Source organism: Moschus berezovskii, chromosome 20 (assembly GCF_049115385.1).
Source record: "Moschus berezovskii isolate FMDL1 chromosome 20, NW_MosBer_1.0, whole genome shotgun sequence".
Classification (NCBI taxonomy): domain Eukaryota; kingdom Metazoa; phylum Chordata; class Mammalia; order Artiodactyla; family Moschidae; genus Moschus; species Moschus berezovskii.
Window position 1 is genome coordinate 71580986 of NC_142479.1, and position 71511 is coordinate 71652496.

At 44.7% G+C, this 71511-nt stretch overlaps 2 protein-coding genes and 3 long non-coding RNA genes across 9 annotated transcripts in view; 2 read left to right on the top strand and 3 right to left on the bottom strand.

The window, feature by feature from the left end:
• LOC129538141 (uncharacterized) overlaps positions 1-3129 on the bottom strand; it is a 6220-nt gene extending 3091 nt beyond the window's left edge. Inside the window, exons 1-2 of the long non-coding RNA XR_008682167.2 lie at positions 3001-3129; positions 955-1054 (exon numbers count right to left, since the gene is read on the bottom strand). This is a non-coding gene — a long non-coding RNA (uncharacterized LOC129538141). The remainder of the gene's footprint in view (positions 1-954; positions 1055-3000) is intronic.
• Positions 3130-24856: 21727 nt separating this feature from the next.
• On the bottom strand, positions 24857-37819 carry KCNJ2 (potassium inwardly rectifying channel subfamily J member 2). 5 transcript variants are annotated; one of them, XM_055408703.2, is made up of 2 exons: positions 37564-37819; positions 24857-31074 (listed from the first exon to the last, which is right to left on the bottom strand). In XM_055408703.2, the coding sequence occupies exon 2, from the start codon at positions 30852-30854 to the stop codon at positions 29571-29573; it is 1284 nt and encodes a 427-aa protein (XP_055264678.1). In that variant the 5' UTR covers positions 30855-31074; positions 37564-37819; the 3' UTR covers positions 24857-29570. The 5 variants fall into 5 exon arrangements, with proteins under 5 accessions (XP_055264678.1, XP_055264679.1, XP_055264677.1 ...); XM_055408704.2 differs by lacking the exon at positions 37564-37819 and adding an exon at positions 37176-37452; XM_055408702.2 differs by lacking the exon at positions 37564-37819 and adding an exon at positions 36342-36512.
• A 6838-nt stretch (positions 37820-44657) lies between these two features.
• Positions 44658-47333, top strand: LOC129538149 (uncharacterized). The gene is made up of 3 exons (XR_016035421.1): positions 44658-46212; positions 46400-46747; positions 47163-47333. It is a non-coding gene; the product is annotated as an uncharacterized LOC129538149 (long non-coding RNA).
• Positions 47334-47627: 294 nt separating this feature from the next.
• LOC129538150 (uncharacterized) lies at positions 47628-50246 on the top strand. The gene is made up of 3 exons (XR_008682170.2): positions 47628-48039; positions 49089-49206; positions 50000-50246. It is a non-coding gene; the product is annotated as an uncharacterized LOC129538150 (long non-coding RNA).
• Positions 50247-67118: 16872 nt separating this feature from the next.
• Positions 67119-68615, bottom strand: KCNJ16 (potassium inwardly rectifying channel subfamily J member 16). The gene has a single exon (XM_055398177.2). The coding sequence runs from the start codon at positions 68558-68560 to the stop codon at positions 67298-67300; it is 1263 nt and encodes a 420-aa protein (XP_055254152.2). The 5' UTR covers positions 68561-68615; the 3' UTR covers positions 67119-67297.
• Positions 68616-71511: the final 2896 nt, after the last annotated feature.

Below are 71511 nucleotides of genomic sequence, written 5' to 3' on the forward strand. Positions count from 1 at the left end.
AACACAAAGAAAATACAGAGTATTCCAATGTGTGTTTTTGAAGAGAAGTATATTATACACACTAAGAAGTCACTCCATGCTTGGAAAACCTGCCACTGTGTAACATATTCATTATTTCAGTGATGAAACGCTGCCCCTTAATCACTCATGTTGCTCACACGCTCTTCTGAGAACCCCACACATGGGGTCCTGAGGATGTTTAAAGCAGAGGCTCGGTCCCCACAGTGGCTGCCCGGCTCTGATCCTCGGAAGTCCTTCTTTTAAGTGAACGAATGGAGGAGCATCAAAGAGGCACAGCTGCTCTTTGTCATCACTGTGATGAGAAAGACTTTTTAAAAGGCAGCTCTGAAGACAAGCAGAGGTTTCCTGTGTCAGGTCTGCCTTGAGGAGGGCATCTTCCAAAGTCTGCTGATTATCGCGACCTCCCTGATGGTCCGGTGGCTAAAACTTCGAGCTCCCAGTTTGGGGTGGGGTGGGGTGGGGGCACTGGTTCAGTCCCTGGTCAGGGAACTAAGATTCCTACATCCCTCACGGTGTGACCAAAATAAATAAATTAATCAACAAAACAGATGTTATAGTTCTAAAGCAGACAGAAAGAGTCTATTGATTATTAAGCTGTGCTCCATGTACCAGGACTGGGAAGCAGGTCTGAAATGATGTGTGTATGTGTGTGTAGGGAGGAGCCATCCTAATTACAAAAATGTTTGAAGAAGGTTTCTAAAGTTGCCAACTCAGAAACTGTGACTTTTGTGTCTGATTGGTCGTAAAATATGAAACCGATGAGATCTAATCCAAAGAGTCATCAGCTGTTTGAATCCCACTGCGTTCTTATTATCACAATGGCTTTGAGTATTTGCTGGAGAGATTACTAAATATTTATACGGATGATTCAATGGCCAATTAAGTAACAGATGAACAGATGATTCACTACCGCTCACAAAGCAACGTGCTTACGAGTTAGTCTCTGAGGTGTGCCTCTGTGGTGTAGTTCAGCTCTGCACCCAGGCTGATCTCAAGACACATGCAAGAAGCTTTAACGCTGTGATTTTCCAATCTGTAAAGTGGGGATAACAGAAATAGTTCATGAGGCTCTTGCCAAGATTCACTGTGATAATGCAGGAAATGCACTTAACGATGATCAGTACAGCTTAATTATTATTTTTCGTATTGTTCATAACACCAGCATCATCATCCTTACCACCATCCAGTGAAAACGACCGATTTTATTCATGTATGACCACAAGTAAGTCTCCTTACATTGCGATCTGGTTCCTTGAGTTGTCTTCTCTTTAGTTCTAATGTAGCCCTCATGACAGAAAGAGGAGAAAAGAAAGGAAGGAGGAAAGAGAGTGAAAGCTCTTTTCTAACCACGCTGCAGATATTCGTGCAGAGGGAGGGAGAGAGCAGGAGGAGGAGAGGGACCAGAGACCTGGTCTATTTTCTGTTGCCCTGGCTATAAGCCATATTCTTCAAATACTTGTTCACTGGGGTGATCTCTGCCCCGTGCTGATCCCTGTCTCCTGACGGTGCTACATTTTTTCGACATCTCCTTACAGGAAAGTTACCCTGTATGGAAATTTCCGGACGTTCTAAAGTGTTTAAAAAATAATTAGGGAAGATGGCAAAGATCTAATAAAAGAGGAATTCACTGTAAACCCTGGCCATTGTTATCTTATTCTTAGAAGAGTTTTTTTCCATCTATTTGTGTGTGTGTGTTTAAATTATTAAACTTATTTGCCTTGAAAGTTTAATAGGAACTTCTGCGAAGGTTTTGTTTTCTGTTTTTTGATTTGAAGGGAGGTCATGTGTCTATGGAGAAGGCAATGGCAACCCACTCCAGTATTCTTGCCTGGAAAATCCCATGGATGGAGGATTCTGGTAGGCCACAGTCCATGGGGTCGCAAAGAGTGGGACTTGACTGAGCAATTTCACTTTCACTTTTAAATTAAAGGTGAATAGAAAAGTTCTTGTGTAATTTGTTGGTTCAATTCAGTGGTCAATAACATTGCAAAATTAAGGTGGATGAAATTTAGAGAAACCTTATCCTGTTTTCCTTGAAGTGACAGTTTTTTTCCATGTCAAATGTTGTTTTATTTATTATAATACAGAACATTTTGGAGGTATAAAATTGGCAATATTTAACTACCGGATTCCCTTATGCAAGAGAGATTATGTAATGGAGTACTTCCTGAATGATTTGGCACTCAATAATTATTGCTTAGTTAAAAAGCAATGGAGAAGGAAATGGCAACCCACTCCACTGTTCTTGCCTGGAGAATCCCAGGGACAGGGGAGCCTGGTGGGCTTTCGTCTGTGGGGTCGCACAGAGTCGGACACGACTGAAGCGACTTAGCAGTAGCAGCAGCAGTTAAAAAGCACAGTTTAAAGCAGTATATAGAATATAATCTCATTTAAAATTATCATCAATAATAATATGATAAATATGTGCAGGCTCCGTCTCCCAGGCTTGTTTGACTCTTTGCAACCCTACGGACTGTAGCCCATTAGGCTCCTCTGTCCATGGGATTCTCTAGGCAAAAATACTGGAGTGGGTTGCCATTTCCTTCCCCAGGGGATCTTCCTGACCCAGGGATCCAATTGGCTTCTCCTGCATTGGCAGGAGGATTCTTTACTGCCCAGGAAGCAATATGCTAAACATATGTGTATAAATTTATTGCATGCATTAAAATGAGAGGAGTATATCAAACTGATGTTCCACTTGTCTTTGAGAAGCTATTTTTAGAGGCCTTTATAATCTGCCCTGTTTTCTGTAATGTTTGAATAGTAAGTACATAGTGAATGTGTACCACTTTTGAAATAATTGTTTCTAATCAGAAGGAAAACACAGAACTAAAACATGAAGTGCAGGATTAGTCTATATTTGTAATGATTCCTCATCTCATTTAGCAAAGCATTCATCAAAGGAATAGTAGCCTAAAGACTCAAACGTATTATTAGCCATAGTCCAAACTTATTAATCTTTAGTCGGTATATATTCACCAAAGGTAACTGACCATGAAGAAGTGCATACCCCAAAAGATGGAGGTTTATATACAGCCTACACTTTCTGGATCATGTTGAACCATCTCAAAGCCCACTTTTCCAGGAAGCAAGAGTCATGCCCCAGCCGTGGACTTTCAACTACCGAGCTCCACCCCTAGGAAATGCCCTGGGCAACCGTAGGGTATAGAAACACCTAGTCTCCGGGCAACTGGGGTTCCATTTAGCATGTGGCTTCATAAATCATATGAGACCCGGCCAACTCCTCCACTCAGGGAAACACCAGGTTCCCTTGAGAACACACTGTTCTGGCCATTGCTTTACCTGAGTAAAGAGATCCTGTGCTACTCTGAGCCAACACCGCAGGTCAAAGGAAACCTAGTGGCTACATTCTATGGCTGCATGGGCTCATGAACAACAGGGAGACTGATCCCCTACTGATGGCTTTGAAACAATTCCATGCGCCTGAAATTCTGCTGTCATACATGCCCTGAAGACTGGCCTTCATCAGAAGGACACGATGTAGTGCTGGAGTTGACAGGGTCATCGACTGGGGGATTGGACCACCGAGGTTCAAATCCTGGTCCGTGTGTGACCCTGAGCATCTATGTGTTCTCATCGGGTGAGTGGGAGGAGTAACAGTACCTATCTCATCAGTTGCTAGGTGGAGTCAGTGAGTTAATATTTGCAAACACAATAAGCCTGGACCATAATAAGAATGATAAAGTGCTTGTTAAATTGAAAATTACCCGTCACGACTGTTTCAGTGATTTCTCTGGACCCTTAGAATTGGGTTCATTCCTCTGTTTTGAAAGAATGCTAGGTCCAAAATTCAGATACTTTTCTGTAGGGGCACAAATTAGGGAACAATTGGTTCTGCTGGGGGAAACAAAGAAAATCGTGTCAGCGGAGATAGCACTGGGGTCCCAGCTTGAGTGAGAGACTGTTTGGTCCAGAAAAGAGGAGGTGAGGTATTCTAGTGAAAACAGCGAACCTATAGTAACACAGGTTGTTGCTGCTCAGTGGCTCAGTGAGTCCGACTCTTTGCGACCCCGTGGCCTGCAGCACGCCAGGCCTCCCTGTCCTTTGTTATCTCCGGAGCTTGCTCAGACTCCCGTCCATTGAGTCAGCGATGCCGTCCAGTCATCTCAGCCTCTGTCTCTTCTGTCCCTGCTGCCCTCGATTTGTCCCAGCACCAGGGTCTCTCCCACTGAGTCGGCTCTTTGCACCAGGTGGCCAAAGGATTATTTCCTGGGTTGTGTGTACTATGTAGGGGTCTCACGACAATAGAGCTGAAGCTAAGAAATGGAAAATCCCGGCTCAGGTGGGTCATGATGAGGGATGGCGCCTGGGTCATGTGCAGGTGACCCCACCCCTCCCAGAGTCAATTCTGAGTGAAAACCCATGAAATTCCTGTTCTTCATTACATAGCCCCGCACTAGAATCCCGGGTCTCTGCTCACTAACAGCCAAAGGGGAGCAGCCTTGCTTGGAGCTACAGGGAAACCTACACGCAGAGAGGACCTCAGCGTTCTGATGCTTGCCCAGGATGGAGGCAGTGCCGCTGCCTCTGCCTGATGGCTTTGTCACACAGGCCTTCAGGAAGAGACCGCCATCATTGTTGCAAGCTGGAAACACTTTACGCTCAGATGACGGTCAAGAGAGGCTTTCCAACAGATATGCCCTTACGCACCCCTCAAATCAGGGTTCTTTTTCCATCTCACAAAGATGCTTTGTAAGCAAGAGAAAGGAATAAGCAACCTGCTTTTTCAAGCTGAATAAGCAAAAGTCTGAATTACAGAACTGGTAAAACAAAATTACAGATGATGCGGGACACACGTTATGACAAAATTCCCACTCACAAACCCTGGCATGTCAATCATTGCAAACCCTCTACAGATTATAGGCTACTCTTGTCAATGCCAGCATTTGGAAAAAGTCTAAGAAGACTTATTTTGAAGAAGAATTCAAAGATGACAAAAGAACAAACATTAAAGATCAGAGATAAAACAGAAGAACACTGTCTCCACAAATGAAACTGGGTATGTAATTAACACTGGCAGAGGCTGGCTAAATTCATCTCAACAAACCATCTCAATACTATTCTACAGACTGCCAGATTTTCTATTAAAATAGCAATGTGCCTTCAATATCATATTCATACTTTCAGGTGCCCCTATTAAAAAAAAAAACAAACTGTTACTGAACAGTCGTTCCAGATGAATGGAAACTGAAATTTTTGTGGTGAGCACACTGCGTTTAGAAGTAGAAATACCAGTGTTGTACACAGGAAGCTGGGATAATATTAGAAGCCAATGTTATCTTGATCAAAAAATAAATTAAAAATAAAAATGGATTGTAGATTAACTAACACCACTTTCACCAGACAAAAACACATTTTGCTCAGTGGCTGCAGCTCTTATCAAGATCTGTTCCATGTTTATATTAATAACTTTCCCTGGCTTTGCCCTGCCACCCTCTGCTTTGTCTGCCTTCCTTGTGACAAATCCTATGTTACTATACGCTTCTGTTGGTTGCATAGCAGTCCTGACAAATAATCTGGCATTGTGATTAAGGCAGGAAGCAGATGCCCCCAGCATCCCCACCCCGCCCTCCCACCCCAGAGTAAAGCAATTGGAGATTCATTCCCTATTGCCTGAAACTCCAAGACAAGAATAGCAGGACAATTAAGGGAGGAGGCTGAACCCGACTCAGACCACATATCTATCTTTCCCAAAGTCAGGAGCCTTCCCAACCACACATGCACAGAAAACGCTCCTAGCAGGCCAAAGGGGAGCAATGTCAAGGGATGCTCTACCCAGACGCCTTTGCGGTAGGATCCATCTTGGCCAACAGATGCGTGTGCACACATGGGAGGATCCTGATATGCACCAAATATGGATTGGGAACCAGTCAAATCAGAATGATTAGCCAAAGGAAACCCAGAATAAATGCCCCATAAAAATAATTCAAACTACCATGAGGACGCAACTCAGCGGCTCTCTCTCCCTGAGCCCACCTGTGTGTCTAGTCACCTGTGCTATACTCTTTTTTCCTCTTAATAAATACTTTACCTGTTTCACCCTTTTTGTCTTTGTGGGAATTCTGTCCTGCAAAGCCAAAGGGCCAAGGCCCTTGTCACTAGCCACTGGTTTAGTGGCTAGGATCTGGTCCCCTGATGTGAAATGCTGACTCACTGGAAAAGGCACTGATGCTGGAAAGATTGAAGGCCTGAGGAGAAGGGGCGACAGAGGATGAGAGGGTTGGATGGCATCGCCGACTCAATGGATGTGAGTTTAAGCAAGCTCCGGGAGACGGTGAAGGACAGGGAGGCCTGCGTGCTGCAGTCCGTGGGGTCGCAAAGAGTCAGACACCACTTTGTGACTGAACAGCAACAGAAACAGACTATAAGAGGCCTGGATTAGATTCTGACTTGTAGCTCTGCCCTGTAACTCTTCTCGGAAGCCAGGCCTTATGGCTTCCAACGGTCAAAGAGGTCAAAGGACTAGATAGACTGCTGATACTGCTGCTGTCTAACCAAGAACAGTGACCTGAAAGATGAAGTAGTAGATGGAAGTGCTGTACCTACAACCATGATGTACAACGTGGCAGATGCCTTGTTTATTGTCTTGGCTGCTCAAGACACAGCCTTTCTTCTGTATGGGATCCACTGTGGTTGTTGTTTAGTCACTAAGTCCTGTACGGCTGTTTTGCAATCCCATGGATTGCAGCCCACCAGGCTCCTCTGTCCATGGATTTTCCCAGGCAACAATACTGGAGTGGCTTGCCATTTCCTTCTCCAGGGGATCTTCCTGACCCAAGGATCAAACCTGCATCTCCCGCATTGGCAGGCAGGTTCTTTTACCGTTGAGCCACTTTTTAAATCAGTCAAACCAGTTTTGAATGTGTAGATGCACTGTCTTATTTTATTAATAATAGAAGAACTTAAAACACATTCAGGATTTTAGTCCTTAGAATCTGAGATGTCCAGAGGATACAAAACATAAAAGTCAAGCCACAAACGCGACAGTAATTAGAAGGCAAATATCACCTGCCTGAGTAGGACAACATCTTTTGGAAGTCAAAAAGAAAGTAACATATTTCTAGAATGAAGAATACTGATATACAGATCACATCAGTTCTTAGTATCTGTCTCTGGAGTGGGCTGAATAAGAAGTTTCAATGTGATGATTCTGTTTTAGATTGAAAATCTTCAACTCCTGGAAAATATCACTTTCTCTTTATGTAGCATCTTTACAGGCAAAATAAGATGTTAAGAGGTTAAATTTTTATTTCCGTCAATAGACTCAGAGTTCAGGGAGTGTGTGTTTGCTACTAAATTCGATAGCATAATCATCACGATGACTTCTGCAGGTTATCAGACTATTTATAACAGAGTACGTGCAGCTCAGGAAATTAGTTACTACTTTCAAGCCTGTTTGTTTAAATGAACAGACAGCATCCTTCGTGGCCTTCCCTGGTGGCTCAGACAGTAAAGAATCTGCCTGCAATGCTGGAGACCTGGATTTGATCCCTGGGTCAGGAAGATCCCCTGGAGAAGGAAACGGCAACCCACTCCAGTATTCTTGCCTGAAGAATCCCATGGACAGAGAAGCCTGGTGGGCTACAGTCCATGGGTTTGCAAGGAGCCAGATACAAATGAGCGACTAACACTTTCACTTTCATCCTTACGTAACTTCTCAGAAGTCATGGGAGTCACGTTGGGATGCCCAGAACACCACCAGCATCCTAGGAGGTGTACCTCGCATGAAGGATAACCCGGCAAGACAGAGGGATCCTCTGTTTAACCTTCGGTGAATATTCCAAGCTATTCTGCCCCTTCTTAGCATCTCTTTATAAAGGTAAACAGAAGCATGCATAGGGTTTTCCCCTATAGGAGAGCACTCTTTGGAAAAGTCTGAGTTAGAAACTGATACTTTTGTGCAACTGGATTAGAATTTTCATGAGTTTTATGTTTTCATAGACCTTTTTGTTTCTAGGAAGGGGGAGCTGGATTTCCGTGCTACATTTCCAATCTGAGAGAGAATCTGAGAGACTCTGATGATGAAATGCTCACCCTAGATAGAAAGAAAGAAAATTCTTAAGAAATAAAGTACTTAATACTGTAGTGCGTGCTCAGATGCTTCAGTCATGTCTGACTCTTTGCGACCCCATGGACCATAGCCTGCCAGGCTCCTCTGTCCATAGAGTTTTCCAGGCAAGGATACTGGAGTGGGTTGTCATTTCCTTCTCCTACAGCTAGAAAAACATACATCATCTTTCACAAATAAAATAATGCGAGGAAGATGTGTATTAGGTGAAGTATACACACTCTAAGGACAGATTTTTGACTTTTGGAGCTTGCCCTCAAATTGGGCAACACAGAAGCTCTTCAGTTGCTACAACGGCTATTCTGACAGCAAGCAAGAGTTTGCATCACAGTAAAATTTCTGTCTTCCACCTCCCAGTATATAACTTAAGCTCCCAGGAAAAATATTTCTCATAAAACTCTGCTTTCTTCTTTGATTGTAACTTTTGGCTGGGAAGAATCAGGAAATGTTCCTAACCCTGCTGGGGAGAATACACCCATAATAGCCAAAGCTTCCTTGCTCAGAGACCCAGATAAGCCATTGAAAAAGAAGCCTGAAAGTGCTCCACCTGAAGAGGACAACTCTCAAGAAATATATTCTTCAAATGGAGTTTTCACCAGTCTATTGCATCTTCCATTTCCTAGGATATAATTTCCTCCAGGTCTGCATGAAGTTAGGAAGGACAAGTTGCCACCCAAAAAAAAAGAGCGTGTGTTTCTATAGCATCTGTTTTTGACGGTGTATATAAATAAGCAGTGTCTCCACCCCAGTATAGGGCAAAGAAAGATACACATCTTTTTATGAGTTGGCTTTCTGAAAATGCAACTGCAAGAAAGAATGTGGGGGTGGAGCCCAATATAAGCACAACGTCAGCGCGAAAAAGAACCACCTACAAAAGTCTTCCTTGAAAAAGCATCCGTTCCTGAAGAAGACGCCTCTTGTGCGGGTTCGCACACACAGATTTACTCGCTACCCAGACTGACTTTTTCTCCCAAGGGCTTCTTTAAGAGAGAAACTTTAAACCTGGAGGTTAAAAAAAAAGGCAAATTATGATTCTTAGAGATCTGTTGCCATTCTAAATATTTCATAGAAGCTGAGTGTGGCGGAGACACGCAGTTCCATCCCCGAAAGCTGCTTCTTGGATCCAGTGGTTTGGAGAGGGGTTTGAGACCAACATTCAGAGGCAGAGGAAACAGATCTCTAAGCAGCTCGGCTGTTAAGAAATGCATCAGTCATTCTATGCCTTAACTTAGGTCAGCGCTGAGACAGGCTGAGACCCAGCACACTTCGCTGAAGCACTTCCAGCTGGACACACATCTTGAGCAGCAAAATATGAAGAAACTGTAAGGAACTAAAGACAACCGTGCACACACAGTTGGGACAGATGCTGAATGTGCTCAGCCGCTTGGTCGTGTCTGACGCTGCGACCCCGTGGACTGGAGCCCGCCAGGCTCCTCTGTCCGTGGAGATCTCCAGGCAGGAAACTGGAGTGGGTTGCCATTTCCTACTCCCAAATTCTGAATAATGAGAAACCAAAAGGTGCAAAAGACCAACTGCCACTTCTCTAGAGCTGGGAACAAAAGCAGGATACTGTACATGACCCCTGCACGAAATACCACCAATGGGGTGGGCAAACCACCTAAGCTGTCCATCTAGCCAGACTCCTGGACACTCACTTACCCTCACCCTATATAAGGAACAAGCTCGCCTCCATCCCTTCTCAGAGAACAAGCAGGGAAACCCGCCACTCATCCTCAATCCCTCCTGCTGCAGCAGGGGCCCCAATAAAGCTTTCCCTGGATTTCTCGTCCAGCCTCTGATCAATTGCTATTGATTGGCATAGGCCAAGAACCCTCAGTATCACCATCTTGAGATGGAATCCATGTTTTTCTCCATACACATGTATAGTTTATTTATTATATAGATGTGGAGAAGGCAATGGCAAGCCACTCCAGTACTCCTGCCTAGAAAATCCCATGGATGGAGGAGTCTGGTAGGCTGCAGCCCGTGGGGTCGCTAAGGGTTGGACAGGACTGAGTGACTTTACTTTCACTTTCACACATTGGAGAAGGAAATGGCAGCCCACTCCAATGTTCTTGCCTGGAGAATCCCAGGGACGGGGGAGCCTGGTGGGCTGCCGTCTACGGGGTCACAGAGTCGGACACGACTGAAGTGACTCAGCAGCAGCAGCATATATGTGCCCATGATTATGCATGAATGGCACTATTTCTAAGGCACGAGACTGCAAACCGGATGGGGTACATTTTCATCTGCAGACTCCCTGGCACACTGCAGGACTGCAGAATCCCTGGGTCCCTGGCATTAAATATTAGAATTATCCTCCAGCCACAGTGGTTGGATGGCATCACCAACTCAATGGACATGAGTTTGAGCAAGTTCTAGGAGATGGTGAAGGACAGGGAGGCCTGGCGTGCTGCAGTCCGCAGAGTCGCAAAGAGTCGGACACGACTGAGCGACTGAGAACAACCAGCTGCAGTGAAATCCACAAGCAGCCCCATACATTCCCACAAACACCCTAGAGAGAGCTGCTGCCCTGGCTGGGGATTAACCCCACGAGCAGGCTGATGGCAACACAAGAATTCTTTCCCCTCTTGAGGTCTGGGTAACTCGAGACCGGTGTCCTGGGATTCAGCTGGCTCCTCTGCCAAGGGCTGTTTGCAGGGAGCTCCTCCCACCATCCGAGCTGAGCTTGGCAAGGAGACTTCTCCCAACTTCCCCACTTGCAATGTTTGCTTTCAGCAGTACCACCCTCTCTGATGTGCTGACATTGGTAAGTGAATGGAAGTAAATGCAGGAAGTCAGAGGGGGGAAAAACCAACTTAGGATTTTGTTCAAACTGTAAAGAACAAGCACACATTATACCTTTGATCTACATAGACGACCCTCCATGTTCAGGTCCTTTTAAGTTTAGTGCATTATTTTGAACATTTTAGAAATATTTGATTTTACTTTCTATGCTTGATAGTAATCGAATACCTAATGGGTTTTTTTTTAAGTGGTTCCAAAGTACTTTGGGAAAGATAGACACAGAAAATACTATTACACTAGAGTCTCGTCTAAAAAGGGAGAAATCAGACCCTTACGATGGACCAGACACCGCGGTAGGTGCTTTGTAAATTGTTTTCATTTATATCCTCACACCAAGCATGACAGATACTGTTACTACCACTTTATACATGAGAAAGGGCTTCCCTGGTGGCTCACTAGTAGAGAATCTGCCTATGAGGCAGAATACTTGGGTTTGGTCCCACGTTCTGGAAGATCCCCTGGAGAAGGAAATGGCTACCCACTCCGGTATTCTTGTCTGGCAATTCCCAAGGACCTGGCGGGCTCAGTCCATGGAGTCACAGAAGACTCAGACATGACTTCGTGACTACCCCAAAACAATAAATACAAGAGACAATGGAGCGAAGAAAATTTAAGAAACTCTCATAAGTACTGACAAGACATATGTCACCTTTAAAATGCACGGGCTTAAAATTAACATGTTTCTAACTTTGACACCAATACAAATATTACTTTGACACCAAAGAAAGTGTGAATACACATTCTTCAACCTCATCTTCATGGAATCCAAAGATAGCCCCTTGGTTGAAATTACATGTATTTCTGTTATTTTAAATGATTGGCTCAAAGAAGTGTGAAAGAGAATTTACATCTGCTCATTATCCAAGGACTTCTCAGGAGACCTAAACTATTCCTGCATGTCCCGAGAGTTTCAGATCAAACACATTTTACCCTTCTGGCCCAGATGTAGATACACCCAGAACATCACATGGGCTCTAGACATCTGGTAGAAAACCAGAAAAGAAATAAAGGCTTCACTTGTATGTGGCAAGGGTGGAACCCTGGAGACAGGACGGCTAAGCACCTGCCACTCACCCGCTGTCTCCTGCCCTCCCGCCTTCACTTTATCCTTTCCTTCTTTCCATCTGCCCAGTCGTGTCTGCCTCTTCATGACCCCAGGGCTGTAGCCCACCAGGTTCCTCTGTCCGTGGGATTTCCCAGGCAAGAACACTGGAACAGGATGCCATTTCCTTCTCCAGGGCATCTTCCTGACCCAGGGATCTCTTCCATCTCCTGTACTGGCAGGCAGATTCTTTACCACTGCACCACCTGGGAAGCCCTTCTTTCCATCAACCAAGGAATATTTGCTAAATGCCTAATAAATGCCAGGTTTTCTGCTAGTGTAAGCTTGCCCCATCTCTCAGAGGCTTCCTCCTTAGAACATTTTGTCACCTAGTTTGTCCGCCCTCTGCTTTGGGAATATGTCCTTAGTTTTTCTGTTCGTCTTGTTCTGATCTGACTATCACAGATACTTGCCTCTCCCTAGACATTTCTCTCGTGGGGGGATTCAATCTCGGGAAATGGGGGTGACTTCTTCATCTTCCCTCTGTCTCCCCACTGCTCCGTGGCAGGAACTAGGACTCTATTGAACTGGATGTTGGTGTGTTTTTTTTTTTCCCCAGGTCAGTTCTCTATGCCTACATTTTGGTTTTCCAAGAGAAAATGGTCTTTGGTTGGATCTTTGTTTTGTCACTTTAAGAAAAAAAAAATACTAGCCATGTGGCTTATAACCTGAAGATACAGTTTCTGGCCTGCTTCAGAAGATCCGGGTCTCACTGTGCTTTTCAGACTGTCATCAGCGTCTGAGCTGTGAGCCTCATTACACTGGAGAAGAGATTTCTTTTCTCTCTTTTCCTCTTTTTAATTTTGATGTTTTGGGTGGCTTTTGTGGAGGACTGCCAAATGAAAGTGCTTTTACTCAGTCATCTAGTCTGGAAGTTCTGACTTAGGCAGATTAAATAGAGTTTGTCAAGGTGCTTAAATGTCACGTGAGGTAACCATTGCTCAGCCTTCCTTACACCCAGGGAAATAAATTCCAATTTTTCCCAGTCATTTCTAGATTAATATAGGTAGCTTATGAATTATTTTAAAGATGAGGGTAAATTGATAGCCAATTGCTCAGTTGCTCAGTGGCATCTGACTCTTTGCGACCCCATGGACTGCAGCCCATGGGGCTCCTCTGTCCATGGAATTTTCCCAGTGAGAATACTTGAGCAGGTTGCCATTTCCTATTCCAGGGTATTTTCCCAACCCAGGGATAGAACCGATGTCTCCTGCATCTCCTGCATTGGCAGGAGGATTCTGTACCAGTAGCATCACCTGGGAAGCCCTGGTAACTAATTATGGATCCTTAATAATACTAAACGAAGGTTTAGCAGAAACCTAAGGTCACTTCATTTAATCTGTAGACTTGAATGTTCCCAACCCAGGGATTGAACCCACATCTCCTGTTTCTCCTGCTTTTCAGGCAGATCCTTTACCGCCAAGGCACCAGGGAAGGGCCGGGAGGAGTTTACCTGCCTCCTTCCCTGGTGGCTCAGAAGGAAAAGAATCCACCTGCCATGCAGGGGACTCAGGACAGGAGGGTTTGATCCCTGGGTCGGGAAGATCCCCGGAGAAGGAAATGGCAACCTGCTCCAGTATTCTTGCCTGGAAAATCCCATGGACAGAGGAGCCTGGTGGGCCACAGTCCATCGGGTAACAGAGTTGTACACAACTAAGCAACTAACACTTTTACTTTGACTGTGAACCTCCGGGAATGTGAATGATGCAGTTTGCAGCTAGGCAAAAATATCCAGGCAATAGGTTCTGCATCGATGAGGAAGCATTGTAGCCTCCTAAAATGTAAAGTTTCTCAGGGTCCTGAGTCAGTGAAGGATTGAGGTGTCCCCTGGAAAATCATCCATACCAAGCACAGCAGATCAACGGCACTGACTGGCCTGTCTGTCTGGAAATTGTTTCTTTGGTGGCACATGGAAGCTGGTAGGCACGAAAGAGGCACCATCCCCCATCCTTTCCCTTCCTAAGACGGACTTGTCCCCATGTTAATCTTTCAGCAGCTCTCGCAATAGATCACCCTGGTGTATCTTCATCTTCTTGGGTGAGTCTGACTTTTGCACATGGAGACCAACCTTGGAGACCCTACGGTACCCAATCCAGCCCAGTCAACAACATTCATGGAACATGTGTGCTTCCACGACTAGGCGAGCACTTTGACCAATCAGCTAGATGAAAGCTGATGAGATACAGGTAGACGTTCCACAACTAACCAGAGTTCAGTTTCCTTAGCAGATTGCACTTCCTCTTTGCAGCACAAACTCAAATTACGTGGCCAATATATGGCTGGAATAGACAACGTATGTGGATTCCAGACTCGCCTGTTGCTGTGGAACTGGTGGCAGGGGGATCCTGAGATGGAAGAAAATGTGCGGAAGTCAGAGGAATGAAGCTATCCGCGCTGAGTCTGTGAATGAATCTATCAGGATGCCTGTCTCTGGCTGCGGTGCACCGTGGAAAGTGATTAATTCCTGGCCTGCTCTGACTCCACTCTGCCATCAGGGGTGGAGAGACAGCAGCATTGCCCACTGTAAAGTAGGACTGCATATAACAACGCGAGCAGAGCACCCTGGGTCAAGTTGCAGCAGGAACCATGGCAATACACGGGAATGAGTCAACGCAGGATTAGAACAAAGAATGTAATTCATGGAGCCCTCTCAGATGTACATGTTGGGATGTGCTGAACCGTCAGCTTGAGTGGGTATGTAGCAGCATGCGAAGGTGATTTACATAAATGTGAACTCATGCCCAGAGAGCCAACGTGCCTTGCAAACTTACCACCCCAGAATCATGGGAGATGCACACAGAGGCAGACACAACCTGTAGTAGCCAAAACCCATGAGTGCCCTTGACAACTGTTGAACGTTTAGTGAAGTAAGGCAGAGTTAGGATGACACTGGCTCCTTGAACTGCTCAAGGATCAAGACTGAGTCCCCGTCCCATGAGGATGAAAAGATTGCATTGTTGCAGACGAGGGTGGTAACTTGGACTCCACTCAACTGGAAGAGTTCAGGAATGTGGACAGAAGTGTTACTTTGAATCTATCTGCCTTCCAGGAGCCTACTTCACTGGGCGCCCCCTGTGAACATCCTGCCAACTCCTCAGAATCCCCTGTGTCTTCTTCCCCTTCCTTCCAGCCCTCCCTTATGTCTCCTCTGTTTCTTCTTCTTTGACATTTTTTTAAAATTTAAACTTTAATTTTTATTAGGATATAGCTGATTAACAATATCATGATCGTTTCAGGTGAACACTGGATGGACCAGCTGTGTCCATATACATGTATCCTTTCTCCCCTAAACTCCCCTCCCATCCAGGCTGCCACATAACATTGAGCAGAGTTCCCTGTGCTGTGCAGTAGGCCTCTGTTGGTTATCCACTTAAAATATTGCAGTGTGTACATGTCCATTCCAAATTTTCGCATCCTTTCATGACTACTGGGAAAACCATTGATTTGACTAGACGGACCTTTGTCAGCAAAGCGACGTCTCTGCTTTTGAATACGCTGCTTGTCAAGGAACAAATGGTCTGGGGGGCTGGCATGCTGCAGCCCATGGGGTCGCAAAGAGTCAGACACAACTGAGCAATTGAACTGAACTGAAGGTTTGTCATGCCTTTTCTTCCAAGGAGCAAGCACCTTTTAATTTCATGGCTGCAGTCACCGTCCACAGTGATCTCTAGAAGTTGTCAAACATTCCAGCATAGCAAAATTCCTGGTGTAGGCAAGATGGGTGCCTTGCTGTTATCTAGCTACACCTTAGGTCTCCAGTATCTAGACATTTGCTTGCAGTGGGTGCTCTGTGTGCAAAGTCCTGTCTACCACCTCTATCCATTCAAATCTTACTCATCATTTCAGCTTCGTCTTCAAAGCTCCCTGTGACACCCAAATCCTCTCTGTTCTAACCAGTTTCCCTGAATACAAGTATTTTCATTCACCTTTGGATCACCATAGCACTTGATGTATCTCATAAACCATTTCCCTTATTTTGACCTTTTTCCTTAAATCTGACTACTAAAGAAATATGCGGAAGCAACTTTTGAACTCATTATATAAACATATAAATATTAATGGCATAACTTACATAAGCTACTCTCTATTCTGTTTGAATTTTACTTTCTTTATTTTCTTTTTGCCTCTAGCAGATCTATTGTATCTTTTTGTATGAAATTTTTACTGGTGTGTAAACACTGAAAGAAAGAAGTCTTTATATAATTACCTCAAACTCACTGATGAATACGATGTTACGCTCTCTTTCATCAAAACAAACCATAGCCTCTTTGCAGAGGGGAAAAAGACAGACTAGAGTTATCTGGACCTCAGAACCAGCTGATCCTTCCTCTTCCTTTTTTACTTGAAGAAACTGGAATCTGGGAGGAGGAAGTGGCTTTCCCACAATGGTAGGTCTGGTTTGTGATTGTCAAGGTGAGTTCCCAGGGCTCCTGTTCAGAAGTCTTGTGCTAGACTGATTGTTCCTTGTGTGGGGTCCGTGTGTCACTGTCTGGTGCATCAACTGGGAACTTGTTAGAAATGCAAATTCTGGGGCCCTGTTCCCAAGCCTCCTACTTACAAAGACTGGGGTGAGGTACCACTTGTCTGCGGTCATGTTGTGTAGGAGATCTCAAACTCTGGTGCATCAAAGTGACTCAGGATGGTCCTTTCCACATGCAGCAGTGGGTGAGTGGGAAGCTGATGTGGGTTTGCACCAGACTGTGAAGGCTTCCATGTTCAATATCACATTAACAACCTGACCGAGCTCCTGCCATTGACAACTTAATCCAGATTCCTCTGTTGACATAGTAAATTTTTTCTTCCACTTGAATCACTGCCGTGTCTGTTTCATCTTAATTTATGGAACATAATGAATTTATATCACGTTTAAAATAAAAACCCAGTAAAATTCATTTGGCTCTGACTTTTATCATGTACTGTAGGGGTGCAGAAATGCTGAACACAGGCACATTTGTCTTGGTGGAAAAAAAACAGACAAAAATGCAAGCAAGTTCTAGGCATTTTCAGAATGATTTGTTTAAACACAGTTGTTAAAGATATAAGGACAACTTCTAAAATTAAAGAGCTAGAACATACATGCAAAAGCCAATAGAAGAGAAAACAAAGGCAAACACATTAATATCCTAGTGGACAGAGAAGAAGAAAGGAGAAGCAAGGGAAACAGAAAATTTATGAATATTCATAATAGTAACAGATGTTCTCCTCAGATCTGATGTGAAAACCAAACGTGTAAAAACAACCATACATAAAAAGGTAGAGAATAAAAGGGAGCAGAAAAAATATATTGGATAAATACCAAAAAAACAAGCTGTAAAACACCATTACCACATTAATGTCTGACAAAAAATAAGTCAAGACAAAAAGATGATTATTTTATTTTATCAAGCTACAGTTTCCTATGATTTAACAACAATTAATGCGAATAATATATCATTCACAATGATTTAACATATACCAATATATCATGTGTCAATATGCCATAATAATATACCATAACTTAATAATATATCATTGAGATACACAGGAAGCAAGAACCCTTAATATAAGTAAAAATGAACTATTCCACCATTATGGTAGAGACCTAAACACAGTTAGTAGTCAAGAGATTAAGCAAATAAAAAATATTTAAGGGTATTGAATATTTTAATTATATAATGATGTAATTAACAGTTCTATAAATATATAGACATTATTCCTAACAAGGTATATTTTTTTCAGTCATTCACAAAAACTGGCCATTATGTTTTAAAGAAAATAATATGTTATGTTTTCTGACCATAGTTCAATAAAATTAGATATTAAAAGCACAAAGAATGAGCCTCCTTATACACACACACACAAAACCACACAAAAAAATTAACAAAAGTCCAACTGGACGTTTTAAAAGACTTCTGTTTGATAAACTTTGGGTTATTACAAAGTACTTAGAAACTTAAAAGAAAAATGAGAATGTTATAGATTCAAAAACGTATGGATTTTGGCAAAAACAGTACTCAAATGATATTTTATAGTCTATTCATTGTCATAAAGAAAACAAGAAGAGGAAAAATGAACTTTAAGTTCATCTCTACAATCTTAATAAGACCTAAAAAAAGGTATATTATACTGTAAAAAATGAAAATTATAAATAGATTTTAAAGAAATAATCACCCACAATCCCATTATTACTTCCTTGCCTGTAACCATAGCACATATAGTAAGCAAAGATACTTCAGGTCAAATGACTCAAATTATACAATGTTTGTACAGTTTCTGGGCTGAATTTCCCCTTCGAATCTGACCAATGTCACAAGCGAGACTCCTTAAAAATGAGCACCTGAGGGGACTCCCTGAAGGTCCAGTGGCTAAGACTCTGCACTCCCAGTGCAAGGGGCCCAGGCTCCATCCTTGGCCAGCGAACCAGATCCCACATGCCGTGACTAAAGATCCCCCATGCCCAAACTAAGACCCAGTGCAGCCAAATTAATAAACTAAATCTTTTTAAAAAGAGAAAGGAAAAAAAGAAAATGAAGGCCCTGAGCATCTCCATAAGGGCATTTAGTTTGGTGTGTGTGTGTGTGAGTTATGGTGGAGGGTTGGACAAAAGGAACCTCCTCATAATTCTTCGTCAGGAATTCTGCTTTCTTTTAAAATAAATTATTTCTTTCTAGATCAAAAAGAAAATAGATGGTTCATTTTAGCAGTTTTTCAGGAATCTTCTGATGACATGAAAATTTGGTGACGATTTGGCCTGCAAAATGAAGTGATGAAGACGGTGAAGAAAATATATATTTTATATATATATATGTATCTCCACAAGGAAATGATAGGGAAAGAATCCCTCCGAGTTTGGGCTCTGAGGTTAACAGAGGAGATTTCTTTACATAATGAATCCTGATAGAAATACCACCCTGCTGCTGCCAAAGGGTGAGGCTGCTTTTGTTTGGCTGGAAGGTCCAAGGCCCAACCTTCTGCATGTGGGAGACAGTTACGTTTGGGGTCGATAAAACCATTTTGTTTGGCAGTAGGAATTTGGGGCTCTGAATGCATTTCTTGATCAGGCGTTGACCCTACTAGGAGGTATGCCAGGAGACTGCACTCTTCTCTCAGAAAGAACCAGAATAAACAATGACCAGCATGTCCGAACAAGCTGTGAAATCCTATCCTCTTTGCCCCCTGAATAGAGTCCAGTGCCCCGAGATAAAGGAAATCCATTCTGTAATCTGATAGGTTTGTGACCGAGCATTTTGCCAAGAACAATGACTTTCCTTCACATAGCGCCAGGGTCCAGGTGCATGAACTTCACCTGAAAAACTCTAGTACAAAAAACAAAACAAAACAAAACCCACCTTGGCATTTAAGGCATATACTGTAACAGGACAGGTAATGTGATGGATTTTCTCAGCAAGAGCGAGAATACTGTGCTTGCTTTTCTGGCACAGACTCTGTGTTGGAGGTCTTTTAGTTTGATAGCCAAGGTCAGAGCACAGATACAGAAATCTAAAATTAGATTACTGTAATTGTTCTCATTCTCTTCAGGCCACTGAAAGCTCTTTGAAAAGAGGACCTTTGACTCTCCAATATTCATCGTGGTTCTAGGCGCTTGCTGCCTTGTCAATATCTCCCAAATGAATTCTCTTTTCTTTCTTGGTTGGACTTCAATGTCGTGAGTTTGGGCTTCCCAGGTGGCTCAGTGGTAATGAATCTGCCTGCAGTGCAGGAGATGTAAAAGATGCAGATTCAGTCCCTGGGTTGGGAAGAGCCCCTGGAGAAGGAAGTGGCAACCCACTCCAGCGTCCTTGCCTGGAGAATCCCACGGACAGAGAAGCCTGGTGGGCTGCAAAGAGTCAAACACGACTGAAGCGACTTAGCACGCACACACAGCTGATTTTCATAAGCATTTTAACACCATAGTCAGTCTAGTTTTTCAAACAGAACTAGCTGGACCAGTCACTTTTTTTTAACCTGCAGGCTGCCAGCTCTTCCAAAGAGGAAAATCCTTTTATATCTTATTCCTATAAAAGATTTACCTCAAAGGAAACCTTCATCTCCGGCCCTCCCTCCTTGTAACATGATGAAAGGTTAGTCCTTCCAGAAAGCAGACAGTGCAGATGTGCAGACAACAAATGAGGGCGTATCCTTGCTCACCAGACACACCTTGGACCTTTGCATTTTCCTTTTTAAGTAAATCCTATACTGCACAGAGCTTCATGCAAATCACTGGCAGGAAATAGCAACCTAAAGTCCTTTTTAAATCATGCCAACCTGCAGGTTCAGGATTGCCTTGTGGATGGATGGGAGGAAGAATCGGTAACTTGATCCATCCATCCATTAGACGGTAGAACAGAGTCAGGCTCTGAAAGCTTTCTCCCAGGTGAGTGCTGCAATAGGAGCACTGAGGTATTTGCATTTTGATGCCCCATCTCTTCATTCTGAAAGGAGCTCGTTTATTGCAAGTAGCAACAGGATTTTAAAAAAAAAAGAATTTTGTTGGCCTTCTCCACTAATTGCTGTGTTGGCATTCTCTTGTCCATTTCTTTTTTATTATCTTAGAAAATGATGATAAATCTATAGAACGTTCAAGACTGGTGCACGCCTGAAGGCAGAGCAATTTCGGTCAGTTCCAGAGAGCTGGCCTTATACGAGCAGACACTGGAAGTGGACCTGGTTTTAAGAGACTACATTGAGATGTCAGGTGGGAGCCAGGGCAAGGCAGAATCTCCTGAGAGAGCCTCATTGCCTTATCTTAGTAAATCTGTGCTTCTCTTCAATTAAACCTTACACAGAGACTCCTGCTGAAAAAGTTCAAATGTTTCGAAATAGATAGAAGCAAGCTATAGACTGAGGCAAAAATACATACTGTATTTATCATCCAACACAGCTTTTTATATAATTACAGCCTTGTGCACGCTTTATTTTTGGTTCCTGAAGAAAGTTGCTCAGATGAAATTAACGAGTATGCAGGAGAAGGTGCTCCGGTGCTTCTTTTGGTTTCTATGGCAACCCTGGGGCATCTTCTTCAGCTGTCTCATTGACTGAGGGTGCCCAACTGAGGTGGACTGTGACTTTCAGTTGAGCCTGGAAAGGCAGGGAGGAGAGCTCAGGCCACAGAAAGAGCTCATTGCAGGACCGAAGAAAACCCCTGGCGTGTGGGATGTGCTTTCCCTGGTTTTTGTATGAATGGTTGCCATCTGAGCGTGCTTTTGCCAAATGTTGTGACGGTTGGGTCTACACTTGCCTTTGGAATATCTCTATTGGTAAATGATCTATTTTTATGGGTCTAAGTACCTAATGCCTAATATTTATATATTTTAAAGGCAACTCCTAGAGATTGAGGGCAGGAGGAGAAGGGAGCAACAGAGGATGAGATGGCTGGATGGCATCAATGACTCAATGGACGTAAGTTTGAACAAACTCCGGAAGATGGTGAAGGACAGGGAAACCTGCTGTGCTGCAGTCCATGGAGTCACGAAGAATCCGACAGGACTGAGCAACTGAGCAAGATGCATTTTACTGAAATACACCCTGTCTGCAGGATCAAATAAAAAGCTGTTTACCTGGGACTTTGGAAGTAGAATTAAGTTAGCAAAAAGTTGACAAACAAAAGCCAAATAAAGCGACACAGTATGAGATTCCATTCATTTTTTGGTTATATGGGAGTGAACCCAGATACCAGCCCAAAGGCAAAGATCATTTCACAGACCAAAGCTAAGCCACGTCTGGGGTCAGAGTGGTCATTTAGCAGGAAGAAAGTGGCGCTAGTGGTAAAGAATCAGTCTGCCTATACAGGAGACACAAGGGACGCAGGTTGGACCCCTGGAGGGGAAGATCCCCTGGAGGAGGAAATGGTAACCCACTCCAGTATTCTTGCCTGGAGAATTCCATGGACAGAGGAGCCTGGTGGGCTGCAGTCCGTGGGGTCACAGAGAACTGACATGACTGAGGACTAACAGACACAGATTATTAGACAGAAGCTTTTATATGTGAAACTCAATTTTAAGAGGAAGTGTGTGACAGTGCCACCCATTTTCCCAACTATGGCCTCTTGAAGACAAAGTCCATACTGAACACTTCAAGTAACCAGAACCATAACATAATTCTGCAATAAATTTTTGGTTAAACTGAACAGAAGTTACTAGAAGTCAAACCACGTAACAGTGTCAACCCTTCAGAATGCCATGTCACACTGGAAACAAAGGACTTCTGAAAATTAGTACCATCAGCACAAAAATCCTACGCTCGAGCCTCATCTTTTGGTGGCTCAGTTATATGACCTGTAGAACGGATTATCTGATTTCCTCAAAGCAGCAGGGAGAAGCAAGACCCTAAATGACGCTAGGCCAAAGCAGCAGCGTCTGTTCAATGGACAGACTTCAACACACACCCACCCAGGAAGAGGTGCCCCTTGCAGCCTGAATCACAAAAGGAAATGTTAAATAATACACACTGTTCTTATTCCTCCAAAACAATGAATGCCCTCGAGGCCACAAATTTCAGTTACTCGAGGAGAACCACTTATGTGTAATTATTCATCATTATTATTCTTACTGTTTAGTAACGCTCGTGCGAAATCTGGCTCATCTTCCCAAACTCCTCCCTTCCACAGGCTTCTTAACTGTCCGTCTTTTCACTTCCCAACTCTTGTTTCTCCTCTGGCTTCCAAAGCAGATGACTGACTTTCCAGTTCTAGGACTGCCTGTATTGCATGCTGGGGGAATCCTTCATCCCAGGCAAACCAGGACAACTGGTCACCCTAGTCCAGAGCCAGGCAATATGCTAGTTCTACTGCACCCATGCCTGCTAGGTATCACCTTCTAATAACATAAGAAGTTTTGAGTCAGTGTAACAAGAGTCATATAGTGGCTCAAAGCATCAGCTCCTTAAGGTCCTTGATCCAAACTATTAAAAAAAAAAAAGACTCTGGCATCTTGAAATATGCTAATGATGGACTTGGTTCTTCATTTAAAATGCATAAAACTGGCTTCTTTTCCTTTATTTTTTCTTTCCTCCTTTCTTTCTTTCTCTTCCTCCCGTCCTTCCTTCTTCCCTTTCTTCTTTCAATTTAGGAAACCAAATCTGATTGATGCAGTGTTTCAAGCTTTAAAATGGACATTGCTGGACACAAAGACACTGTCTCCTTTGTGAGGATCACCTGGGGGGCTGTTACTGAAAAAGGCTGCAGTTGGGAAGTCTTATTTGGCTGTCACTAAGAAGAAGCCTTAAGGAGAAAATCTCTGAAATTCCACCCTTGCTTTTTCCTTTTGCATATATATATGTGTGTGTGTGTATCTTTTTTTTTCTATAGTGGTGAGACATATATATGTGTGTATATGTATATATATATTTTAAGTAGTGGTGAGACCCATAAGGCATTGAACTTGTTGCCTGGAGTCACCATTATGCATCTTGAATAGGACCAGCCACCAGGAGGCTCTCCCTAACCTTGGCGGCTCCCGGCTGCAGGAAAACAGAAGCATGTGATGTGCTGAGGTGCCTGCCACTTGGTTAGTAACAGGGCTTTGTGGTTTCACCTTAGGACAGGCCTCAGCAATTCCTAGTTCATTGAAATTAATCTGAAGTTTGAAATTTACCCACATCCCACAACCAAAGCTGACATTTGTCATTAGTCTACCTTTGTGAACTGTGCCCTCTCCCCAGAAGCCGAGGGAGCAATTGTGGTGCGGGTTATGAAGGAAGTGGGGAGCCCTGTGTTCAAGAACTCTATGAAGACAAAAGGCTTGCGTTTCCACCACCTAAGAGAACAACAATGGAGAAGCAGAAAGGTCTGAGACAAAACGTTGAAACTTGCCAAGAATGCCTCCAAACGGAAAGCAGAGAGTAGTGATGAGAAAGCCCAGATAAGCGGCCCCAGTTGTTCTTCAATTGAAGCACAGGTGATTTACATCCTGGGTGTTCATTGGAAGGACTGATGCTAAAGCTGAAACTCCAATACTTTGGCCACCTCATGCAACGAATTGACTCACTGGAAAAGAGTCTGATGCTGGGAGGGATTGGGGGCAGGAGGAGAAGGGGACGACAGAGAATGAGATGGTTGGATGGCATCACCGACTCGATGGACATGAGTTTGAGTGAACCCTGGGAGTTGGTGATGGACAGGGAGGCCTGGCATGCTGTGATTCATGGGGTCGCAAAGAGTCGGACACGACTGAGCAACTGAACTGAACTGAACTGTACAAATGAATCACTTTGCTGTGCAGCAGAAATTAGCACAACATTATAAATCAACCAAACCTCATATACATATATTCTTTTCCATTACGGTTTATCTCAGGGTGCTGAACACAGTTCCCTGTGTTATACAGTAGGAGCTTGCTGCTGATCCATCCTTTAGGTAACAGTTTGCACCTGCTGACCCCCGACCCCCGCCCCCGCAGCCACAAGTCTTGCTCCCCGTGTCTGAGTCTGCTTCCGTTTCATAGCCAAGTTCGTTTGCATTGTATCTTAGATTCTACATGGCGGTGGTATCACATGGCATTTTCTTTCTCTTTCTGACCGACTTCACCTAGTGTGATCATCGCTAGGTCCATCCATGTTGCTGCAAGCTAAATGTCTTCGGTTTAAATCTCAACTCTAATTCCTCATCGCTGTGTGTGCTCACACAAGACACTCAACCTCGCTGAGTCTCAGTAGCCTCATTTATTAAATAAGGATAATAATAGTGCAGACGCCACCGAGATTAAATTATTTAATACTCACAAAGAGCTTCGAACCATTTTGAATCACAGTAAGGACTTTATTGAAGGAAAAATATTTGTTAAAAGGAAAAATATTGAGTATTTATTAAAGGAAAAATTTTAAGGAGCAACCCGTATTTCAGAACGGAGATTTTCCTCAGGGTTTCCACTGGTGAAAAACAGTTAAGCTATTCAAAATCTGCCAGAGGAATTGATGTTTTCTCTGAGACCCACATATCCTTGGTAACTATGTACTCTAAAACACCATAGAGCTTAGTGGAGTAAATGAAATTTAGAGGCAGATAAAACCTGCATTTGAGTATCAGCTCAATGATTCATTAGCTTTAAAATCCAGCCTTGGTTTCTTCATCTGTAACAGAGGTCAATAAATTATAGGCCATGGGCCAAGTCTGGCCCACCACCTGTTACAAGTAAAGTTCTATTGTAATACAGCTGCACCTTTTTTTCATATTATCTGTGGCTGCTTTTGTAGGATGGGGGCAGAGCTACACGGCTGAGACAAAGAACTGCTTCACAAAAGCCAAAGGTGTTTACTATCTGGCCTTGCATGGGACATATTTGCCAACTCTGACTTATTATTCGAGAATATACTAACCTAATTTGGTTTTGGGGAAATGAGCTAATATAAAGCTGAACCCTGCACAGAGTTAAGCTCAACAAAGTACCTTTTATGGTTACACAGAGACTTTGTCTAAGCCTCTGTTCAACGGTTTTTGTTACGTTTGTTTGCTTGTTTTTCGGTTCTTTCTCTCTCCTCTCCACCTAGGGCATTCTGTCCACAAACAGAATCCGAGCCTGACTTCCTCCTACTGGGATTAAGGTAGCCTGCCACCACACCACGCCTGTTCTGGAGGTTTCTATGGTCCCATTCATCCCACCTATCCGGGTTTACGTCCTCTCATTTGGGAACCTTTGGTTTCTATCTGAGATGCTACAGGAATCACACGGAGAGCCCAAAAATTTCTTGCACTGATTTGTTTTCAATTTTTAACTTTTTATTTAGAAATAATAAAATAAGACATAATATATAAAAATATGTACAATCCATGGTTTGTGCAGTACATTAGGAAGACTTCAGATACAAAAAGACAGGAAACGGGAAGATAATAACTCAGGATTGTCAAAGGCTGGGGTTGTTCAGTTCACCGCAGCCCAGAGCTTGAAACCCAACATAACTAGAAAAGGGATTCTAGTTAGAAGTGACTATGCAACACTTAAAAAAAAAAAAAAAAAAAAAACCTTAACTTTACTAGATACAGAGTGAAAAAAACATCCACTCTGATTCTCAGAACAAGCTTTTTGCTTTTACTGTGTGGCTTATCATCAAATATGAACCGACATTTGTTTTTTTTTGCCAGGGTAACAAGATTCAGGGGACAAAATGCACTGAATAAACATCGAGGTTTGAGATGGGAGTTGACAGAGAAGAAAGGGAAGGGAAGAATAATGCATTGATAGAATAAAAAAAAAAGGTAAAACAAACTGAACAAACTGTAATCAGGAATTTGGAAATGACTTCAGAGTTATGGTGACATTCTTAAAATGTCTGATTCAAGTATAATCTTAGAGGGATAGAAAACTATTAATATTCCTTTCTCAATAATCAAAATAGAATTCATTTTGTCTACCTTTTATTTAAAAATAGGATAACCAGGAATCTAAACCTCCTCCCAAAAATATAATGCCCATCCAGTTACGGGCACAGATTCTTCAAAAGGGGATAATTCCTAAATAAATTCAGTGGGGGTTTGCTTGCAACAGAGAAGCAACAAGAATCTGGCAACAGACCCCAGAGACTCAGTGTGAGTTTCTTTCGTCTGCTTCCCCAGGACACGTGTGCACTAAGTGAGGAGGCCCCGTCAGGAGAGACCACGGCTCCGAAGGTAAAATGCAGCAAAAAAAACACATTGTGCATTACTGTGTCTTGGCTCTTGACAAAAAAGAAAAACAAACAACACAAAAATTGCCATTTAAAGCTTGTAACTCTTAAAATACTAATAACTAGAAAAAGTTTTCAAATGAACAGTCCATGCTGAAATAAATAACAGGAGAACATAGCAAGACAAACCTTACACGGCTGGTAAGTATTTGCTAAAACCATGCTAACCAGTAGCATATAGGTACTAGCTCTCAGAAATTGCTGCACTGAAATTATACTTTCTAGGGCAATTTTCTTCCCTTTACAGACTTCTATTTACATTTGGCTTTAAATATGAAAATATCTGATAAACTTTATAAAATGTACACTTTAAAAACATAGCTTCTGCAAAATTTTCTTGAGGAAAAAAAAAAAAAAAAACAAACCTGTGCACCAGAATTTTTAATGTTTTTTCTCTTTTTCAGAAAGAAGTTGCAAGAGTTCCCTCCCTCATTCTTGGCCCGCTCCACCCATCCCCACTGCAAATACCTCAAGTCTTTAAGCGGCAGCACTGTCTGACAAGAGGGTGCCTTTGTCACCCCCATCCTCCACTGTATCTTCATGTCATTTACAGATCACGGAATACTCTTTGGTTTGATTATTTTCCTTTGCAAAATATCGGAATAGCAGCAGCTGAAACCCTCAACACCCTCTCCCTGTCAATGGCAGGATGGTCGCCACGTACAGAAGACTGTACATTCTGTGTCCACCCCACCCCAGTTCCTCCAACTCTCTAAACAACTTCCCCCATCAGCCTGTAAGTCTGGACTTCAAATATCATCCCCTCGCTTGAAGCTCTAACCTGGTTTCCACGCAAATAACTGCACAGGGCTCAACCCCACCGACTCGAAAGGCGGACAAGAGCAGAGACTGTCCTGACTGCAGGCATCCCGTGCAGATACAGCTGGTCAAGACCCAGAGGCCATCCCAGACACGGGCTGACAAGATACAGGATTCTAGAACAAGCTGTTTTTAATGGCATACAGGGTATAATACCATAAAGAGAGTTGATTTTGAGACTCCCGTTGAAAAATAGAAAATCAGTGACCCCGGAATTCACAGATTTTGAGACTCCTGTTGAAAAATAAAAAATCAGTGACCCCGGAATTCACAGATAAGGAACTTTAAACCAAAACAGAGTTCCGTTACATCAAGTTAGAGCGGAAAACCAAACCAAACAAAATGTTCCTAGCGAGTCAGGCAGCCAGGCAGGAGAAGCTAATGGGAAACAATGTGCCCCAAGTAATGGGCTCCAGGTCTCCACAGGCAAAAGGGATCCACTCGGATTCAAAACGAGTGTGGATCCACCGGGGGGAAAGGACACTTTTAGATCATCATCTCCTTTACTTGTGATGCTGTTAGGATTGTTATGGCTCTTGTTGACCCTAAAATACTGAGACATTTTCATTCCTGCTCTCTATCATTAAAAAAAAAAAAAAAAAGGCAATGTTCCCCTTCGTCCTAAATACTTAAGTTGATGAGCTACATCAAAACGGCTCTTCCACATCTTGCTCACTTCTCGCTGGGGCATTCACAACCCTCTCAGATGCTGGAGGACTCGGTCCAAACAGTCTGATGGGAAGAACCAGCCCACAGGCCAGGTGTGGCATCTTTTAGAAAATGAAGTCAAGCCAGAGATGCACCGACCGTCAGGCGAGGAATTCAGCCCTAAGGTTTAAACCTACTGATCTTTCAAGTTGGATGGCTCAGCGTGGAGGATGCCAACTCATGTCAACCTAGGTCTTATCTTCTGGGATAAATTTTGGAATGTGCAAAACATGGAAAAATCCAGAAACAATAAATTCTAAGGGGTCATCATCATCTCTCAAAGTATGCATTCGCCTGGCCAGCACCACCTTGCAGGAAAGGAAAGTTGCTTATATCTTGTGTGTGTGTGTGTGCGTGTGTGTGTGAATTTCACTTTCCCCTGTCTCCTTCCTACGACATGAAAATTCCATGAAAGAACAAACAATTAAAAGCACCACACTTTACTCAACTGTGTGTGTGATGTTCTCTTTTCTGAATAAGGTGCAAAAGGAGAGGGTAGTTCAAGGTCTTGCTGAGGTTCAAAGTTCTTGTCTCTTGATTTCAAGGCAGCCGTGGGGCTTTCTTTCCCTTTTAGTGTAAGCTCCACTGTGCAAAAATGTGCATTATCTTTGGTATTTATTTTAGGTAGTCTAACTTAAAATTTGAGATAACCCATTAACATCTTGGAGGGAAAAATAAAAAATAAAAAAACATTAACAACAACCCGGAGGCTACCATTTGGCTAGTGTTACATAATGCCCTTATGTAACCAGACAGACAGAGAGCATGGGAGGGAGCACGAGAATCAATTCTAGCAAAAAAATCACTGGCCTCAAAACATCAGGCTCTCGTTTGGCAGCTAATAGCCAAATACTTGCCACTTTGAAGCGCATATCATGAGCTTTCAACAAAGTTCAACACTGACTTTTTAAATTACACACAAGGAAACAAAAAAAAAAAACTACACTGCAACAATACGACGTGTGTTGGTGTAGTTAGCAGCTTTTCAAAAGTTAAGGCAGAGTCTTGCCTTTAAAACATTGAAAAATGTGATGCCATTTAAAAACATTCTTGTTCCCCAAAGAGAAGCATTCTGGAGAAGTCAAACACCCCACCAACCAAGGCTTGCCTGCAAGTTCAAGTTTGGTTCAAAACACAAAACACAAACACAAACACCCCATAACTTATTCTACAATGTGTTATGCGCCTTCGGGTCACGGGGAGGCCTGTTTAGTGCTTCAGGTTCATCTTCGAGCTTACAGTCTTTCTCTAAAACCACCGTGCTAGCCCCAGTCCCTTGTGGTCACTTGCCTCGAACCACCTGTCCCTGGTACCGTCGTCTGCGTAACTGTTCTGGGCCTTTGACCAACAGACCGTGTTTCAGAGGGACCACTCCCCAGGAGGGCTGAGTCATATCTCCGACTCCCGTCGTAACGGCCTGGGCTCTAGGGGCACGCTGGCCTGGTTGTGCAGGTCTATGCCCGGGGGTGTGTCCGTGCTTGTGCTCTCGGGCACCCCGTTTTCACTGTCGTCTTCCTCTTTGCTTGTGAGGGCGACCTCATTTTCATAGCAAAACGAGTTCGCGTTCGACAGGATGTATTTCTTCTCCGCCAAGTCCCTAGCACTGCACAGGGGCGTGTTGGGGACTTCGTAAGTCTTGTGGAACCTGGAATAGTCTACCTTGTAGTAATGTTTCTCCTCGAAGAGGACGGGCTCGTAGCGGTGACCCCAGAGGATCTCGTTGGCCAGGTACGAGCTCCGGCACTGCGTGGTCATGGCCGTGGCCTCCACCATGCCCTCGAGGATGACCACGATCTCAAAGTCTGCGTTGTCGATGTCCTGCTTGCTCAGATCGTACAGAGGACTGTCCTCGTCGATCTCGTGGACGATGGTGATGGGAGACACCAGAAAGATGCGGTCAATGCCGCTGTCGAAGCCCACGTTGATGTCTATCTGGTCCAGGGGGATGTACTCCCCCTCGGAGGTGATCCTGGACTTGAGGAGCTGCGCGCGCACGTGTGCTTCCACCAGGTGGCTCTTCCGGAGGTTGCCCACCCGCCACATGAGGCAGAGCTTGCCGTCCCTCATGGCGATCACGGCGTTGTGGCTGAAGACCAGCGTCTCGTTTCTCTTCTTGGGCTTGGCCATCTTGGCCATCACTGCGCCGATGATGAAGGCGTCAATGATGCAGCCCACGATGGACTGGAAGACCACCATGAAAACGGCCACGGGGCACTCGTCCGTGACACAGCGGAAGCCGTAGCCGATGGTGGTCTGCGTCTCAATGGAGAAAAGGAAGGCGGCCGTGAAGCTGTTGACCTCGGACACGCAGGCTTTGCTCTCCTTGGACGCGTCCAGGTCCCCGTGGAGCAGTGCGATCAACCAAAACACACAGCCGAAGAAGAGCCAGGAGAGCACGAAAGCCAGGCAGAAGATGACCAGCATCCACCGCCAGCGGATGTCCACGCAGGTGGTGAATATGTCGGCCAGGTAGCGCTGGCCCTTCTCGCCCACGTTGATGAACTGCACGTTGCAATGTCCGTCCTTCTTCACGAAGCGGCTCCTGCACTGCTGTCGGGTGTGCACTTTGCTCTTGCCGTTCCCGAAGCCATTGGCCACCGCCAGCGTGGCCAGCTTCATGCCGTCCTCCTCCGAAGAGACGATGCTGTAGCGGTTGGTGCGCACGCTGCCCATCGCTTCTGCTGCGGACGCCGGCGCTTCTGCTTTGGGAAACAGTCTGAGTTTTTGCAAAACCCTTTGGAGAAACAGGTTTGAATGTTCAGTGGGGACCCACGTGCACAAAAAAAGAAGGAGGGATGGGGTCTCCAGGGGCCTTGAGGTTCTGGCTACCAAGGTCTGTCTCTTGACATGCAGAGTCACCTTAGTAACTCAGCTGATATCCAGAGAACAGGTCCTGCAAAAAAGAGAGAGATCTTTTATTACAAAAGAAGTTCATTAGGAAAGGGTTCTACTCTCTAATGCAACAGTTCGTAGCCAGAAACAGACAGATATACATTAACGTCCTTTATGCTGAATTACTGGGGTTTTCATTTCTTTGTGTAGCCCCAAAGAAATAGAAAGAAAATACTTTCTTATGTTACTTAAAAACATGAAGTCGCTAAACACAGAAGAGGCAGTTGTTCATGACAGTGGTTTTTTTAACTTTTAAAGTTTATATTGAGTATAGCTGATTGACAGTGTGTTGTGATAGTTTCAGGTGGACAGCGAAGGGACTCAGCCATACACAGACATGTATCCATTCTCCTCCCAACTGACTCCCCCGCCCCCGGGTCCAGGCTGCCACAGATCATTGAGCAGAGTCCCCTGTGCTGTACAGCAGATTTTTGTTGGTTGTCCATTTTAAATATAGCAGTGCACACATATCCATCCATCCCTAATTATCCCTTCCCTCATCCAAAGTCTCAGATTCCTGTTCCCCTATTTTTGACCAAAAATCTAGAATATTCTACTTTACAGATCCACCTGTCTCCTCTTATACTCTTCATTTGCCTTCTCTGCTTGCTAGGGCCCCTGGTGATTAAGCAGAAGAAAGACTTTTCTAACTGCCAGGTTTGCCATGAAGCTTTAAGAACTCGGACATGTCAGAGAGCATTCCGCATGAACGCAGGATGATCATAGTCATCGAGCAGCAGGTGCACTGTGGAAGAACATGGCAGCCCTCAATGACGAGGCTGAAATCCAAAAGCACTGACTAGTTCATTTAACAGACAAAACTGAGCAGACAGCCCTTCCAACCATCTGAAAGGGACACGGGTTTCTGGAGACCTTTTGGTCTCCATCACGTCACACGCTGACAGCAACCACCGAAAGCGGCAGAAACTCCTGATAACACCTCTGTTCTTGCAAGTGATTCTGACTTGAAGATGCAGGCTCACTCTGGGGGATACAGAGTGATCCTGTTGCTTAGCAATGAGAGACCTGAAATTCTCTGGAGATGGGATTGCCGTGTGTGATGACAGGCGAGGAAGTAAGCACCTTTGTGCTCAAGGATCAGGTCTTTAGTGGATTGAGATAAGGCTGGGACTCATTCCACGGGAGTCCACGTCTGTGCGCTCCCAAACACAGACAACTCTAGCAGTAAGCCACAGGCCCCGCCGCTCACTCACACTCGCGACGCTGCTAGGTGCTCACCTTTACTTAATGCGGACAAATAAACAGCAGTTTCCAGTTTTCCCCTCTCTGCTCATCTCCCACCCCCCGCACCCCCATCCCTGTAGTCAAAAATCATCTACCGACTTTCGACTTTCCATGTCTGCTCCAAAGGATATAATTTTTCCTGGATTTGAAAAAGGCTGGGAGAAAGTCTAGGGTGTTTTGGCAACCAAATATAAATTAAAAAATGAACACAGCAGAGAAATGAAAAATAGGAAGGATGTTTGACTTTCAAACCACCAAAGCTGTCTCCTGGATTAAAGGGGGACAGTGAACAGCAGATGGTCAGGATCAGAGATTCGTCGACACCCTGGTGACGAGGACACCACTTTTTCTTTCTCCCCCTAAACCGCGCTCAGGTGAAGCAGTTGACAGAATCACGTGCAACCAGACCAGCTGCAAAGACAGCAAGTCACTGATCTGTTTTCACGCACCCCCTGAGTAAGAAGGCAAGGTGTATTGTGTTTGAAAATGACTTGTTACAGTCTTTTCACTTCTGCCTCTTTATCCAAGTTATTATGCAAGAATGTGCCCCAACACATTTTTCCTGAGATTAGTCATCTGTGAAAATTGCAATGTGTGTTACATTTTGGCAGCTTTTTGACACCTGAATGATGCCCGATTTGAAACTGCCTTTGAATTACTTTATAAAAAGAAGGTACTGTGTCTTCTTACCCTTCCACCTGCTTCAATGTTTTGTCTGCTTCCCATGAAGTTTGCTCTTGGACAAAAGAAACAAGACTCTGATTTCTCAGGGTTCTAGACCCTGGACACAGTATTTTTTAAACAAATTTCAGCTCATTTGGTTCATATGAAACTGCCAAGCCCTTAGACACACACACACACACACACACACACACACACACACACAAATAGGGATAATAATCTGATACCAAATGCAGGTGCATTTTCCAAGAAAAGGGCGGGGAGGAAGGGGAGGCCTCATTTAAATAGACTTGTATCCGTGAGTTCTGACTGACTTCAGGATCTTATAAGCTGACACCAAGAAATTCCCTTTTCATGATTCAAAACAATCCTTCCATCTGAGTTACCATTACGGACCAAGAGTAGACAGTCTCAAATTTCTTCTGACTTATTTCTGCTCTCTTTCCAGATTATGAAATCTAAAGACTGAATTAGGACTTTCTAAAAATCTTGACCCCAGAACATTCGTTTGAATTCCACAAAACACACACGAACAGCTTCCTCCAATGAATAGCTTTCCACATTTAGAATCTTGAAGAGAGCCTGTATTGAGTGACTATTATTGTCTTATTTCCATTGCTAATGACAGAATTTGTTCCATATGCAGAGCATCATTTAGAAATTTTACCATTTCTGCCTGGAAAGGGGGGAAAAAAAAAGAAAGATTTTTCTGGCAAAATGGAAACTTTTGTCACCTCCAGCAGATACGTTCCAAAACAGATTCATGTGTGTATGTGTGCGCATACAAGATGTTATTCAGACTTTGGTGGAGCTGATGGTACAGCAGAAGCTGAGACGCTGCCAAAGTCTGATAGGGTAACTGTCTCAATATTCCGCTCTGAAGACTGTCTTTCCTATTAACCTGCCCACATGCCTGAGTGGCTGCGGGCAAGCAGGAAACTTCCTTGCCTGCACTTCTCACACTGAAAATCACCAATTCATGAGCATCTGGGAAAACACTTTAATTAGGAATAGGGCTTTCATGCAACTTCATATTAGGGCCACATTCTAAGTAAGTTCTTGAGAATCATTTGATTAAGAACCGATGAAAACCCCCAGTGATTGCCTTTCTTGAGGGGCACAGCTCGGGAGAATTCACATGTGATTTGATGAACAATGTGCAAACGCCCCCATATTCAGCCAGAATATGTAAAGGCCTGAAATAAACTTAATAGACACAAACAATCATTTTTACCCAGGGCATAACCAATGAGGAAGAAAGTATTTCTGGGAAATGGAGAGGCTACATGTGCTGCTCTTCATGTTAAGACTATTTATAGGCTGAGCCCAAATTAAGCATAAGCAGTGGAAAAAATAGTTCAGGGCTTCCATCTCAAGGTAGATGTTAAAGGGGAGAGAGCTGGAGACAGAGATGAGGCCAAGGAGATAACACGGGGAAAATGAATGTATCCAGATCATTTTTACCATCACCGAGATATTCCCAGGATGGATCATCCAGGAACAGAGACATGCTCACCAGGAAGGCTAAATGAGAATAAGTGGGTCCCCTCTTGCGGTGGTGGTGTGGAGCGGATAAGAAAGTTCCTGAGTAAGGAGAGGAGACAGGGATGGTAACAGGACTGAGCGAGAGGTCTGCTAATGAGTGTTCAGAGCAGCTATTCCCCAGCTGACGCCATATATACCGGCCTGAGTGTGCTCTGGGCACGCGGTTGCTACGAGAGCTCCAGGCTGGCAAAGCGACCTCTCAGAAGCTCAGTAAACAGAGGGGAGGGGGAGGGGCGCTGGGCGAGGCGGGGCAGCCGCTGGTCTCCTGGAGCCCCGCATCTTGCATACTCAAGCCCCACATCTTGCATACTTGCGTATAGCATCACTTGGCAGTGCATATGCTGAACTATGCATCTCTATAGCAAACAAAAATAAACACTAAAAAAAAAAAAAGCTTGAAACTCCCTTCTGTCCAGGTAAAGACGTGGTCGGTCTTTTATGCTACTCAAAAAGTCATGCAAGGACTCGAACAAGGATTGGGCAGCCGGAAAGTCTGAAGGAAGTAGAAGGAAGCAGAAGTACCGTGTGCTATTTTTTTTAAGGTCAGTTTACAAGAGCTCAGAACAAATATTCCTATGGAGAGCAATAACATAAAAAGAAAGTGCCAGCAAGGGGGAGGGGGAGGAAGTGAAAGCAAAGTGACACGACCTTGACCCCAACTCTGACCCCTCCCACCATCCTTAAAGTCAGTCTCTTAATTCCTCAGCCTGGGGATTTTTCTGGATCATGACAAATAAAAATAAAACACTTAGAGCCGGCGTGGAAGTGAGCAGGAAAAAGCTAGCAAGCATACAGGTAACACAGAGCAGGCATACGGCAGTCTTTAGTGGGAGAAAATGTGACAGCCTACCGATTACTAACGGAATGAAAGCAAGTGGTACAAAGCAATATGCATTCTTCGCATACCCGAAACACGCTTTCAAATCAGGCCTGATTTCCTAAAAGGTAAATTCTTGATTAATAGAAATCCCAGGATTCACAGCCGCATCTTAGTTACCATCCTGCTGACAGGACCCCAGACACAGACAAGAAACTGCCCGCTTCCTATCTCGATTTTTTTCCAACTGTCATGATGACTCTATGTTATGATGCAATCCTTTGCAGAATCAAGTCGTTTCGACCACCGTGCTTCCCTGAAACCTCACCGTCTTCAAATTTCGGTTTTAACGTGATTATTCCAAAGAAGAGCAAGCTGCTTGGGGGAGGTGTGCAAGTTTCGCGATCTCAGGGCTCAGATCCAGCGCGAGCTCCCGTTCTCTTCCCCAGCAGAGCAACTTTGAGGGAAGCTCGCTGGGCTTGGGATTCAAGCTACACTTGAAGCAATGACAGAGGGGGTGGGCAGGAAAGACGCCAAGGATCGAGACCGGCTCTGAGTCGCAAGGCTGGCCAAGCTTTGAGGCCGGTTTTCTAGACGCATCCACTGCCCTTTTTCTTTCCTCCTGAGAGACAGAATCGAACAGAGGCTCCCTCGCCCGGGTCTCCCAACTGAGTATCTCGCTACAGCTGGTGCACTGGAAGTTATGAGCAAACAGATGCTGCAGAGAAATGTTTCTATTGCTCAACTGTTCCAAGCATGTCTCAGTATTTTTAGCTCTGAGGATGTTCTGGTGCGCACACAAACTCTATAGGCAGGCTCCGGGACTCCGGCGCGTGGGGGAGAGCTAAAGGCCGCCTGACAGCTGGGCACCTCTGGGGCGGCCGGGCCGGGCCGGGCCGGGGACGGAAGCCCGAGTCCTCTCCCCGGGACCCACAGGCAAGGAGAGCAAACGAGGCGAGAAGACACACAGCAGCCCTTACCTGTTGCTGGCGCAGGAGCATGGGACATGGAGTGGAAGTGGGGGGTTACAGAGGCATGTGAGATCCAGGAGTTTGTACAAGCGAGGGAGCCAAAGCGAACCAGCAATTCCCAAGACCCAGCGGGCCGGCGCCGGGGCGGGCTGCGCGCGGGCCGGGTCTCCAGTGCGCTCTGCGCTTTCCTGGGCTCTTTTGAGGCGTCCGCGAGGCACCGGGCCGCCCGGCCCCGCCCCCGGCCGCGCCGGCCAATCGCCGCGCTCCCGGCCCCGCGGGGACCGCGCCGGGGGGAGGATGCTGCGCCCGCCGGGCCCGCGCGGCCGGCGCGAGAACCTGCCGCGGCTCCCGCCCCGGCGCCCCCCACGCCCGGCCGCCGGGAGGAGGCGGCGGCCGCGCCCGCCCGGCCCGCAGCAGGTGGGACGCCCGCGGCCCGGCTCCGGCGGCGGCCTGATTGCAGCCCGGCCCGTGGGCCGAGCTCCCCACCCCGGGGCCAGCCCCACGCTGGCCCCTTCCTGTCCTCGGCGGCGGCGCGGCCGGGCGCGCGCCCCCAGGGGCTCGCGGAGGGCCGGTGCCCCGGCCGCCCGGTGGCCGCCTGGGAAGCTTGCCTGTCCGCTGGGGGCGCGTCTTCTTCTCCCCTTTCCTCCCTCCCGGGGCGACCTCCCTCCCCGCTGCCCCGCGATCCTTCCCGCCCCCCGAATCCTGGGCTGAACCGGCGGGGCGAGGAGGAGCCGCCGATGCAACGCGGAAAGGGACCGCGAGCGGCGCGCAGAGCCGGGCCGGGGGCCGACGCGCGCCGGGCCGCCCGGCCCTTCCCTCATCCTTACCGGGCGAGTTACTTACGGAGCGCCGGGGCTGCTCGGGAGGGTGAACGGCCCGTTCCCTGCCGCGCGGTCCGCCCTCAATCCCGGTCTCCACCGGCGCGCCCGGCACGCTGTGCTGATCTAAACCCAGAGCGGTTAGCGTCCTGAATTCTCTGCAAGGGCAACTCCTACGGGCGCTCAGCGCTGCCGCGCGCCGGCGCCTCCCAGCCCTCCCGCCCAGCAACCGGGCGAGGGCACCGAGACCCTTTCACGAGCGCTGTCAACCGCAGTGTGAGCCGGGCGTGGACCCTGGAACACTCTGTGTGTGTGTGTGTGTGTGTGTGTACACGGCGGAGCCGCGCACGCCTGAGCATTTTGGTGTCATCACGAAGCTTTGCTCTTAAAAAATACTTAAGAATCCTCCTTACACCAAGTTTGCCGTCCCTCTGTATGTGTGTGCGGTGAATGTTTATTTCCTCAAGCGATCAAACGTGTCCTCCGCGCAGTTTAAACCTCTCCGAGGCCTCCTAGAGACGCCAAACTACTTCCACGCGCTAGCTCGTCTTTCTGGGCGGTACCGCCGGGGTGGCTGTGCGCGAGCGCGAGAGTGAAACCGACCCGGGAACCGGGGTTCGCGCCGGGACCCACCTCCGAGCCTCCTTCGCGCGTTCGGCCCCTAGGAGGTGCTGGTGAAGTGCGCTTGGGCTCCGCGGCTCCCTCTGAAGCCTGCCTCAGCCAGAGTGCCGCTCTTCCTAGTCACTTTCCCAAGACACTGACATGAAAAGGGCCTGGAACAGGTTGTGCAGGCGGTAGCAAGCGCCTGGCTGTTTCATTCCATTTGTGGCGATGGTACAGTGGTTCGAGCCCTGCTACCAACTGTCTTGCCTTTTAAAGCCCTCTCCGTGGGAATCATGGTTCCCACCATGGAGGTCTCATTAAACCTGTGTGAAGCCAAGTGCTATTTATAGGCCGTTTGGATTAACTGTGCCCAAAGGGTGGATGTATAGGAAGCCAGGCTGTAGCCTAAAGCTGAAAGAGCCTGGAGACAGACAAGCTAAGTCTGCATGACCAGTGGACAAAGGATGCGGTGCGGCTCACTGCGCTGCAATGAGCTGCCTCTGAGACGGGTTTCCTCGTGCATTTCCTAATTGGACCGGAGAGGTCCGATGAATCCTTCAAAGCACATTAAACCTAAATGGAAAGAGGAAATGTATCGTTTATAGAATCTCTTCTTTATTGTGATTCAATCTATGCATCTGTAGATGGCTAAGGATTTTCCAAACCACAAAAATCCAACACTCTTATTTCCAGGTAATAAGCTTTTTTTGAAAACCAATCACCCAGAAAGGGATACCATTTCTCTGGAATTACGATTGAAACGGTTTTACTTTAATATGCTGCTCTAAGTAAACTGAATACACCACAGGTTAGGATGGCTTCATATGATAGGAAAAATCTTTTTTAAAAAATGAATGCAAAGTTATCAGATTATGGTTGTTTGTATAAATTTACTGATGAGAAATAAATTGCAAATAAATACGTGTATCCTAGTCCTTCTTAACAACATCACTTTCACCTCCCATGGAATGATATGCATCAAGGCTTATTTATTGAAGCCAAAAATTAGAGAAATGTTGACTGTTTTAACAAGAAGCTCCCCAATCTGAATGGACTGTTTCCCTTAATTATTTAGCTAAATAAGGAAACATGAAGAATTAAATTTTGTTTATAACTGAAACTTTATAAATGCAGGAGAGCATTGATTAGTTCTACTACTTCATCTCATAAGAAAAATATAAATGTGCATTTTAATGAATGAGGCCTTTCACTATGTCCCTATTAGGAAAATTCCAGTGTTCCAAACCATTTAGTGCTTGGATAAATGTACTTTTTTGGAGCGAGTATGTGATATAGATTTCTCTCAGAGTATATCTTTTTGGCTGAATCAGTCCTTATTTAGCAAAAAAAAAAAAAATCTCCAATGCAGTTGGACATCAGTGCAGTTGGGTGTTGGGATCCATCTGTGGATTAAATTTTTCCAAGGAAGTGACAATTATGTCCTTAGTGATTCCCTCCACAGTAACCACCTATAATATTAGAGCCAAATATTAGTCACAGTCTAGATCTTCAGTCAGATTATGAATGGTCATGTGACGCAGAAGGACATTGTTCTGCCAGGAACACAAATCTTTCTTTTGTGTTTAAGTAAAGACCACCAGCAATTAGTTTTATTTTTAAGGGTCCATTAACCATCACTGCAGTCCATTTTATAACGATAAGAGAAAAGCAGCTCCTGTTGTTTGCATCTTCCTGGTAGCAATAATCACTCATTAGTCTTTGCAGTAATAATTAGTAGTCATAATAAATAGATAAGTAAATGTGTGTGTGTATGTGTTGGGGGGGGGGCTCTGTAACTCAGTCATGTCTGATTTCTTGCAACCCCATGGACTGTAGTCCACCAGGCTCCTCTGTCCATGGGATTCTCCAGGCAAGAATACTGGAGTGGGTTGCCATTTCCTTCTCCAGGGCATTGTCCCAGGGATCAAACCAGCGTCTCTTGCATCACCTGAATTGGTAGGTGAATTCTTTACCACTGTGTCATATTGACTTGAAATATAGACTGGTAGGTATGCAATCTGCTGCTGTGAGAACAAGTCATCTGCTAGGATATTTTAAGACACTGAGTGTAATCTTACCTGGGAGGAAATTGCTTTGGCAGTTTCACTTACCACATTGGTAAGATTTCATCTTCACAATAAAATCCATAAAGGTGCTTGTTGAGTAGCTACTTTGTACTTCAGCCATGTGCTCAGTGATGTGGGAAACAGAAGAGCTCTGGAACAGGAACAGTTCCTCCCCTTCGAGGATCCACGATCTCTGAGCAGACAGACAATGCCTACGTGAAATGACTCAATGACAAGATAAGGCAGCCTATGATTAAGTGCTAAAATGGGTTGGTGAGGAAAGAAGCATCTGGAGGGCTTCTGAGGAGCGGAATGAAATGGATGGGAACGTGTGGGGAAGTCTTTAGAATGGAAGACTTAACACACTTGACTTAATACTCACACGGTTGTGTCAAGGATGTTGAGATGGGGTTGCCCCCCACTTGGATTGCATCCTAAATGCCCATTATGCGCTCAACTCCATCTGTGTATGTGTAATTGTGTGTGTAAATTATAAGCTGCCTCTAAGAAAGGCATGTCCTTCCTGCATGCTGCTGCCTGCATAACTTCCTCTAAAGCACTGGGATTTAGTTCACGAGCCTTATTTGTCATTTGTCATCCCTGTAACACACAGTGATGTCGCCTTGTTTATCTGGCAGCCTGGGATTGCAGCATATCACAGAATGGCTTTTCTAAATAATTGAAGTTCGATTGGGAATGATTTTTCCCTTATCATGTGCATCCTCAAACTCTTAACTGGTGGCCGCTGGAGCATTCTGTATATACTTCCAGTATCGTATATTCTGTTCCTCTCAGGCTGTTACAGATATCCCCTATATCTGTTTCCACCTACCAATTGGGAGTGTTTTGAAGTCCGCTGCCAATTTTTTATCTTTATATCCTTGTTGCCTTGCACATGGCTGAGCAAATAAATCAGGCTCAATAAATGTCAGCTGAATGATGAAAAGAATGAAAGTAACAATATTTCTGAGTATAAGATGACTTTTGAATAATGACTCAGTAATGATTCATCCTAATAAACATAAGTCACTTCATTTTTACCTGCAATAGAGAGCCTATCAAAATACAATAAGAACAGTGTCTTCTACATTAAATGACCCTAGGCTGAGCTTATTTAAGCTGTTCTGCTTGTTTTTCCTTCTTCTCCATCAATGAGCCTTCACTTCTCATTTTTGCTTCTGCCAACGTGCTTGGGATTTACTAGGCTGTCACCGTGTTCTGTCTAATTTGTTGATTCTAATATGCACTAGGCTGAGAAATTATGTAACCAAGGTTGTTTAAAAATATATGCATAGTAAAAGTAAATATGATTTAAAGGGCTTAAAGTGGATGTATATTTTTGAAATAGTATGAGCATATGCTAAATTTGGAGTTACCTTGTTTGGGTTGGTTTCCTTTTTGGATAAAAAAGCTTTGGGATATGGATTTATGGCATCTATTTTAGCTTCTCAGAGCACTTAGATGCTTCAGACCTTGTATTTGCTGTGTTATGAATAGTTGAGAAAGAACTCTGGAAAAACAAGATTACCTGTCTGCCTGCAACTATGCATATGTTTATATGCTTCTGTACAAGCAAATCATACGCTTACTTACTGAGAACTCGTTTGCATGCTCACTTTGTCCATTTATAGGATCTTTGTTTTTCATCAAATATGTTAAAACTAACAACAATAAGTGGACGATTCTTTAAGAGGCTCACACCTCCAGAGCTGCTGAGTGATAACTTAGTAAATTTTCTGGAAGCCTTTATTTATCTCATGCGGGTGAGACAATTACACTCCGAAATTACGATACGCATCTGAGGGCCAGGCCTCTCCGTGATGGTGGCTCTTAACACAACACTTGCAATGATCATTTCGTGTGCGTGTTATCTGTGGCATGTTAGCTTTTTTTAAAGGTGAAAAGCCTGCAGCTTTGGTGCATTCTCTTATGGATGGTGGTGCCTTCAGCAGGTAGCCCTGCCATAAGACACATGCAACTTGGCTTTTTCCAGAACTAACAACAAAACCAGCAATTTCAGACAATCAAACCTCGTCACTATTGTAGACATTTAAGGAATGTGCCACAAGATACAAAGAAATTGGGAAACATATTTTGCGTAATGTAAACAGTCAGTCATCTCCAGCTCTTTGCAACCCCATGGACTATACATGGAATTCTCCAGGCCAGAATACTGGGGTGGGTAGCCTTTCCCTTCTCCAGGGGATCTTCCCAACCCAGGGATCAAACCCAGGTCTCCCATATTGCAGGTGGATTCTTTACCAGCTAAGCCACAAGGGAAGCCCAATGTCAACAATACTTTAATGATATTTTTGAAAGAAAGGGCACATACATTACCTGAATATCGAGGTTTGGGGTTATGGGCTTTAACAGTTTATGTGTGTGGGTTTTTAAGTGTAATATGTATTTAGGTGTTTTTGTTTTAATTGTCAGAGTAATATATGCCCATTGTGAGAAATGTACAATATAAGCATTACAAATACAGAAGAATGTAGGACCATAAAATAAGTCCACATTCCCACCATTATAAATACTTTGGTCACTTCTCACACTTTGTCTTACAGTTCTCTTTCTAATTTTTTATCTTTATTTATTTTTCATAATTTTAAATCGACTGTACCATACTTTTTGAAAAATGAGTGCCATACTTTTTATATGCAAGCATTTGTCATATCCCAGAGCTTCCCAGGCAGCACAGTGGTAAGGAACCCATCTGCCAGGGCAAGAGACGCTGAAGACACGGGTTCAGTCCCTGAATCGGGAAGATCCCTGAGGAAGGAAATGGCAGCCCACTCCAGTATTCTTTCCTGAGGAATCCCATGGACAGAGAGAAGAACCTGGTGGGCTATAATTCACAGAGTTGCAAAGAGTCAGACACAACTAAGCATGCACACATTTGTCATACAATCAAAGACCATTTGAGAGAATATATTTTAATGTCTGTATATATTTTATTTCCTTAATGTGTATGAACCATAGTTTGATGAGTCACCTACTCTTATAGTCCTATATTCATTTTTGTTTTATGCTCACAAGGATGTATTAACTGTCTTTGCAGACTAACGTTCATCTTCATCTCTTACTGTTTTCTTAGAATATGTGTCCAAATGTGGAATTACTAGGTTAAAGTTTATGATCTTTTACAACTCTTTTTTTTTTTAATTGCAGTTATTTCAAATCAAATCCCACTGCATTGAATTTCAAGGATGTTCTAAGTTATGGCCTTGACAATGGTGATAGCATTGCCCAGTGGGGAGAGTCTGGGCTTTCAGTCAGCCTGATACGATCTGCAGCGTTGATCTAGCTAGCTGTGAGTGACTGTTACAGGGATTAGAAATAACACACACGAAATGCCCGGCCTGCGGCAATCACTGAGATCGTGGCAGTTTATGCTACCACTGCTGCCACAAGATGAGAAAATAACTTAGTTTGAGGAATAAGATATTTAAAAGAGATACTTGGGAAGCCCCACTTTTACATAAGAAGCCTTTAAATAACATAGCAGTCAATGGCAGTGCCTGATTATGTGCTAAAATCATAAAGAGGTAAGTGTCTGATGCATTCAGGAGAATGTTACAGCTATATCTGGAAATAGAAATTGACATTCGATAAGTGAGTAACATGGATTTTTCCAGTTGGTGGTCAGCATTTGTATAAATTCGTGAATAAAGGGATATGAGAATTGAACATTACGTCTGAGCCAGATTTCAGACCCTTAAGGCAAGTAGGACGAGTGGACACTTTATTCTGTAGACAGATGAGTGCGCGAACAGATAAGAGGCGTGAGCGGGCCTGTTGGAACCTTCATCCGTCCTTTCTTCCTCCGCTGCTGCTGGCTACGGTCCTACCATGGGATCTTTTGTTCCTTTTTTCTTTTTAATATGATTTACCAAGTCCCAGTTTTAATTCATTAAGAACAGAGGTATAGAAATCCCGTTTCAAGAGAGCTCACTGTGTGAGTGGAACCTGCCAGAATGGCTTCTGACCTGCTGATTTCAAATCCAGGACCTCCTCCTCCACTTTCTGCAGAATATAACTTTTTATAGCATCTCTCCTCAGAAAAATTGAGAGATCCTATAATAGGACCTGTATTTTTCACAGGCACTTACTAATTCCCTCCAAATTTCTACCCTGACTGTAGTATATAAAGTTTGGCCTTTTTATCCTTATACAGAACCTAATTCCAAACGTTTGGCCCACTTTTCCTGCTGTGCGAGGATTTTTTCTTTTTCCATTTTAAAAATAAATTTGATAGTGTCTGAAGATTCAGTTCAATCCTTCTTCATTGACCAGTTTCTGTGCTGCAGGCCTACAACCTCAAACGATACTTGGCTCCAGGCTTTTGATAAAGTTTTGTTTTAATAGCTGTGGCCCCTGTGTGTCAGTTGCAAAGAAATAAAACGTGTATCATGACTATGCAAAGCTAAAATGCTTGTATCCTACTATTGCCAATAACATGAGTGCCAAGTTGTAAGTGAAAAATAACATTAATAGCATTATATGATTAAAGAAAAATTATTATAGTACAGTATATGATTAAAGAAAACCCAAGTTATGGCATTACTCATTGGATAGGTGTTTGCTTAGATGTTTTAATGTACTAATTAGGACCAAATCCAGACATTGCTTCTCCTGCATGTGAATTTTCAAATGTTAAAGAAATTCAAATGAATTATCACTGTGAACAAGCATTTTAGAAAATGGCTTCTATGGTTAGCAAAAGAAGGCCTCTGAATTTACAACAGGCTTACATTCTGTCACCAGGTTTCAGCTTCTGATCTTCTTTTCAGCAAAGAAGATCTCATTTCAAAACTTGTATTTATACCCAAATCTATTCTTTTACAGGGCTTGCATAACTGAGTCACCAAGTTTTAGCCAGGCAGGAACTTGTCAGTTATACATTATAAATAAAGCTCTTTTGTAACCTGATTGTCATTTCCCTGCATGAAAACTGAAATATGTGAAGACTCACAGTGTACCTGGTAAGTCAACTTGGGGAAAAAAAAATCAGTTAGGAGATCTAGCTGCCCTGTTTACTGAGATGAAACCTCTCATCCGAGCTAACACATGCAGTCATGCTTCTAAAAGGAAACTCCTTGAAAAACAATAATATATTTCCCACATGGAGGAGAGGGCAAGCCCCAGTGCTATTGCTCTTAATGTCTATTATCTTATATAAAAATGCAGTGCCTCCTCAGTGCGGAAGGAATAGACTTAATAAATGAATTGGCAGGAAGCAATGCAGACTCTCTCTCACACACACACACACACACAGGGTTGCCTCTGGTGACCGAATGATGACACAGCCAAAAAACCCCTTAGAGGCTGGAGACAGCTCAATTTTGACTTGGAGTTGCTTCATTCTGACAGAAGAGCTGTAGTCAGCATTGAGGCTCTGTTTCTCAGAGACTTGCTGTCATGGTTCTTGTTTCACGGTGTTCAGAGTTCAGCTATGTTTTACGGTTTGCAATTTTAAGAAAGCACCTACTCACCATTGCACCCATACTTCTTAGGCATTAAAACATGAAAACTTCAAAGCAGAAAGCAGCAACTCTCTCAGTAATTTCCAGCAGCGATCTATACAGCTCTGAGGCCCACCAGCTTCAGTATTTCCACAGGACACTAGCTGACTATACATATCTCAAGCAGTTTTCTGAGAGGAGAAGACAAACATGAAAAGGCTATTTGCATTTTCTTGCAGAAGTGATCTGAACATTTGCCCAGTCAAAGCATCATTTAGCACAGAAGACTTAGTCACCAATACCATGTCCACAGTTTTAAGATCCAAGCAGTATAATTGAAATTTATGCAAGCCTCTTTAATCCTGGGCTCAGAATGAATCAGCGCTCTCCCCTAAGTGAATTAAGCACAGAAGTTAGTTTACCCCTTTCTATGTTCTGCCTTCTTTCCTCCTGCATTGCTTGTCCTGATTCACTTTTTTGTCTCCATGGTCTGTACATTCAAATCCTACCGAAAAAGGGAGCTGGGAGGCAGGGACCCATCAGTAATCAAGGCACAGCGCTCATCATTGTCTGACTGTCCTAATGAAGTATGTGGTTCATCTCTGCACAGTTCCAACTCCACAGGCCACCTCGCAGAGCATAATCTACAAGGTAACATGCTGCCAAAGCATCAACATGCTCGATCACCTAAAAAATCAACCGTCTTCTGCAGGTAAGACAGCCCAGTCCACAAAGAAAAACCATTTCTGAAATCATTCCTCCATTAGGGAAAGGCTTCTCTGTGAATTGACTTACAGGCCATGACGTCAAACCACAAACAGAAAGAAAGAACTCTAGGCCCTGACAGACGCTCTGTCCTTTCTCGGGTCTCCTGAACCCGCTTCCCCGTCTCCATCTGGAGCTGCCTGACCTGCAGCCAGTTTGAAGCCACGTAAGAACTGGAGGTCTCTCCAACCCAAGAATTCACCCCTAACTCCTCTGAAGACCCTCTAAAACCAAGAAAGATTTTTTCTCACAGGCTTGATTTTGAGAGACTCTGAGTTCATGCTTGAAGTGAATGGCATAATTTCCTTTCTGTGCAAATACTAAGGTATTTATTTCTCTTACGTAATTTCCAGGGAGTCAGTTACACGACTTCTATTCTGTTGGACAACGGAGGGATCTTACCGTCAACCAGTCACCCTGGGTGAGAACATACCCAGGGACTGATCTATGACTGCTAAGAAGCCTAACAATTCCTGGAAGGAAAAGGGTTAAGCGCCAGTAAAAACAGCATAAATTTACACAGGACCTCCTGTGATTACTCTTTTATTCTCTTCCTTGCAAGGAACAACAATGGCAACCCTCATAACTAAAGTTTCTGGTCGAAAAACCTTCTCCCTAGAGGACCTGTTTGCACTCATGTTAGATGATCTCAACAACCTTCTGGTTAGAAAGGATCTCTAGACAGAGAGATGTACCTGCTGGTGAGTTTTCTTTCCGAAGCATCTAAAAGCTTCACTGTATCATGGGAAAATCGTCTCTACTATTGGACTGTAGGGAGCAGCCTTTGGTGATTGGTTTGTGATGGTTTGATTCTGCCTGAAAGTACTAGAAAAATAACTGCTTTGTCCCAAACTTAATTTGCTAGGCAAGAAGATGGTTTGAATAGCCAAGGAACTTGGCTTCAGAAAGAATTATGGTCAGATAAAAGTCTTAGCAGTGACTTAAAAAAAAAACAAAACTACTTCTGATAATATCACCTTTCATCAATCATGCTCTGCCCTCTTTCTACAAAATATAAGAAGAGGATTTTCTAACAAGGGGAAAGTATTTTGGGAAAAGTTTGTTGTTGTTTAGTCTCTAAGCGTGTTTGACTCTTTGCAACCCCGTATACTGTAGCCCGCGTCTCCTCTGTCCATGAGATTCCCAAGGCAAGAATGCTGGAGTGGGTTGTCATTTCCTTCTCCAGGGGATCTTCCTGACCAGGGATCCAACTCACATCTCCTGCATTGGCAGGTGGGTTCCTTACCACTGTGCCACCAGGGAAGCCTCTGGGGAGAAGAGGATGCCATGTTTATTTCCTTTATAGATGAGAGCAAATGCTTCAAAGAGTGCAAAGTGTGACAGGTGCCTCCACTTCCTCTGCCCCAGCCCTGCGGTGGAGGCTTCTTTAGATAAGCACGTGTACTGTTGCAAACCAAGCTTTCAGTGAGGGATTTACTGGGACCAGTAGAAAGTGGGCAGGGCTGGGGGTCAGCCTCTCCCTCTCTCTCAGCTAGGTCTCATAACCAGACCCCTGGCTCCTTTCCTTTCTTCTCTTCTCTTTCTCCTCCAGGAATTTTCCATCAGCTGGAGAGCAAGGACATCAGTCATCACGCTGATGGGCAAAGCCACACTTTTGCCCTTGGCTGTGGGTGCATCTGGTGGCCTGTGTTCCTGCAGCAAGAGCTCGAGGGCTACCCTGCCAGGGCTGCCTCCTTCTCCCCTGCGGTCTGCACACCGACTCCTCCAGGAAAACCTCCATGGTGTTTCCTGGCTCAGACACTGAGATACGCAGAGATCGCAAAGAGCTGGTCTTGGGAACTTTTGAATATGATTGATTCAAAAGAGATATCAGTCTTAGAAGTTCTCCATGAACTGAATTAAAATGGAAAAAAGTAGCAACCCAGGAGAACATACACAGAGATAACATCACTGGAAGTTTTCTCTGTAAAAACCAATTCTTCTAACAACAACAGCCAAGTCAACAGACTCCCCAGGGGCCAAAGGCGAAGAGGTCAGGATCATGTGAACGTGGTCCTTGTGGTCAGATGCCCAGGGTGGAGACAGAGCCCAGAGGGTGGGCACCACCGATCCCCCAGCCGTGGGCACTGCAGGAAGAGTCCTAGGGTTCCCAAGAGACACAGGTCCACTGTCCAAGTGACTGCTCTTCTGCTTTCTGTGAGAACAGTCTTAAAGAAACGGGAGTCTGTTTCATAAATGATGGAGCTCCATAAATACAATGCTGTTTGAAAAAAAAATTCTTCCAAAATTCTTTTATGGAGGGACTTCCCTGGCACCAGATAGGACCAACTCTGAAATGAGTTTTCTCCCAAACATATCCTCCTTCTTTTGTTCATGAGAAACTATATAAGTTTGAACATTTTTCATGGGAAATTATCTGCAGCAAGAAAATGACCCAGAGCAGCGATTTACGTTTGTTAGGAGAAGATCTATAGGAAATAAAGCTTTCCTCTGAGACCTGGGTCTGTCTAATATTGTAAACCAAGAGGGTCATCCTTTCTGTGGTCATAGAACAGGGATCTGCAAACCAGAGCCCCCAGACAAGATGTGGCTCATGGTCGATACAGCCTGTGAGCTAAAAATACTTTCATGCTCTTAAATAGTAGGGGAAAAGACGAGTCTGTGACGCTTGATTTGTGTGCGTGTGTGCCGGGTCTCTGGTAATGCACACAGGCTTCCTCTCGGCGCAGCAAGCAGGGGCTACTCTTCTTCGTAGAACAGACTTCTCTTTGCAGTGGCTTCTTTTGTCGCAGAGCACAGGTTCTCAGCTGGGGGCTCCAGCAGTTGTGGCTCCCAGGCTCCAGAGCACAGGCTCAGGAGTTGTGGCGCACAGGCTTGATTGCTCTGAGTCAATTAAGTGGAACTTCCCGGAGCAGGGATTGAACCTGTGTCCCTGCATTGGCAGGCAGATTCCCATCTACTGTACCACTTGGGAAGTCTGACACTTGCATATTTTATAAAATTCCAATTTCCGGATTTATAATGTTTTATTGAAACAGAGCCATGCTTATTTGCTTACATGGTGTCTCTGATTGCTTTCAGGCTGTAATGCAGAGCTGGGTGGATGAGACAGGAACCATCTGTGGCCCACAAAACCGAAACTGTTCACTATTTGGCCCTTGAGTGGGAAAAGTCTGCTGACTGCTGGCCCGGGCTAAAGGTACGGAGCATAAGACCAAGCTGAGTCAGAAAGACAGATATGCTATTCCTGCCCCTCTGATTCTAGGCTGAATAAATGTAATTGAAGGATTTGTTTGACTGTTGAGGCCTTCTTGTTAAAGTGAAGATGAAATATTCATAGATTTATTTTCAGATTAACTATCTAATGATTGTGAAATATGTATTCAACCATCACATATTTTCTGTTCAAACTAATTATCATTGATATATCTTGATCAAATTAAGTTACATATTACAATTAAGTGGCTAAGTGGATTTGTAAAATAGAATTAAGGTTAATATCAAGCCTTAAAAGCAATGAATGTCAAAACTGACTCCACAGAGGGACTTCCCTGATGGTCCAGTGGTTAAGACTTCAAGGCCTCTCAGTGCAGCAGGTGAGGTTCTGTCCCTGGTCAGGAAGCTAAGATCCCACATGGTTCATGGCCAAAGAAAACCACAGACAAACCATAAAGCAGAAACCATAGAGTAAGAAATTCCGTAAAGACTGTTAAAAAAAAAAAAAAAAGGTCCAAATTAAAAAAAATAAAAGCCAAAACAGAATCTTTTAAAAAACAAAACTGATTCCACAGAGATTGAATACTTTTTGACCTATTTTTCAACATTGCTAATTGTCTTGATGTTTGCAAATCTATAGCTAGACTTTTACAAGTGCGCTGTTCTATAAAGCAGTGGTCCCCAGCATTTTTTGCAAGGGGGACTGGTTTCATGAAAGATGTTTTTTTCAAGGATGGGGATTGATTTCTAATCTAAAGCCGCTTCTGATCTGACAGGCAGTACCAGTCTGTGGCCTGGACGTTGGGGACCCCTGCTATAAAGAGATCTGAGAGTCTGTGAAACCACCAGGTAATTATTTACCTTTGGGTTGCTTCAATCCAACCAATCTTTAATTTGATCTCATTATTGATCATTAAATGTTGCATTTAACAGTGTGTAGCGATTGAAAAGTCCAAAACTACAAATAATTGAATAAATTTGATTATTTTGCAAATTCTGGTACATTTCCTCTAGGAACTGAAGTGCAAAGTTACCTGAAAACTTATTCCTCCTCAACATTTCTAGGAATTACTTGAGGTTTTATCTCTTCTCCCTGAGACCACAGAATGTCCTTACAAGTCTAATTTAACCTGTTGGGTAAGAGTTGAATTTCCTTTAATATCAATAGCTCAATATCGAAGACATAAGGGTTTTGGACTTCTGCTCAATTCAATATTTTCTTTAAAAGGAAGAGAAACTGCTGCCCATTTCATCATGAATCCCCTACCCTGGTTTCTTTCTTTTTTTTTTTTTCCATTATTGACAACATGAAATGCTAAACCCATAGGAAGACCCTGTAAATCAGATTCTAACACGTGAAAATCTTCCTAAAAATACTGATTTTCAGTGAGCTTGTTTCTGATAGGCAGACAATATATATTTTTTAGAACACAATTACATAGTAGGATTAATGGCTATACTTCCATATAGAAAAATTTGCTGTTCATATTGTGTAATATAGGTGGGTAGATTTTTAATAACTGCCACTAGGAGTCAGTTGCAGATAAATATAACAGAGGGAAAAAATCAAAGAGAAAGATGATGAGATTTTAAATACAATAAGTGACTGCATGTCATGAGGAAATCTAGGAGGAAAATTCATCAAATATTAAAAAGAAATAAAGTGAACTCATTCCATCTTAATGAAATTTTGAGTTCCAGAATCTACTCTAATGAAATGAAAATGATTATATGAATTACCTTAATATAGGATTCCCCTGAATCCATTATATTTGACTTTGAAATCTTTTATTTGAAAGAGGGATCTGAGTGATCACTGGGGTTAAATATTCATTCAAAAATTCATGGCAAATTAATTCTCTTTTTAACCCTGAATAAGGAGTTGAACAAAGTTCCGTCTAGAGTTATTTTTCTATGATCTCTTTGGTCAAACTATACTTTATTGGATCTTTTACCAATTTGATCTACCAGAAATAAAATTGTTATAGTCAGTTTTTAAAACCCCTGCATGGATTTAAGTGCCCTGGAAGTCATGTCCTTTGAATGATTATGATATAAAATATGAATCGTTACTTAGTTCTCCATGAACTGGGTAGTTTCCGTTCTGACACCCAACATGGCTTAATTATACGATTTCTGCTGTCTGTTTTTGCAGTCACTTTCAGCTGATGATCTCTGAAGGCTGATCTAGAGGTATTACTATAATTAATATTCTTATCATCATAGTTTTCAATATAGAAAATACTAACTTAGGGACTACTACCTTCTTTCTTCAAATTGCATATGAGTTTAAAAACACCGATCTTGTGTCTTTTCAACACAATGTTCTTACAGGAATATGGATTTCCTTCATATGTACTCTTGAAAAGACTAAAGTCTGGCAACCATCATTGCAAGTAATCAGAGCACAAGAAGGATGTTTTCAAGAGTGTTTCGTTTGTAAACAAGCACACCAGCAAGTTTTTGGAAAACTGCGTTGTCTGTAGAGTGTGACAATCAACAAAAATCAATGATTTATTTTAGTGACCCAGTGAATAGCAATTTGTGTGTGTGTGTGCTCAGAGGCTCATCGTGTCTGACTCGGTGACCCTGTGGACTGTAGCCTTTCAGGCTCCTCTGTCCATGGGATTCTCCAGGCAAGAATACTGGAGTGGGTTGCCATTTCCTTCTCCAGGGGATCTTCCCGACCCAGGGATTGAACTGTGGCTCTTATGTCTCCTACACTGGCAGGCAGATTCTTTACCACTGGGCCACCTGAGAAGTCCCTTTACTGTAAGCTAAAGCTAAACACTCCCCTCATTCAAACATAACAATTAAATTTTCAATAACCACAAAATATATATTAAAATAGAATTTCATTTACAATATTTTTCAATACTTTTAAGACAACACATTGTGCACGCCCCAGGAATCAATATGGTTACCTATACACTAATATACACTCAAGCATGATTTTACAACTATTTCATTTATTCACAGAAAAGCCTATTATCAGACCTGACTCCATCACTCTCTCCTTAGAACACTTTCAACGAGCTTATTTAGTTTTTATGTTCTAATAAATTGGTTGCAAATAGCCCCATTAGATTTTAACTTTCATTAACTGTGTGCTCTGTAAGAGGAAATTTTAAAAGTGTGAAAAGTAAACTTAGAAGTTGATTTAAAAAAAACAACAACTTTGTTTTAAAAGGATATTCCTACTGTACAGCACAGGGAACTCTGCTCAATGTTATGTGGCACCTTGGATGGAAGGAGAGGTTAGGGGAGAATGGACACGTGTGTGTACGGCTAAGTCCCTTGGTTGTCCACTTGAAGCTATCACAATGCTGTTAATCAGCTATATTCCAATACAAAACAAAAAGTTTAATTAAAAAAATTAGGGCTTCCCTGGTGGCTCAGGGAATGGTAAAGAATCCACCTGCAATGCAGGAGACCTAGGTTTGATCCCTGCACAGGAAGAACCCCTGGAGAAGGGAATGGCTACCCACTCCAGTATTCTTGCCTGGAGAATCCCATAGACAGAGGAGCCTGGTGGACTACATCCATGGGGTCTTGACGAGTCGGACACGATTGAGCGACTGATGAACACACACACCAAAAAAAAGAAGAAAGAAAGAAGAGAATATCAAAGAATATATCCCAAATGAAGGCAGCAACGAATCCATGATGATTTCTCCCCTCCCCCACCCCCAAAAACTGGCTATGGAAAGGAAGGATGGATGGATGGGAAGGAAGTCTACAGCAGCGGTATACAGATGGCTACAGGACGTCCCAGGTGGCGCTAGTGGTGAAGAATCTGCCTCTCAATGCAGGAGACACAAGAAACGTGGGTCCCATCCCTGGGTGGGGAAAATCCCCTGGAGGAGGGAATGGCAACCCACTCCAGCGCTCTCACCTAGGAAATCCCATGGACAGATGGGTGTGGTCAGATGTTCTTCTTGAGCCAAAATGGTGATCTAGTGGTAATTTCTAAATGCTGGGGTCCATGTGTCAGTAGCTGACCAGCTCGGTTTTCTCTGTTATTGAGTCATGTAAGTTCATGTGTATGTGGTCAGTCACTCGGCTTTGTCTGACTCTCTGCTACACCGTGGACTGCAGCCTGCTAGGCTCCTCTGTCCATGGGATTCTCCAGGCAAGGGTACTGGAGTGGGCTGCCATTCCCTGCTCCACCAAATCTTCCCGACCCAGGGATCGAACTCTCATCTCTTACATCCCCTGCACAGGCAGGCGTATTCTTTACCACTGCACGGCTCTTATGCCGGAGAAGGCACTGGCACCCACTCCAGTCCTCCTGCCTGGAGAATCCCACGGACAGAGGAGCCTGGTGGGCTGCAGTCCATGGGGTCGCTAAGGGTCGGACACAACTGAGCGCCTTCACTTTCCCTTCTCACTTTCATGCATTGGAGAAGGAAATGGCAACCCACTCCAGTGTTCCTGCCTGGAGAATTCCAGGGATGGGGGAGCCTGGTGGGCTGCCGTCTATGGGGTCGCACAGAGTCGGACATGACTGAAGCGACTTAGCAGCAGCAGCAGCAGCTCCTATGCAACCCTCCCAAAAAGAAAGCATACTAATTTGGAAAGCTGGACTTTTATATGGATAAATTCTTGGGAACTCAGCTTGCTGATAAATGTTCTAGATGAAGAAAAATACAATCATGCTGGCTGGTGTTACTTTGAATATATGATCACTAACCTTAGCAGGGACCCTGGGGCCACTCTCAATCCTATTCTATTTCCCTAGTCCATTCACACCGGTGGTCTGTGAGATGAGGATTTTCTCAATTCAGCTCAGTTCAGTCGCTCAGTCGTGTCCGACTCTTTGCGACCCCATGGATCACAGCACGCCAGGCCTCCCTGTCCGTCGCCAACTCCCGGGGTTCACTCAAACTCATGTCCATCGAGTCAGTGATGCCACCCAGCCATCTCATCCTCTGTCGTCCCCTTCTCCTCCCGCCCTCAATCTTTCCCAGCATCAGGGTTTTTTCAAATGAGTCAGCTCTTCACATCAGGTGACCAGAGTATTGATTTTTTATCTCCACTCAAATCTCTAGTAACTTTCACTTTCAGCGATTGCCTGGCTTGCCATCACCCTGGAAAATAAAGGCAAACGGAGCAGAGAACGTCTTCGGAGCCAGCCCCTCCCTCTAGCCGAGCGCGAAGCCCACTCTCCCCCTCGACCTAGACGCGTGGTCCCGATGCCGCCCGCCCTCCACCTGCAGTCTAGTCAGGGACTCCAGTTCTTTAATCATCTCCTCCCTCTCCTACATCATCTATTTTTTCCTCTCTACGGGATCCTTCCCATCTGCTCATAAATGTGCTCAACCACCTCCCGCAAACAAAAGAAAGAAGACACAGCGGAAAGCTTGCCTTGACCCTGCCTTTCCCTCCAGCGCTGACCTCCCACTGGCCTTCTCTCCTTTCCATCAAGATTTTCCCGGCATGGTCCTTCCTCTCTCACCCCCTGTTCTACGCTGAACCTCCTCAAGTCAGGTGTTGACTCCAGGCAGGTGCTCAGTCCAGGGGCAGCTCTGTTCTCTCACCCCTGGGGGCTAAGCGGCATTCACAGTCAACCTCTATCGCTTCCTTTTCTCTGCTTGGCTCTTCGGTAACCACTGTTCTCTGTCTTTTCTGAGACCTCTTGGATGGCTCTTTCTCATCCCCCTTGAGTGAGTGTCCGCTGTGTCTCTGACTCACAATATTTCAGCGTCCCCGGCTCTGGTACCCCGTTCCCCACCCACTATCCAGCCCTTGGGAGAACTCTCGCAAGCCTGTACCTCTCCCTCCAGATCTACACAGAGGCATCTGAGTGTACTCCCTCAGCTCTGACCTTCTCCCCCAACTCCAAACTCATGCATACACCACCTCCTACCGACCGTTCTCCCCTGAGTATCAAAGAGCCATCTGGAACGCAAAACTGAGCTCTTCACTTTTACTGCCACCCCCAGATTCTCAACCTTGTTTCTGCTCTAGGTCTTTGCACTGGTTTGGAATTCTATTTCCCCAGAGATCCACCGGGATTGTTTTCTCTATTCTAGGCTTCTGAGAAAACGTTACCTCAACTGAGAGGCCTTCCCTGATGGCCCCACCTAAAATGACATCCCCCAGTCTTTGCAGGAACACACAAATTTATCTTTTTTTTTGCATGGCCCTTAACTATGCCTGGCCTTAAACTGTTTCTTTACTTCCTGCCTCTCCCACTAGGTGGTTCTTCCAAAAGGGCAGGATCATTTTTCTGGTTAGTTCTTTGTCGTTTTCAGAGCGTCTGTGAATAACCAGACACAAGATAAACACTCAATGTGGGAAGCCATGAATTAACAAATTTCAGAAAAATCAGGTCCTGTGACTGAAAACTCTCATCCCACTGGCCGCAATAATTCTAGACCTGGAAAGTAGACAGGTAGATAGATGGATCTATCAATAGATAGAACTGATAGATGGATGGACAGACAGACACGTGGATGGTTGATTGACGATAGAGAGATGGGACAGAGAGCTGGACGGACAGACAGACAGTTTTAAACTTCTCTGAGGTATATCTCTAATTCTTGGTGTCATTACACTCCTAAATGAGGCAGCATTGCAGCGTCTTTCAATGTGCAGGGATTTGAATACAGAGAAGAGATGCCTCATTCAGACTGTAAACATAGAGACGGTCTCCAAGCCCTGACCATTTTCCCTGTGGGCTATTGTCTTAAGTGCCTTGGCATGCAACCCATCGCTTAATCTTCCCTACAACTCAAGGAGGTGAGGACTCTTATGCCTGTTCCACAGGTGAGGAAACTGTGTCTGAGCCTGAGTACCATCTGCTTTTGTGTCTGCCGGTTCCACACCCACAGGTTCAGCCAGTCCTCGGGGGATGCGAGGGCATGTGGGGTCCACGGAAATGGAGGGTGGACTGTGCTCTGCTCTGTGACGTGAGGAGCTTGAGGGTCAGTGGGTTTTGGTGCCCGGGGGGTCCTGGGAGCAGGTCCCCTTGGAGGCTGAGGGGTGACTGAAGTTGGCCAATGGGCGCCCTGCTAGTGACCCAACGAGCCGGGGTTCAGTGCTAGACTGCCCCTCTTCTAGAGCTCAGGGACGTGAACTAGAGTGTGACAAGGGGTCACCCAGAAAGAGCAGGAGGTAAGACGCAGGCGATGAGAGAGGCGGAGACGGGTTTACAGATGCGGAGACGAGGAAGCAGGCCAAGGGAGGGAGGGAGAGGCGGAGGCCCTCGGGAGCAGGCAGTGCCTCTGTTCCGCTCTGTCCCACATCTGTAGCTTCCGTGAGTCTGCTCCACTCGCACTGTCCACACACGCGCTGTTTGTGGTGAGAGGATGGCTGGAGCTCCACTTTGTCCTGTTCCCTGCATCCCTGATAAAACACCTCACGCTTGGAACAAGCGCTGACGACCAGAAGCCGTGGCTGGCCCACATCTGAACTGATGGCAAGATCCGTCACTTCGTCGCTGTGCGAGAAGGTGGCCAGTCCTCACTTGTTCTATTTCTCACATCTGGATGTGGCCACTCATGGAATTCAGAAAACGGAAAAATCCTTCGAATCAATATCACAACTTTTTGAAATGCATAAAAAGTAAGAGATGAGATTATCTATTTACACAGCAAATCTATGATAATATAGATGTATTTATAAAAGCAAATCTGTACTCGTGTTACTAAAACCGAGTTTCTTAAAATATTTCCAGGTATACTAACACAGTATTGGTCATTGATCCCTAAATGGCTGTCTACTGTCTCATGCTCTAAATAGATTGTTCAGTTATTTGTCAGATTCTCAGTGGAGTTGATCTAGACTTCCATGTCTATATTCATAAATTGAGAATGACATCTAAACGAACCCTGATTTCATCTACTGTTTCTAAAATCCATGTCTAGATAGCAGAGGGAAAACCTGGCACGTGGAACTCATCCTTAGACCATTGTTTAATCTGTTCCTTTCACGCCTGTGCGATGTTTGACTTGAATGATGCCCATGAGATTTTGTTTCTAGGTTTCATTGGCAATGTCCTTCCCAAGCTATTCTTCCAACTATCACCCCTTAGCCGTGGGGGGGAAATAAAAGCGTGATGGAGTTACTTCAGGGAAAAAAGCCTGTGTTGCCTTGTCACCACAAGGTGGCACAGTGGGGTCCGAAAATCCTCAGCCTCCCGATAGAAGGGTGATCACCGGAGGCTCTGACATAATTGCTATTATGAACGCGGCAGTTATCATTAGCATTATGATGTGCCTCAAGACCAACACAGAGCCCTAGCCTCTGGTGAAAGGAGAAGGCGCTTTTGTTTCTGTTTTTAATCTTCTTCCCTTTGCCTGCCACAATCATTGATATTTTGCTCTCTTCCGATCCCCAACCCTAGGAGCCCCCAGTTTGCACAAGTAGGCGTGCAGACCCTTTGCTCATTGAGACAGCTGGGTTTCCCTGGCGGCTCAATGGTAAAGAGCCTGCCAATGCAGGGGACCTGGATCCGATCCCTGATCTGGGACGATCGCACATGCCACGGAGCAACCAAGCTTGTGTGTCTTAAGTACCGAGCCTGTGCTCTTGAGCGCAGGAGCCACACTACTGAGCTCACAAGCTGCAAGTACTGAAGCCTGAGAGCCCCAGAGACCGTGCTCCGCAGCAAGCGGGGCCTCCGCAATGAGAAGCCCAGGACCGCAGCTACAGAGGAGCCCTCTCATCACAGCTAGAGAAAAGCCCGTGGAGCAACGAAGACCCGGCACGGCCAAAAATAAATGAATAAATAAAATTAGAAACAAAAAGAAGTAACTTAAAAAAAAAACCAAAAACCTCACAGCTTAGATAATAGCAAATTACATTTCTGGATATGGATAAACCTTACTTTATACTGTTTGATGAATCTGAGGCAGCTCTTGAAGTTTTAGTCTTTCATGACTACTCTGATATTTATTTATAATGTAAGAATGAAAAAGCCATTTTGGAAACTTTCATTGACAGTTGGGGTCCAGATTTGCTCTTCACAAATTGCTATCTCTCTGGGTTCCACGCCAGATGGAATACTGGAAAGAAACTCCAAAACACTGCAATATGCTGTCCATTTATTTTATGATTGTTACTGAGATTAGACCATCTCTCCTCAGAGCTCAGGGACCAGAAGATGACTGGGGTCTGGGAATCTAGGCGGGGCAACCGTAGGCAGTTCTGCACTCATTGGGAGCATATAAAAAAAAAAGCAGCCAATTTTTCCCCCATGGAAATGAAACTCAGACTGGCCAGGTGCAGTTGCCCAAGTCATTCACTGCACAAGTCACCGATCTGCAGATGCACCTCTTAATAATAACACAAAGGGCCAATAGCATCCTTGGGGAACATTGTCCCCAGCTTCCATCAATCAAGCATTTAGCGTCTTGAAACTTAGGAGCATATTTGATGCCCTTTGCTAGTTGGTTAGTTATGAACTGAGGCTGCCCTCATCAAATCACAGAGCTCTATTTTAGTGACTACGTTTTTTATGCCACTACTCACTTCCGGTCTTTGTAATTGCAAGAGCAATGTTCCATTTTTTTTAATGAAATCAGACTTGTGTCATTTTAAATGCCTGAACTTTTGCCATTTCAAGTAAGTCAATTTTAAAAAGTACAGTAATGTCAGATCTGCAAACTAAGATCAAAAGATATTACTATTGTAAATGAGTTATTGATTGATTATCATGAGAAATATTCAATTACATCACAGTCAGCTATCCATCAAGGAAAGATTTGAAAAGTAGCAGAAAATAGCATGAATGAGGAATTTTTCTCAGTTTTTAAACTGAGCTAGTTCAGCAACTATAAAATAGGAATAATTGTAGTAAAATACATACATCAATGAAAAAAGCATTAAAGAAAAACAAGAAACAAACAAAAAAAATCAGGGGTAAAAGTAGAGTGAGGGGCAATCATCACATTTTGTGGCTTCAAAGAACGATGAAAAAATATAAAGCAAACTTCAAAACAGAAATGTTTGGAAACAGTGAACCGGCTTTGTTAGTGGCAGTGTCGGGACTAAACCAATTACTTTGGGAAGTGGGAAGATAATATGTTTAGAAAGCTGACCTCAGCCATCAACCCGCGCGTCATGATGAAAGCATGGATATTTAGGAAAAAAAAATTAATTTTGTGATCCTTACTAAAACAGTATAATCTTACAGCCAACAATGCTTTCACTTTCAAATGCCTTTGAAACATGCTACTGTGAGGGATCTATGTGGAGAAAAATGGAGAATATTCGTTGACTGAGCAACTCCTATAAGCCAGAGAGTTGTGTGTATAACACACATGCGCACACACACACACGCACGTATACATGTGAAGAGTTTATCAGGGGGTGTGTGTGTGAGGATCCTGATAAATTCTTCAGGTACCCCACAAGCTCAGTAGCGTCACCTCTGCGTTTACTCATGGAGAAAGGGAGGTACAGCGCCCAAGAGGGAGTTGCCCAGCTCACAGAGGCGGCAGGGGTCACACCCGGACTCTGAGCCCACGGCCGTCTGACTGAAAGTACACGATGCCCCACACAGGATGTCACAGCCTGGAGAAGAACACCTGCCTGACACCGGAAGTGTGGGTGCCAGTCCCCTGGGGGCTCTGCACACTCCCAGGGCCCACCAGCACGTCACAGACCAAGCTTCTCCAAGTTCAATTCACAGAGGCTTATCTGGGCTATAATAGTTCACTTTCAGACACTGGGGGCTTCCCTGGTGGCTCAGATGGTGAAGAATCAGCCTGCAATGCAGGAGACCCAGGTTGGATCCCTGGGTCAGGAAGATCCCCTGGAGGAAGAATGGCAACCCACTCCAATCTTTTTGCCTGGAGAATCCCATGAATACAGGAACCTGGTGGGCTACAGTGCGTGGGATCACAAAGAGTTGGACATAACTTACAACAACCACATTTAACAGAGATATCAAAGGGGTTGCTTTTCCCATTGAATGATTACAGAAAGGAAATATCTCAGCCTCCAGCAGCATCAGACCAACAACCGCCTCTGAGGGTCGTGGGGAGCGCCGGTCCTCGGTATCTGTGGGGTTTTTCTGCTGCTGCACGTCCACGGTTTTCTCTGTATAAGAGAACTTAACTTTTTCTCCTATGTAAGACGGATTCAGACTCTAACTGAGGTCCCTCTAGTATTTTAGAAGCCCTTGAATCTGGAGTCGGCATCGGCTGGCAGAGGCTCCCCTCTTGCCTTAACCCGGCCCCGTGGCCAGCCTGCCTGCCCAGGCGAGCTGGTATCGGATGCAATCAGCAGGCAGCACAGTGCACAGTCAATAATTGATCTCCAACATGTGCTTCTAATTCAAATAAAGAGCCTTGAACCACAGTGTGTAGCGCATGTGACTCAACTATTTTATGTGGAAATTGGAAGCTTTCTGATCAGTCTCTGTAAAGACGCTTTCGCAGGGTCTGAACCTCTGGGGACTGTTTCTGTTTCAAGTTCAAGTTACTTAGCCCGTGATTAAGAAGCTTTTATAGGCCCCAGTGGTAAATGAAAGAACAGAGGAAAGAGCATTCTTTGGCTGCGTAATTTAGCAAGACTTAATCTATCTGTTTGGGTTTTCATCCACCGGGCTTGCTGAAAACTTTAAATGATTAACCTGTCTCTCTGCGGCCAGCAGACTCTCCAGGGCTTCCATCAAGAGCCTGACGGCAGAGATCACCCAGCTCGGGTTACCTTAATTATTGAGAAGCCTCTCAATCTCAGTCCAGTGGCTTTTTCTTGGGATAACAGGCAGACTCTAGATCCAGTGTTCTTTTTACTTTGCAGTATTTAGCAAATAAAATAAATCAATGACACCAAACAGCACACGGCAAGCGTTTATTTAACTTTAAATGTTCCCTCGTAGGTGCTCAGCAACTCAGAGTCTATTGAACTTTGAAATATTCAGCCATGTTGACTTAAGTCTCCCAACTTGGCACAAAAGATCCCAAACCGCAAGCCTGGATATCCCTGGAGGAAAGGAACCCGGGGCGACCTGATGGAGCAAGACGTTGTTTGCCCCCGGCCAGATCTCATGACCCAACCACACCGCCCTCAGAGGACTGCGTGAAGTTGCTTTAGTAAACTAATAGCCGTGAAAAAGGAGCCTGCGACTTCTCTCTGATGTGGGGTTTTTCTTACTGCAGAAAAGCTTCCGAAGCGATGCAGGCGAACGATGGTGTCCAAGCTGCAGGAAGATGTCGTCTCTTCGGGAGAGTGTCCCTGGAGGCCGCCTTGCTTGTGCTGTGCCCACAGTTGGATCTGAACTGCGTCCCAGTTACTAACTTTTATTTTTAAAGCTCTGCCCTCCCAGGAGGCCTTCACAGAGAATTTGCCAAGTGCCTCCCCACTGCCTTGTCTGCAGGGCTGTGTGATTCCACCCTGCGTTCCGTATGCAGTACCCGAGCATTTGCATCCTGTCCCCTTAAAAGTGACAGTAAGAGGAGAGACAGAGGTTTGTTCCAGCCAGTGTGGGACTGGGGCAAGGTTGTGTAGTTTAGCCGGCTTCCCTGGCGGCTCAGATGGTAAAAAAATCCTCCTGCAATGCAGGACACCTTGTTCGATCCCTGGGTCGGGAAGATCCCCCTGGAGGAGGAAATGGCAACCCACTCCAGTATTCTTGCCTGGGAGAATCCCATAGACAGAGGAGCCTGTTGGGCTACAGTCCATGGGGTTGTAAAGAGTCGGACACGACTGAGGGACTCACACCGTGTGATTTAGAGAGTGTCCCAGGTGTAGAGGGGAGGGTTCTAGAAGTCCACAGGTGAGGCTTCCTTTTAAAAATGTTCGGGGGACTCCTGGGCAGGCATCCGGAGAAAAACATGATCCAAACAGGCACAGACACCCCAGTGTTCACTGCAGCACTGTACAATAGCCAAGACGGAAGAAGCCTCCATGTCCGTCGACAGAGGCATGGATAAAGCAGACATGGTTCATACAGTCACTCAGCCATTGAAAAGAGTGAAATCATGCCATTCGCAGCAACGCGGATGGACCTAGACATTGTCAGACTGCGTGAAGTCGGATAGAGAAGACGTGTCATATGACATCCCTTATATGTGGAATCTAAAAAGAAATGATACAAATGAACTTACTTACAAAACAGAAGGCGACTCAGAGAAGGAACTTGCAGTTGCTGGGGAGAAAGGATTGTTAGGGAGTTTCGGATGGACATGGACACACTGATCTGTTTAAAACGGATAACCAACAAGGACCTGCCATCTAGCACAGGGAACTCTGCTCAGTGTTCTGTGGCAGCCTGGATGGGAGGGGAGTTTGGGGGTGAATGGATACATGTTTGTGTGTGGCTGAGTCCCTTCACTGTCCACCTGAAACCATCACAACATTGTTAATTGGCTATCCCCTAATCAAAATTAAAAGTTCAAAGAAAAAAAAAAAAGCTCAGGTGTTTATACAAATGCCTTGCAGAACATTTGAAACAGAAGAATCAGTGCTTATAATAGACGGACTAGTAGAATATTTTAAGCTGAGCAGAATGAGTGTCTAATCATTTAAATACGAGTGGTCCAAAGAATCTACTTGGCACATATCCTGGCCAACTTGAAGAAATGAAATAAAATATTTAAAACCAGGGTCTGGGTTTCTTGGTATATACTTAGAGTTCATGTAGATGAATTAATTCATGCAGTCTGACCTTGCCAGGAGCTCTTCTTTTTTAAATTAAATTTTTACTGGTGTATCATTGCTTTACAAAGCTGTGTTAGTTTCTACTGCAAAAAGAACCAACTATACCTATGTCTCTATACACACATATACCCATATCCATATCCGTATCTACCCCATCCCTTTTGGACCACTTTCCTGTTCAGGTCGCTGCAGAGCGCTAAGTGGGGCTTCCTGTGCTATGTAGGTAGGTTCTCATCAGCTTTTGCCGAGGATTCTTAAACACGGCCTTGGGGGAGTTTTGCTTTTCTGCCCAAGCTGCACAGCTCTTGCCAGCCTCAATCTCCGTAGATTTCACCAGCCCTAGTGAGGGTCCCACTCAGACACAGAACCTAATCTGCAGGAGGGGCAGGAGAGGAAGAGCAGTCCACCGGGGAGCCAGGCTCACTCTCCCATCGAGGTCACTTAATCCTTGGTGTCTCTGGGGGCATTCCCAGGCCCAGAACAATCCTTTTGTTTTTGTTTTACAATCATAGTGGCATTTCCTCAACCCTTCCAGAAAATCTGTGGTTTCCACAGAGACCTACTCCATCAAAGGTCATCTCCAAGTTCAAGTTGGATGTAACTTGCACATCCGTTTTATTTTTCCTTCCGAGCCTTTGCTTCCTGGATAATTCCCTCTAGTGTCAGTTGCTCAGTCATGTCCAACTCTTTCTGACCCCATAAACTGTAGCCCACCAGGCTCCTGTGTCCATGAAATTCTCCAGGCAAGAACACTAGAGTGGGTTGCCATTTCCTTCTCCAGGAGATCTTCCTGACCCGGGATGGAACCCAGGTATACTGCATTGCAGGCAGATTCTTTACCATCTGAGTCACCAGGGAAGCCAATTCCTCTAGATCTATGGCTTACTCTGAGTTTCATCGTAGTTCAGTCATTAAGTTGTACCCAACTTTTTGAGACCCCATGGACTGCAGCATGCCAGGCTCCCCTATCCTTCACTATCTCCCTGGGCTTGCTCAAACTCATGTCCATCGAGTCAGTGATGCCATCTAATCATCTCATCCTTTGTCACCCCTTTCTCCTCCTGCCTTCAATCTTTCCTAGCACCAGGGTGTTTTCAAATGAGTCGACTCTTTGAATCATGTGACCAAAGTGTTGGAGCTTCAGCTTCAGCGTCTGTCCTTCCAGCGAATATTAAGGGTTGATTTCCTTTAAGATTGCTCTCAGAAATTGTATTTATTGTCATCTCTACACAAGTCTGGAGGTGTGCTATCTAGGCTTACACGCTTTCCTACTTGTCCAGTTTCCCTTGTAAGGAATATCCCCAATCCTCACCCTCAGGAGATGGCTGCAGGAGCTCCAGCTACCACGACTGAGGTCCAGGTGAGGGGAAGGATGGATGCATGAGGGTAACAGGGCATTTGACAGCTAAGGCAGACCCAGCCAAAAAGCTATCTGTATTTTTTTAAGATTTTCTTTTGATGTGGACCATTGTTAAGTTTTTATTGAATTTGTGACAATATTACATCTTTTTTAAGTTTTGTTTTTGGGGTTTTTTTTGGCCTTGACTCTCCCTGACCAGGGATTGAACCTGCACCCCCTGTGCTGGAAGGCAAAGTCCCAACAACTGGATGGCCAGGGAAGTTCCAATGAGCTTTCTTAAAGGTCACCTTCAGAGAGTTCTGCTGACATCTCAGGAACCAGAACTACATCACAGAAGCACACCCTCCACCCCACCCTCGACTGCAAGAGAGGCTGGGAAATGCAGTTAGAATTTTCTATTTTAACCTAGGCACTTGGTTATCCCAATTGGGAATTTGTCAGTCAAGAAGTAGTCAAGAATGACATATTTGATTATGTAGAAATTAAAAATATCCACCCCACTGTTTTTTGTGTGGGATTAAGTGCATCTGTGCAAAGCACCTAGTTGGTGGTACAGAAAAAGCTTTTCTTTCTCTCCTCCTGTGTCCCCTCCTCCCAGGCTGAAATACACAGGGCAGCAGAACCTTGATGCCATGATCTATTTTCTGTCTAATTAGGTCTACTGAATAATGTCATTTTTTTTTTAGGGGAAGAGGCATGCATGCCAAAAAAAAGAAAATTCTCATCATTGACAGAGTGTTTCAAACTAGAAATGCTATTTTGAAGACTGATTTCTTTCAATGCTTACAGGAGCACTTAACCGTTCATTTGAATAGAGCTGTTCTGCAAGCTGTTAGAAACCCATAAAAATGGTTTCTAATTCTGCACACATACCAATTCAAAGGAACAGGAATCTCACGTTTGGTGCCCTGTCCCAGCGCTGACCACATCCACAGCGTTCCCACCAGCCTAGGCAAACACTTTTTGCACAATTTCAAGATCTTTATCATAAAGTAACTCATTGGGGCATCAGAGTGTGTTATCAATCTAAACAGAAAATGAGAGACGCATTACACAGGATGCTGGTCATATTAAGACATCTAATCTGGGTAAGAGGGTTTGCTGGACAGAATGTATTTGGACATCCATGCAAGATCAGGACAGGCAGAGTCCGGGAAGTGAAGTGAATGGAACTAGATTGGTGTGAAACAGGCTATGAAGGGGGAAAGGGACAAGTTTGCTCCTTGTTCTGGAGGTTGTTTTCTACTTGGTCGATGGCAGTACTCTAATTTAGCTGAGTAATTGCTGCTCTGAAATCCAACTCGATAGGGCATGTGCAATTTAAAAAATGGATTTTGCATTTCTGAAGCAAGATGAGAAAAATAAATTGCATGATTTTGCTCTCTGATGTTAAGCTCCAGGACAATTTTGCAACCTGTGACCTTCAGAGATCTCTTCTCCATACAACAGCAGGAATAAAAGATTCACACGTGTGCATTTATAAAATGACTTTATTGCTCATAGGCAAAAGAAAGAAGGAGGAAAAGGAGAGACGGAAGGGAGGGAGGAAAAGAAAACAAAAGAAAAATAGCTTCTATACCCATATATTTTACTTCCATTGGTAATCTGGTACTCTGATTCAGTAAAATTTACTTGTGTGCTTTAATTGAAATGGTGAGAGAGAGGGGGGAATTTCCCAGAAAAAAGCAAAAACTATGTGGATACATATTTATATTTATATAAAATAAACAAAAAGATAACTGTGGCATATACTTAATGTCAGCTCAGCAACAATGGAAGAAAATCACACAGATAATTCTGAAGGTAGCTGATAATTCTTCAGTTGATAAAGCTTAGAGTGACTCTTCATTCCTAGGTGATCAGGTCTGTGTTTAAAGTAATCATGATTAACATCTCTTAACATGGAAATAGAGTGTACACATTTATCTCCTGCCCTACAATTTAAGCCATTCCGAAGCACTTAGCTGATCTGCTTCAAAATGTGCATTAGAATCACCTTAATTACCTTTCACAAAATCCTTCATTTAAATGATGGTTCCAAGTTCCAAGGAAGGATTTCTTAAAATCCAGAGTTTAAGTTGTTTCTGTTTTCTAAAGTGACCGAGATAGAAAATATACATAATTGCTCGTAGGCAAAAATAAAGACTTTTCTCCTCACAGTCTCCCCACCTCCCAACGCCCCACTCAACTGCCCAAAAAATAAAAATAAAAAAGGTCCCATCCTGTGTGTAACCAGAGCTCCAATCTTTCAAGACACAGGGACATGCTTTCTCTCAGAGAGGCTGAGACTGTTTATGACTCTCTAACTCTTCACCCCACCTCTGCGATCCCAATCCTTCCTCCTGTCCCCAGAGAAGGTGGGGGCAGGTGGGCGGAAGAAGCCCCCACTTCTTGGAGTCAGTCCCCCAGGGCATTTGAGAGAGAAATCTCTCTCTGAAAAGTAACGCCAACGTTTCTTCTGCCTTACGGACGAGAGAAACAGTAACTTCTAGCCCTTTCTGATTCTTCCCTGGCAAGTGGCACGTAGGCTCTGTCAGAATTTGGTGATAGGTTACTTCTTACAGACACATTCTCTGCCAGCTGATACCAAGACCCTCGGAGGGGTGAACACGGTGACTCAAGCAGGTCGGGTGAGTTCACAGTGAAACAGCTCAACGTCACAAGTTGCACTCCTTGCACATATTGATCGTCAGACATAAGGTTTTTATAGGTAGCTCATTACACTATCAATTTGGATAAGGTTAAAATTTTATCATTCATGCTATTTCCCTTTCTACTCTCTATTATTATTTGTCCCCGTATCCTATCTTTGTTCCTTATTACTGAAATATTATACTTCCAACTGATAATACAAGTGTATGGAATAATTAAAAGAGATGAAATTTAAATTAATCAATTAGGCTTCTCGATAGCCTCCCTAATAGTACAGTTGCTAGCCAAAAAAAATTATCTTTTATCAAGCTTAACCTGCTCTATTTATCTTTCATCGCCATCAAAGATAGGTGTCACATTCTTCAAAAGCTCTGTTTATAACTACTTGCCATACGGTGATTGGCTAGAGAATAAGAACCACTGCAGCCCTCACAGTTACGATTCAGGACTACATTTGGGATTCTACGGAAATCCTATTTAAAGTCAGCAGGGCCTTCTGGTACGGGGCTTCCTTACATTCTTCGGGCGCAGAGGGGGTGGTCTCCTCTGGGTTTTCCGAGCTGCTGACGATGGCCACAGCGCTGAACGACCTTCTTCTGACCTTGGCGTTGGGCGGGGCAGATCCTCGCCCGGGCGGGGCCTTTTCCGCGCTGTGGAGCTGCTGGTCCTTCCAGTCGAGCTGCTTGGCGCTGCAGAAGGGGGCGTAGACCTCCACGCTGCCCTCGAACTGCAGGCAGTTCACCTTGTAGTACTTCCTCTTCACTTCCAAGACGTCGTGAAACCTGTGGCCCCAGAGGATCTCCCGGGGGATGTACGAGCTCCGGGACTGGTGCGACGTCCCGGTGGAGTCCCCGGTGTAGATGAACGTCACCAGGATCTCAAAGTTGTCCCTGGCCACGGCCTTCCGGTCGAGCGCATAGAGGGGGCTGTCGCGGTCGATCTCGTGCACGATGGTCACCGGGGTGACGAGGATGATCTGCTCGTTGAGCAGCCGCAGGTCCCTGAAGGCCATGCTCATGCGCCCCTCGCCGTCCTCCACGTAGCGCAGCAGCTGCGCGCGGACCGTGCCCTCCACCACGTGGTTGGGGCGGAAGTCCCCGATGCGCCACATGAGGCAGAGCCTGCCGTCCCTCATGCCCACCAGCGCGAAGTAGCTGAACCGGATGGTCTGCGCCCTCTTCCTGGCCGTGGCCATCTTGGCCAGGGCCGCCCCGACGATGAAGGTGTTGATGACGCAGCTCAGGATGGACTGCACGATGACCGTGAGCACGGCCGCCGGGCACGCCTCCGTCACGCAGCGGGAGCCGTAGCCGATGGTGGTCTGCGTCTCCAGGGAGAAGAGGAACGCCCCCGTGAAGGAGTGGACGTTGTCCACGCAAGGCGTGCCGTCCGCGCCGTCGTTCTGCAGGTCGCCGTGGTGGAAGGCTATGAGCCAGAAGAGCGCGCCGAAGGCCAGCCAGGAGAGGACGTAGGACAACGAGAAGATCACGAACATGTGGCGCCACTTGGTGTCCACGAGGGTGGTGAAGATGTCCACCACGTAGCTGCCCCACTCCCCGAAAATGTGCTTGAAGCACACGTTGCAGCTGCCGTCCTTGTGCAGCAGGCGCCTCCTCGCTCTGCGCTTCTCGGCCAGCAGGCGCTCCGGGGCGTACCCCGGGCCCTTGGGGTCCACGCTCACGATGGGGTAGCTGCTCCCGTAATAGCTCATGCTCTCCAGCGCCCTTGGGGTATATCCGCCTGGCTGCCGGGGAAGCAAGGGTCCCAGGTGCGCAGCTATTTGCGAGTTTGGGTTTTTTCACTTCAAACCTGAAAAACAGAAAATTCCACAAGCTTCTTTAGCTTTCAGTTTCCGTCTTTAGAGCAATAGGCCCAATTCGAAGCAATTTGATGCCGTCTGAAACAGCTCAGACTTCATCTGGACGGCAGAGACATTAAGTATTGATCACTCATTTCAGTTTAGAATCCAGCTCAGTCATTACAGGAGTGAAATATGCAATTAGAGAAAATAACATTTTTATATATGCATAAGGCTCCAGTAAACACTGTGATTATCCCAAATGAGGCCTCACGGCCTCTTCTGACCCAACTGTAAAAAAAGAAAAAAAAATTGTCTTCATTTTGTAGACTCTTCTGGCCTGAGGACATTTAGAAAACAAAACAGTCTATAATGTAAAAAGGCAAAATAGAATCCAGGTATCTGTCTAGCCATCTTAGAGGCTTTCTCTTCAAGTCAGATGGTTTTCCTTAGAAAAAGGAAACAATTAAGAGTTTCTATGTTCCAAAGGGTGGTGAGGAGGGAGGAATGGGGAGGCTGGGATTGACACATATATGCAATTGATATAGTGTATAAAATATGACAAAATAGATAACCAATGATCACATATTGTATAGCACAGGGAACTCTGCCTGATGCACTGTGGTGACCTGAGGGGAAGGGAGCCAAAAGGGAGAGGACACAGGCATACCTGTGACTGACTCGTTCTGCCGCACAGTGGAAACCAGCACAGCATTGCGAAGCAACTGTGCTCCAGTAAAAACTAGCTCAAGAAAAGAGGGGGTTTCTACGGCACTGTTGCGATGTAACTTACATACAGGTTGTATCAGATGGTCCCTTGCCGTCTGTATCTGCAGCCTCCTCTCTCTTCCACGAGGGAATTTCTTCCTTGTGTGCTTCCCAGGACAGAACAGAACTGACAAGGATGCTATTTCAGAGTCAACTCCTCTACCCTAGCTCCTCCCTTAGTTTTGAGAGGAGAAAAAATATCTTTCTTAACCCTGGAGGAGTTAAAACCACTCCCAGGTAAGCTTTCAATAAAGTATAAAATTGCTCCTGCCTTTGTTTCAAAACATCCATCCTTTTTTTTTCTTCTTTCTTTCCTTTTTTCTCTGCCACTGGAAGCTCTTCTCTTTCTCTCTGAATAGAAGCCGAAGATTTGCCAAGGCCGCTCATCTTGCTTCCCTCTTAAAGGGAGCGTGCTGCAGTTGGACCTTCTCCGCCAGCTCTTCACCGTGTTCCTAAGGTTTTCACGGCCCTGCCTGGGCAAAGGCGTTTTCCTCCCTCCAAATCCATTCGGTCTTTAAAAGATCGAGTTATTATATTGATAGATACAGTTATTATTGCTTTCAGCATCTTCAATATAGGCCAATGGTTTGCCAGCTCAAGTCTGAAAGTAAGTTTGAATAATGCAATACTGAATGGTCTTTAGTTACTTCTCTGCCAAAAATGCCAAGTCCCTGGGGCCCAGCGCTAATGGTTCAGTAGTTACTGGAACCTGTTTTCTGCACCATCTACCTGTGCCAGGTGGGGGAGAGTGGAGGAAGGGGGAGACTTTGGACTAGAGGATCCTCTTGCTGGACTGCATAAGAAATTTCACAGGAATAAATATTATTCTAGACATTGAGATACCTCCACCTTGAAACCAACCAAAGAAATTAATCACCAAGTATTTATCCAGTGCCTTCCCACTATGAAAGGGAGGAATGAGTTAATCCACCCCCCACCCCCAAAGTCAACAGGAATCATTTTTCTTCTTCTCCAGGGACCAGGCCCACTTTACAATAAGCACTTTGTCTGGTGGCCTATTGTGAGGACGGACACTCTGCCTACAGCCAAGATGTCCTGGGAGGCATGTCCAAGTTCTCCCCGTCTGTCCGTCTGCTTCCAGCTGCTTCACCCACCAGCCTTCAGATGGGCCTTGATTAGTCACGTGCCTTTGGTCAACATTTCTGTCTTGGGTCAGCTCTTCAACTGCATTTTGGGAAGACAGCCACATACTTTCAGGATATGGCCCAAGGCTGAGCAAACGCATCCTGAAATGTTGAAGGTAAAATATCCCCATGCCACCCTGTGACAACTTAGAGGGTGGGATGGGGCGGGAGGTGGGAGGAGGGTTTCGGGAGGGAGGGTCATGTGTGTACCCGCAGCCGATTCATGCTGAGATACGGCTGAAACCAGCACAATATTGCAAAGCAATTATCCTCCAATTAAAACTACATTTAAATTAAAAAAACTGTTTCCACAAATGTTGCCCACAGGATACGGGGTTCTTTGTAGGTTTGTCTGATGTGCCTTGGATGGACACCTTACAAGCAGGAAGCTATTCAAAGCTGTCAGTTTCTGCTCCCTCATCTGATCCTTGGAGGCATGAGAATACGGCAGTCTCATCAGAGGCCCACAGGACTGCAAATCAAGAAGCCGATTCAGAGATAGGACTATTCTCTTCATCCATGCTTCCTTCTAACCCAGTTCCTTCAAGGGAACTTCACCCATCGTGGGAGTCATAAATCAAGAGCTGCTGTGAGACACTCTGCTCTTTCCTGCTGCCAAAAGGAAAAAGAGGTTTTTCTTTGAAATGGCATTTGCTTGGCATCTCTCGGAGTTTCAGTAGCGCCAACAACTGTTATAAACAAGCCCTTTTTAAAAATACCTTCCACAGTGTGCTAATTGGTGAATGAAGTTTCAATTAATACAAGCTACAAGTGAGCAAATGTGAATCTGTGGAAAAATTATTTCTGCATAATGTAACAATGTCAGGGATACAAGTTAACAGCTGTGAGAATTCTGTTCCGAAACCATCAGGTACTCTACTGTGGTTTATTATCCTGATCATTCATTTCAACTTATCCAGAGAAAAGTGTTCAGATTCTGTTGAAACGTGT

Bases quoted from the DNA above. Each gene is read 5' to 3' on its own strand.
- KCNJ2 (XM_055408703.2), bottom strand. From the start codon at position 30,854: ATGGGCAGCGTGCGCACCAACCGCTACAGCATCGTCTCTTCGGAGGAG.
- KCNJ16 (XM_055398177.2), bottom strand. From the start codon at position 68,560: ATGAGCTATTACGGGAGCAGCTACCCCATCGTGAGCGTGGACCCCAAG.